The sequence below is a fragment of the Bubalus bubalis genome, chromosome 3 (genome assembly GCF_019923935.1).
Source record: "Bubalus bubalis isolate 160015118507 breed Murrah chromosome 3, NDDB_SH_1, whole genome shotgun sequence".
In the NCBI taxonomy this organism is placed as follows: Eukaryota; Metazoa; Chordata; class Mammalia; order Artiodactyla; family Bovidae; genus Bubalus; species Bubalus bubalis.
In genome coordinates, this window is record NC_059159.1 from 155,891,660 (window position 1) to 155,961,055 (window position 69,396).

The following is a 69,396-nucleotide window of genomic DNA, read 5'->3' on the forward strand; positions in this document are numbered from 1 at the left end:
CCACCTAATCCACTGTAACCTTATCTAACTTGATTTCATCTGCAAAGACCCCATTTCCAAAAAAAGGCCCCCTGGCAAATATGGGGAGTTGGGATGTGGGTGTCTCTTTTGGAGGGCACCATTCACCCTGCCACAAAGCTGAGCCCTTACACACGAGCGGTTATCCCAGGAGTAGGGGGAGCTCACACGGGACCCCTCGAGTACAGCCATGGGTGGGGGAGACATGGTGCGTGGTTGGAGGGCTGAGCAGGGTAGGTGGTCTGTCGGGGACCAAGCCTTGGCCTGGCTGCCTCAGTGCAGGGTCCCCGGCTGTGCATGGAAGCCCCTGAGGTCGTCAAGATGCAGGTTCTGACTTTTAGCAGGTCTAGGAGTGCCCCACAGTGCGCTTCTCACCTGCTCCCAGGGTGTATAAACTGATGACCCTGGTCCATGCTTAGAGGTGCAAGGAGCGTGCAGGCCTGTTTCCCAGGAGCTGTCAGAAACTTCCCCAAGGAAGCCCCCCCCCACACTGTCCACGCAAGTCCCCAATCCCCTGTCCAGTGCCCCAGAGGTACCCCAGACAGAGACCTGTACACAACACTGGGTGCCCGGGCCAGGAACCCAGTGGAGGGGGAAGTGGTGGGTCTGGAAGAAATGTGCTCATAACTTTGCGTATAGGACAGATGGAGGCTGAGCCTGGCTGACTGGCTGTGACCACAGGTGATCCACTTGCCCCCCACCCTCTGCCAGGCACTGTGGGCCCAGAGGAACTCAGCTTAAAAATTGCTTCCCCACCCACCCACAAGAGGGGCCCTCATTGTCAAATTAGGATCTGACACCTTGATCCAGAAGATGGCCCCGAAGTCAGTTTCATGCATGAAGGTCCAGGAGGGGTGTCATGTCAGAGACCCCTGGGGGGCAGACAGGATGGAAATGGTGGGGAAAGGTCCTGGAGGCAGGCGGCCCAGGCCTGCCTTCTGCAGAAGCGCCTCTTCCGCCCATCCCCCACTGCTCTGTCCCTCCGATGGCGGTGGGGTTAGTGGCCAGGGTTCCCAGGAAACGGACAAGAGCAGCTTGTGGGGAATTCCTCTGGAGCCAGCGCCATTTCCTATGGATGAAGGGTAAAGTGCCACGGGGGTAGGAGGAGCATCCTGAAACGATCTGACCTTGACTCAGGGCCTGGGGTCCGGAGTCAGATTGAAGTCCAGGCACTCGCTGCAGCGGAGGGTTCGGCTTCAGGAGAAGGGGCACGCTGACTTGGGGGTGTAGTCGTGGGGTGGTCTCACCACTAGGACGAAGATTCGGGTCCTTGATATCAAAGAGAGGCGGGGCTTCCCGCCGACCCATTGAGAAGCAGGTGTCAGCTCATGGAGACCACGGCAGCTGCCGCCCCAACTTGGGGCTGCTTCTCCTCTTTCCTGCTCCTGGCCTTCGGGACGCTAGTGGCCGCCTTGCTGGGCGCCGCTCACCGCCTGGGGCTCTTCTATCAGTTGATGCACAAGGTGGACACGGCAAGCATCCGGCATGGTGGGGAGAATGTGGCAGCCGTGCTGAAGGCCCACGGTGTGTGCTTCCTTTTCACGCTGGTCGGCGGGCACATTTCGCCACTGCTGGTGGCCTGTGAGAAGTTGGGCATCCGCGTGGCGGACACCCGCCACGAAGTCACAGCTGTCTTTGCCGCTGATGCTGTAGCCCACCTGACCGGGACGGTGGGCGTGGCAGCAGTGACGGCCGGCCCCGGCCTCACCAACGCAGCGACTGCGGTGAAGAATGCTCAGGTAGCCCAGTCCCCAGTCCTGCTCCTGGGTGGTGGGGCCAGCACCCTGCTGCCGAATCAGGGTGCACTCCAGGCAGTTGATCAGATAGCCCTGTTCAGGCCGCTCTGCAAGTTTTGTGCTTCTGTGTGGAGAGTGCGGGATATCATCCCCACCCTGAGCACCGCGATGGCCGCTGCACAGTCGGGCACCGCCGACCCGGTGTTTGTGGAACTGTCTCTGGACGTGCTGTACCCCTACTTCCTCGTTCAGAAGGAGATGGTGCCAGGTAAGCCGCCCAAGGGCCTCATGAGTCGAGCGGTCCACTGGTACTTAGCGAATTCCCTGGCCAACCTCTTTGCAGGAGCTTGGGAGCCTCAGCCTGAGGGGCCTCTGCCCCTGGACATTCCCCAGGCCTCCCCCCAGCAGGTTCAGCAATATGTGGAGATCTTGAGTCGGGCCAAAAGGCCCCTCATGCTAATTGGGAGCCAGGCCCTGCTGCCTTCGACATCCTCAGACAAACTTCGGGTTGCCGTGGAGACCCTGGGCATCCCTTGCTTCCTGGCGGGGATGGCACAGGGACTGCTGGGCCGCAGCCACCCCCTCCACTTCCGGCAGAACCACAGGGCCGCCCTGAAGGCAGACGTGGTTGTCCTGGCAGGAGCAGTGTGTGACTTCCGCCTGTTGTGGGCGTGTCCTCAGCTGCAGCAGCAAACTCATTGTTGTCAACCGTGACCGGAAGGAGATGCTGATCAACTCAGACATTTTCTGGAAGCCCCAAGAGGCTGTGCAGGGAGATGTGGGCTCCTCGTGGTGAAGCTGGTGGAGGGCCTCCAGGGTCGGATGTGGGCCTCAGACTGGGCAGAGGAGCTTCGGCAAACTGACCAACAGAAGGAGCAGAACTTTCGGGAGAAGGCAGTGATGCCCGTAGCCCAGCATCTTAACCCGGTGCGGGTCCTGCAGCTGGTGGAGGACACTCTGCCTGACAACTCCATCCTGGTGGTCGATGGCGGGGACTTTGTGGGCACAGCTGCCTACCTGGTGCAGCCCCGTGGGCCCTTGTGTTGGCTTGATCCTGGGGCCTTCGGGACTCTGGGGGTTGGTGCCGGATTTGCGCTTGGGGCCAAACTGTGTCGGCCGGATGCTGAGGTCTGGTGCCTGTTTGGGGATGGAGCGTTTGGCTATAGCCTAATCGAATTTGACACCTTCGTTGGACACAAGATCCCAGTGATGGCCTTGATAGGAAATGATGCTGGCTGGACCCAGATTTCCAGGGAGCAGGTGCCCTCTCTGGGCAGCAATGTGGCCTGTAGCCTGGCTTACACTGATTATCACAAGGCAGCCCAGGGACTGGGGGCCCAGGGCTTGCTGCTCTCACGCAAGAGTGAGGATCAGGTGGTCAGGGTGCGTGACGCCCAGCAGCGGTGCCAAGAGAGCCCCCCGGCTGTGGTCAGCATCCTCGTCGGGAGCACGGACTCCAGGATGGCTCCATTGCCATGTAGGGCCTCGTGGGTCAGTGCTCTTGGCTCTCTTCCCACCCCTGGACTGTGCCTAGCTGGCTTGGAGTTTCATCCTTGCCTGCCCTGGGCCTAAGCCATGAGGCCCAGTGACCCTGCAGTCTTCCCTGAGGACAGGGAGGGGCTGGAAGGAGTCAGAGCTAAGAGAGGCTCTGACAGCCCTGGGGAGTCCTTGGGCCTATTTGTGAGCTCACCTGTGTCCTTTCTCCCCTCCTCACTTGTTCAGTCGCTACGTCGTGTCCATCTCTTCGTGACTTCATGGACTGCAGCACGCCAGGCTCCTCCATCCCTCCACTAACTCCCATAGTTTGCTCAAATTCATGTCCATTAAGTCGGTGATGCTATCTAACCACCTCATCCTCTGCTGCCTTCTTCTCCTTTTGCCTTCCGTCTTTCCCAGCAACAGGGTCTTTTCCAATGAATTGGCTCTTTTGCATCAGGTGGCCAAAGTATTGCAGCTTCCTTTCTCACACACTGAATCAACCACGTCTGGTCCATGGGGGCCCAAGTACTCAAAAAAAAAAAAAAAAAAAAAAAGGAGCAGCTTGTGGGCCAACATGTTTCCTTGTAACTGAAACCCATCAGCATTTTTCAAGCGCAAACTCAAAGCCAGGGCATTTTTATGTCCACTGGTAATTGCCGAAAAGGCCACACAGGAAACTCCCAGCTGTGTACTGGGGCTGTGTACTGGGGGTGACCGAGGTCCACACCTCCCTGATGTTGAACTTGACTCCAGATTTGGCAGAATTGTTAAGGCCGCAGACACGTGAACCCTACACGGTCAGTTTACTTTCAAGCTGCAGTTCAGGGCTCGCCACGGCACCCCAGGGCTGGCACGCTGTAGTTTCTCCTCATTCCTCCCCGGAGCTGGTGTGGGCCGTGGCGGTATCTGTTTCCCGTCTTCGTGGATATTGTTTTTTGAAAAGCAAGCGAGCAACTACCTGCTGGAGGATGGGAGCCGCCTCCACACCAGACTCCAGGATGGCTGGTCAGGCGGTGAGGGTACCTGAGCTCCCAGGGAGGCTCAGACCCCGCACAGCCCCTCTGAGGCCACGTGTGTGGGTCCAGACCCAGCCTGGCCACTTCCTGGGGGCTGAGCAGCCTCAGGCAAGTGGCTTCCCCACTTGGGACCTTGGTTTTTCCATCTTAGAATGGAGGGGCTTTCATCTGCTGGGGGTGGGAAGGGTTGCCATGGACATGGAACAGGGGAGAGGGGGATGTTTCTTGCAGTTTCCAGCTGAGGCCTAGTGGGCATGAGCTGGTGTCCGAGACAGTTCCCAGACTTGGCTAAGTGTGGTGATAAGCATGGAGTTGGGGGGCAGGGGTCCCTCCTCATAGCCTGGACATTGGGGTGGGGGTTCTCGACTTGGAGGCACCTCAAGTCTAATTTCAACAACTCCGTATGTAAGGATAATGCAGCAACAGATGTTCTCAGGGACTTGTCAGCCTGGATGCAAAGCCGCATCCCCACCCCACCTTCTGTGGGCATCCTGACCTGGCCTGTGGTACAGGGGTCAGATCCCTTTACCGAGGGAAGGCACTGAGGCTCTGAGAGGTGGGGCAAGGAGATCAAGGCCACTGGGCCCGACAGGGGCAGAGCCAGCACTTGAACCTGGGTGCTGGGTCCTCGTGTCAAGACTCTTTTCCCTGAACCGTGAGAACTGGACTACAGAGAGGGCTGAGCACCAAATAATTGATGCTTTTGAGCTCTGTTGTTGGAGAAGACTCTTGAGAGTCCCTTGGACTGCAAGGACATCAAACCAGTCAATCCTAAAGGAAATCAACCCTGAATATTCATTGGAAGGACTGATGCTGAACCTGAAGCTCCAATACTTTGGCCAACTGGTGTGAAGAGCTGACTCATTGGAAGACCCTGATGCTGGGAAAGATCGAGGGCAGGAGGAAAAGGGGGTTTCAGAGGATGAGATGGTTGGATGGCATCACTGAGTCCATGGACATGAGTTTGAGTGAGCTCTGGGAGGTGGTGAAGGACAGGGAAGCCTGGTGTGTTGCAGTCCATGGGGTCTCAAAAGTTGGATGTGACTTAGTGACTGAACAACAACAAAATGTGGTCTTCAGCCCCCATCTCACTCCTACCCCCAGGCTTAGTGCCTATGCCATGAGCCTCTCCTACAGTGAGGTTTCAGGGGCCATTGTCTAGTCCCGAAGCTATTCATATCTGTATTCATAATTCCACCATTACACATTCATTTCTTTGGCCATAACGTTTTTATGTCTCTTGAGTCTTAAGTGCTGAGGCTTTTATACACCCCACCTGGCTTCCTTTGGGCCTCTCTTGGTTTTGTGGAAGCGTACTTGTTATAAACTGGAGAAGGAAATGGCAAAGTTATAAAGTGAATTCTGGACATGTTTTAAGAGTCTTGTCTTTAGAGTTCCTAAGGACGGCTCTTCCCGGTCCCAGGTAGTCGGGCTGAAATCTGTGCCCCTCTGGTTGCGGTTCTGACGTCCTCCCATGTCTCTAGGTCATTGTGTGCCAGAGTCAGCTCTTTCTGGCTCATGGGGAATTCTGCCAGCTGGGTGTTAACCCTTTGGTACATGAAACAGGCCACGGCAGGAGTATTTACACCACGGAAATTGGCAAATGATGTAGCTACAGATCAGAGTTGGTTTTCCTTCCTGGAGAGCAAGGGGTTGGGCAGGGGGCTGCATACGTTATCAGCATGCCCCTGCTGTGTGGCCACGTGTCTCCTTTTCCTGAAGAGGTCAAGTGTCTTCAAAGGTGTCTGTTGTATTTTCGCTTCTCGTTGTGACGCTTCTTTATTTCTGCGCGTTCTGTTTGGTTCTCTTCCAAGTTGGCTGTGTGATTTTCTTTAATGGTTTCCTGTCCTGTGCAGGACCTTTCTATCTTGAGGTTTATTTCTCTAAATGAGGTGAGCTTAGCTGATTGATTAGATTTATTATCCATCAAATCCTCTCAGAATCCCGAAGCTGAGGGGTCACTTCTGCTGGTTCTCCTCCAGCTGTCTTTCATCCTGGTGTGCCTGATGCTCTTCCACAATGGCCACCACCCTTCCATAACCCGTGGGGCAGTTCCCAAGCCTGGGAAGAAGGTGTCTTTATCCAGAAAGACTTGGCACTTGCATTCTCCACTCATCTGAGGGTGTTATGGATAGGATCACCTTGAACCAAGGTGACATGCCTGGACCCCCTGGGGTCCTCACCCGCTCCTTCTCCTGCTCAGCACCAGAACCACCTTCCTTGTAATTCCCGTGGCTGGAGGAGGGAGGTGGTTTCTGGGTCACCTGAAAGTGTCGTCTCCTGGGAGTCCAGCTCCATGGGGAGGGAGGGGTCTTCTGTTAGACTCTTCCTCTTGGCAGTTGCCCCTCTGGGTCTTCTCAGGTCTTCAGCAACTTAAAGGCGTGACACTTTTTGTTGTTGTTGTTTTCCATGAGAGGGTGGATCTGAGTAACCTACCCACCAATCATCAAAGCAGAACTGTGAATGAATACATGTCTTTTATTCCTTCAACAAGCCAGGCCTTGAGAGCCAGACCCTATGCCGAAGCTGAGGGGTAAGTCCGCCCTAGCCAGTCCTGCAGCCCCAGCTCCCTCAGAGACCGCGTTCTGGGTCCTGGTTTACTGGAGACAGTCGAGGGTACCATGTCCAGGATGTGTAGAAGGCATGCTTATGCCAGCACCCCATGTGACCGCTCCTCCCGGGGGGTGCAGACATGGTCAGCAGGAACCACAGTGCAGAAATGCCTCCCTGCAGACCCTTGCCCAGGGACTGAGCACTTTGCTGTCGCCTTCGGGAGCTGTCCAGGTGGAGGGCAGGCGTGAGCAAGTCAGGGTCAGCCGCCAGTGGCAGTCCCAGCCTGCCCCCTCGTCCATGAGTATTAAAATGAACTCGAGGATGCTGCCAGAGGTTGGGGAAGGACCGCAGGAACATCCTTGGCCAGCACACAGTAGGAGCTCAGCAGGACTGTCCCCCCGGCCCCCTGGATCACTCAGCAAATATCATCAATCAAGGCTCCCGTGAGATGACACGTTCAGGTGACCCAGAAAGGGCCCCTGTCTTCCAACTCCGGGAACTGGAAGGAGGGTGGTCCTGGCGCCGATCAGGAGAAGGAGGGGGTGAGGCCCACCCCGTGCCAGACACTCCCTCTTGGGGGGCCCGTCGGTCACCTAAGCAGACAGACCCAGCCTGGAACCAGCATTCCAGCTCACACCCATGTGGGACCCCAGTGCCAACAGGAAGAGCAGACAGGAACCCAGGGCTGCCAAGAATGCACCCGGTCATTAGGGACTGACCAGGCATCACGTGCCTTGAACACGTCTGGGGAGAACAGAGGAGCCCTGGCATCAGAGGCCCTCCGAGTGGTGGTATTATCATTGGAGCTGAGGAAGCCGAGGGCACAGGGGGGAAGTTGACCAGGCCCCTGTGGTGGTCAGAAGTCCGGCCCAGGCCTCCCACTGGGGCTCCGTGGCTTCCTGGCCCGGCGGTGCTCGGGAGCCGTCCTGTGTGTACCTGCCGTGCACACACGCTCCCCGCAGCTCCTGCTGGACCATGAGCCGGGGACGGGTGTACACACAGGATGCCATGGAGGCTCCCACACCACCCTCGGGCCTGAGACTTGGCACCCATAGTTCCCTGATGGCAGTGACAGGGCCCTCTGTGGTGGGCGGCAGCTGTGGGGTCAGGGTGGGCTGGAGAGGTGTGCTGCCCAGGAGCCCTCTGGGGGCAGCTAGGGACCCCAGGCTCGGCCTCACTGAGGCCAACCTTCCAACAACCTAGGTGGCTGCCCTTCAGCAGAAACGGGTGACCGTGACACACAACACGCCGGCTCAGGCAGCCGTGGGGACGAAGAGGGAGCCTTGGCATCCTCGACCACCAGGAATCCCCCTCGGGCAAGTTTTTGCTTGTCCTGTGATTCCCTTCTTCCTTCTAAAAGGAAAGTGCTGGGAATGACTGTGGTGAGGTCGCTGTTCCGGTGAGTTGAGCTGGGAGCAGAGGTTGAACCCCATCCAGTCTGCCATGGGCAAGCCTCCCCCCTCCCCTCCCCCACCTCGGACGGCACAGTCCTGGTCACTCTTCTGGGCCTTCTTGGCTCTTTAGGAACTTTAAGGTGTGGGGTTTGTTATTTCTTGTCTTTGTCCAGCATTTGGTGGCGGTCCATTGCAAGGGCCCTGACCCTGTCCCCTCCCCGAGCCTCTTGGCCCTCCCCATGCCCACGCCAAGGCTCGAGGCCCCTGCGGTTCTGTGGCCTCCAGACTCCCCACCCAGACTCCCCACCAGGAGTGTGCATCTCAGTAGGGGCGAGGCTGGCACTGAGTGAATCTTCAGTGAGGTTTTTTCCTTAAAAACCATCCTAAGTGACTTTGGCTCCATTGCTTTTTGCCAGAAACCTACAATGATCCCAAGAACTTTGTACACTCCAAGGGTGGTGGTGACTGGATGTGGAGCCCAGCACAGACCCAAGTCAGTCCTGCCCTGAGTGCCACGGCCCGGCCACACCATCCCCCTTCCATGGCCTGGCTTTCTTCTGCCAGGACCTTCAGAATGGTGGAAAGGCAAGTGTGGCCTCAAGCTGGGGGGCCCAGCGTGGGCTCCTAGCCCCTGGGGGTCCCCTTGGGACATCTGGTGGACCATAGTCCCCACTGCCGTTGGGCAGCTCTGTCTCGGGAAATGTTCTGTTTCTTTGCTTTTTTGTGTGTGATGCAGCACCCCAGTTACTCTCGGGGCGATTGGGAAGTCTGCTGGTGTTACAGGCTCCTGCCTTAGATGGGGAACATTATTGCTGCATTGACGCTGCTCACTCCATACTGGAATCTGTTAAACACAAATGGCAAGGGGAACAAAGAAAAACAGAAAAAGAAAAATGGAGAGTGGCTTGGTTGCTTCAGGTCTCACCTGTGATTAAGAGTGTGTACAGCCTGCACATGAACCCGAGTTCCCACACCTGCCAGCTATAAGGTGCCAGGCCCTGATTTTAGAACCCTAGCTTCACTAAGGAGTCACTGACAGATACAGTTTTTGTGTATTTCAGGTCTACATTGTGATGACTTGATGCCCATAGACATCATGGAATGATTGCCCAACATATGCATCGCCTCACACAGTTAACTCTGTGTGTTTGTGTATGTTTAAAGTTCTTATAATCCATGGAGAAGGCAATGGCACCCCACTCCAGTACTCTTGCCTGGAAAATCTCATGGACGGAGGAGCCTGGTAGGCTGCAGTCCTAAGACTCCGCTAAGAGTCCGACAGGACTGATCGACTTCACTTTCACTTTTCACTTTCCTGCATTGGAGATGGAAATGGCAACCCACTCCAGTGTTCTTGCCTGGAGAATCCCAGGGACGGGGGAGCCTGGTGGGCTGCCGTCTATGTGGTCACACAGAGTCGGACACGACTGAAGTGACTTAGCAGCAGTAGCAGTATGCTAGTCTTATAAGACAAGGTGGAGAGTGTTCCTTGTTTACCCTGAGAGTTCCTGTGAGCTTGCTGTTTTTGTCCCTAGATTTTTGGAAGAATTGATTGGCAAAACCAGTTGGTTTCATTGTGGGGAGGCTTTTAATTTCAGATTTATTTTTTTTCATGCAAATAAAATGTTCTGATTTTGTATGTCTTCTTGGGTATATTTAGGTAAAGCATTTCCCCTTTGCTAGGCAGCAGACTCTCCTATTAGTAAGTGAACTGTGGTTCATGATATCTTTCTTATCTGCAAGATGTGTTGTCTCCCCTTTTAAAAATCCTTGATACTGGTGATTTGTGCTTTGTCGCTTTTTCTTAATCAGTCTGTCTAGGGGTTTATCAGTTTTATCAGTCCTTTCAAAGAGCCAACTTTTGGCTTTGTTTTAAAAAAATTTCATATTTGCTTTATGTTTCCTTATTTTCTACTCCTTTTTCTTCCATCTGCCTTGTGTTTCGTTGGCTATGCTTTTTTTTCTGGTTTCTTGAGGGAGAGGCTCAATTGATTTTAGCCTTCCTTCTTTTCCAGTATATGTGTTTAAGGCTTTAAGTTACCATCTAAACACAGTTCGCTGGGTCCCACAAGCTTGAATAAGCCAAATTTTCATTATCTTTTATGTAAAAGTATTTTCTAATTTACATTGTGTTTTTAAAGATTATTCATGAAATTCTACAAGAAGTATGTCATTTATGTTCCCGATGTTTGGGGAGGTTTTTCTAGTGACCCTTTTTTGATCTCTATGAATTCCATGAAGAGCCCCGTCTTAGTCTTTTGGGGCTACGGTTATAAATACCATAGACTAGCTGATAAACAGAAAGTTGTTTCTTATAGTCCTGGAGGCTGCAGAGTCCCAAGATCACCAGCAGGTGCCACGTCTGGTGAGGCCTGTTTCCTGGTTCCTAGACTGCCTGCTGCTTCTCCCTGTCCTCGCAGCACGGGAGCCCATTCCCTCCTGACCTGACCCCTCCCAGAGTCCCTGCCTCCTAGGATCATCACCACGTGCAGGGTGAAATTTGAGGGCACATAAACCATCAGCCCATTGCAATCCGTAAGTATACCCTGCATTCGTTCAGTGCTTTGAAATAATTCGAGCTTTCCTAAGGACCCAATACATATTCATTTTGTTATATGTCCTTGGGCTCTTGAAAATAATATGTATCAGTAGGAATGCAGTGTTACGTGCCTATCAGTTAGATCAGGTTTCTCAATCGTAATTCAGATTTCAGTAGCCATGTTGAATAAAGCAGAAGTAGGCGAAATTACCTGTAATATATTTTATTTTTACACTCTCAACATATGATTATTTCACTGTGTAATCAACATAATGAAACCTAATGAAATATTTTACATTCATTTTTTCATGCTAAGCCTTTCAAATCCAGTGTGTGTTTCATGCTTGCAGCACATCTCATTGTCGAGCCAGTCGCATTTCAGGTACTTCGTGGCTGCAGGTGACTACGTACCAGGGAGCCCAGCTGCATGGGATATGTGCCTTTAATGTCTCCCACTGCAATTATGAACTTGGCTGTCACTCCTTTTCTATTTCTGTCAGTTTTTATGTATTGATATTTTGAGGTTATGTTATTAGGTACATTCAAATTTAGAATCCTCATCTTCTTGGTAGACTGAACTTGTATTAGTGTGAGATGCTCCTCTCTATCACTAGTAATGCCTCTTACTTTAGACACTACTTGACGGTGATATTGCCACGTCAGTTTTCTGTCCTTGTTGGCCTGGGTATCTTTTACTTTCACCTGTCTGTGGTCTTCCATCTTAACATGTACCTCTGTGAATAGTGTATAGTTTTCATTTTACTCAGTTTGACACTTTTTATCCTTTAATGAGAATATTTGCTCTATTTATAGTGTTGATATTTCAGTCTGTAGATGCCATGTGACTGTGTGTCTTCTGTTCGCCCCACCTAGTCTGTGCTCCTTTCTCTTGCCGTCCTTTAGAAGTGTGAGGTGTGTCTCTGGTTCTGTGCTCCTCTGTCAGGTTGTTGGGGGCACATTCGCACACACAGCGCGTGTTTTACATTTAAGTCTAACTTAGCACTTTTACTGCCTCCCTGACACGACTGTTTCCTCCTTGTCACTGTTATCCTTTAAAATTTTAGATATATTTTTGGCGTTATCATCATTGTAGAGTTAATATTTACCCTCACAGTTACCTCATTGTTGGTCTTTCCTTGTTTTTTATATTTCAGTCAGAGACTACTTTTCTTTCTCCCAAAGCACTGCCTTGATATTTTTTTAGTTCATGCCTGTGGGTGATGAGTTGTCTCATTTCCATTTGCCCTAAAAGTCTTCATTTTGCTTTCACTTTCGAAGAGTGTTTTTGTTGAGTATAGAATTCCAGGTTGGTGGTTATTTCTTATTCAGCATTTTACAGATGCCAGTCCATTATCTTCTGACTTCCTTTGACTTGAAAAGTCAGCTTTCAGTGTTGCTGTGCCATTAAAAGCCACTCCTTTTTTCCTCTGAGCGCTTGAACATTTTCTTCTTCCCTTAGACACCCACAGAGCTGCTGAAACCAATGTGTAGTTTTCATTTTTGAGTCAATGCTCTGATTCTTGAACCAACTCTTGCCACTGTCCCTGTCAGTCAGTTCAGTCGCTCGGTGTCTGACCCACTGCAACCCCACAGACTGCAGCACACCAGGCTTCTCTGTCCATCACCAATACCTGGAGCTTGCTCAAACTCATATCCATCGAGTTGGTGATGCCATCCAACCATCTCATCCTCTGTCGTCCCCTTCTCCTCCTGCCTTCAGTCTTCCCCAACATCAGGATCTTTTCCAATGAGTCGGTTCTTCGCGTCAGGTGGCCAAAGTATTGGAGCTTCATCATCAGTCTTTCCAATGAATATTCAGGACTGATTTGTTTTAGAATTGGCTGGTTGGATCTCCTTGCAGTCCACGGGGCTCTCAAGAGTTTTCTCCAACACCACAGTTCAGAAGCATCGATTCTTTGGCCTTCAGCCTTCTTCATGGGCCAACTCTCACATCCATACATGACTACTGGAAAAACCATAGGTTTGACTAAATGAACCTTTGTCAGCAAAGTAATGTCTCTGCTTTCTAATATGCTGTCTAGGTTTGTGATAGCTTTCCTTCCAAGGAGCGAGTGTCTTTTAATTTCACCATCTGCAGTAATTTTGGAGCCCAAGAAAATAAAGACTGTCACTGTTTCCATTGTTTCCCCATTTATTTGCCATGAAGTGATGGATCTAGGAGAAAACAATGGCACCCCACTCCAGTACTCTTGCCTGGAAAATCCCATGGATGGAGGAGCCTGGTGGGCTACAGTCCATGGGGTCGCTAAGAGTCGGACACGACTGAACGACTTCACTTTCACTTTTCACTTTCATGCACTGGAGAAGGAAATGGCAACCCACTCCAGTGTTCTTGCCTGGAGAATCCCAGAGATGGGGGAGCCTGGTGGACTGCCATCTATGGGTCGCACAGAGTAGGACACGACTGAAGCGACTTGCAGCAGCAGCAGCAGCAGATGGGGCTGGATGCCTGATCTTCATTTTTTGAGTGTTGAGTTTTATGCCAGCCTTTTCACTCTCCTCTTTCACTTTCATTAAGAGGCTCTTTAGTTTCAGCCCCTGGAGGCATTTCTTATTCCCCTTTCTGTCTTTTCTCTACCATGAGGGGCCACATTTTAACAATGTGGTTTAACAACAGGCTCCTTCGCTATATTCTATACCTTTTTCCCTCTTATATATATATATATTTTTTTTAACCTATCTGTTCTTCAGTTCACTGATCCTCTCTTCAGCTACGTCCAATTTGATGTTAAGCCCAGAGACTGGGTTCTTAAATTCAGTCACTGTTATTTGAAAGTTCTAGAATCGGGTTTGATTCTCAGAAATTTTTCCTTTTGTCAAGTATATTTTTGAACTGGTGAAGTTTGCATCTGATACCTCTAGCATACCTCTGATATGCTGATACACATCTGATACCTCTGGATCGGTTTCAGTTCTTTTTCTCTTGGTCCTGTTTGTTGTTACACCCTTTTTGCTTGTTTTGGTTGCATGTTGGACATTATCTATGGAAAACCCTAGAGTTTCTGGTGATGCTGTCTTCTCCAGAGGTTCCTCTGAGGCAGACCTCTAGTGGGGACAGAGATGTCTGTTCACTCAGGGCCTGAGTGACTTGAGGCTGGGGTGTCCTTGTAAGCTGAGTCTCAGCAGCCTTCACCCACCTTCCCCCCGACCGCAGGGAGGAGCCCTCCAGCATGTCCATCTGGAAGCCTGGGATGCCTCCCATGGCCTCTTCTCGGCCAGTCCTGAGGCCCACCATCTGTCTCCCGAGCACCACGAGGTGATTGATACTCAGCGCTCAGCCGGTTTGGGCAGAGTGTTGGGTACGTTTTCTGTGCCTCCCTTTTCTTGGGGAGCTTAGTCTCTAACATCCGGACTGACTTGTCAGGCCTGAGCTCGAATTTTTGTCTTCCCAGCCCAAGGAACCATCCAGAGCTGTGTTAGCCAGTACCCTCTGCTTGACTTTTCCCCTGCCTTTTCTTCCAAGAGTCAGCTTTGTTCAGATGCCGCGAGGGAAGGAGTGGCCCTCTCAGTGTCCAGCTCCCTCACTGGGCTTTTGTTTGAAATCTTGGATTGTGGCTGCCTAAGGACCTCTTTTTAAAGTGTATTTAGCTTCTCTAGCTCTTGGTAGGCTGACCCACAAGCTGCCTGTGTCTGTAACTGGAAGTGGGGAAGCCCTGGGTGTCTTCTCTCATCTGAAGCCACATGTAAAATTCACAGTAATTATATTGATCATCTTTGATACCGGGGAAAACAAGAACCAGAGGTCCATGCTTAGTACCCACGGTTGTGTTTTTGATCAGAATCCCCAGCTTCCCTGGGCTGTGTCAGTGCCACTTCAACTTGGGAAGAAGGTGGAGCAAGCGGCCCATGCGGCCTGGGGACAGAGGAGCCGGTCTGCCCTCTTCCCCTGCCCCTGACGGCCCAGGGCAGGCCTTGTGATGACGGGCTGCTGGTGGTCCAGGAGAAGGCTGAGGAGGCAAGGGTTGCGTGAACTGTATTCTGTGACGTGGTCACATGCGTGTTTCCTTTTTCAGTTTGAAAAAATGACTGCTTTTAGTCTTCCCTCCAGTTTGACTTTAAGGTTGAAAATGAAGATTTTATTCTTAAAGTTGAGCACAGTGATTTTACAGTCTTTTTGAAAGCAACAGTTGAGGTTTTAAAAAGACATCTCCGAGAACTCCAGCAGATAAAGCGAAAAAAAAGAGAATGTGTTCAGGGTGAACTGCGGGCGGGACCCCAAACTGTACTCTGTCCCTCCCAGAGTCTGTAATTGCTGAGATGGGTGGATAGAGGGTCCCAAGCACCCTGGGGACCGAGGTCCTCAACTGAGAGCTGAGGTCCCGGCTGAGCCAGGAGCAGTGTGGCCTGTGCCCTGGTGAGTGGAGAGCCGCGAGGCTGGGAGTGGGGCCAGGAGAGGGGGTGGGAGACTCGGGCGCGGAGGTAGGGGCAGCACCTGGCTGGTCTGGGAGGCGCTGGCTGTCACGGCTCGAGGCAGGGACACCCCTGAACCTCCACCATGCAGCTGCCACGGGGCAGAGTTGTCTGGCATCCCAGGGTCGAAGTTAAGAGGGCGAGTTCACAGCAGATTGACGGAACTCCTGTATCCACTGTGGGTTCATTTTAAGTGCCTGGAGCGAGGTTGGTCAAGCCCTTGCTGAGCTCGAGTGAGGGAGTCAGTCAGGGAGGACCGAGCTCAGGGTGAGAGTGAGGGGCAGCTAGCGCGGTGAGTCCTCCTCACCTGAGTGGGTTCTGGGGGCACCCTTGAGTTCAGGGGTGCCCTTTCAGTAGCCTCACTGGAGACTTGTTTGGGGGGTGAAGGAGGCAGAAGCCCACTTAGAAGACATGCTCATTCCTAGTGCTGGTGGTTTCTGAAGCAGTTTATACTATTTGGTTCGACTGTGAACCAGTATCCTTGCAGGGTTATGTTTGGCGGTGGGCCTGAGCTGTGGGCATGGCTTTCCTTCTCCCACACACCACACTCCCCTGACGTCTTTTTGGCAGCCCCTCCCCCCTCTGTGCACCCCTGATGATGGGCCTGAGCCCAGCCCCCCTGTTACCATGGAGCCCCTTGTGACTGAGTGGGTTTCAGGTTCTGGCTCCTGGGAGACATGCTGGAGGCAGAGCCTTCGTGCCATTTCTTCTAGAGACAGCAGTGCTGATGGTCATAGTGTGAGAGCGGTGTGTGTGAGAGTGGTGTGTGAGAGCGGGTGTGTGAGAGTGGTGTGTGAGAGCGGTGTGTGAGAGCGGTGTGTGAGAGTGGTGTGTGAGAGTGGTGTGTGAGAGTGGGTGTGTGAGAGTGGTGTGTGAGAGCGGGGTGTGAGAGTGGTGTGTGAGAGTGGTGTGTGAGAGTGGTGTGTGAGAGTGGTGTGTGAGAGCGGTGTGTGAGAGTGGTGTGTGAGAGCGGTGTGTGAGAGTGGTGTGTGAGAGTGGTGTCTGAGAGTGGTGAGTGTGAGAGCAGTGGTTGTAGTGTGAATAGCGGTGGCCGTAGTGTGAGATCGGTGGTGATAGCTCCGGTGCTGAGCTATCTAACCGTGAAACAGCAGTTGCCCCCGAGTGGGGGACTGCCCCCATCCGCGAGGATGGGTCGCAGAAGGGCCCGCCTATGGGCACTTTTCCAGCGCTGCAACCCCAAGGCAAAAGCCAAGACAAGGAAGACCTCGGCCTCGGCCCAAGTTCTGGAAGCGGAGCGGACTGACGTGAGAACAGCTGGGGGCTGGGCCCGTGGGATTGTCCCTTACCCAGTGAAGCATTGGGGCTGTGTTTCATTTTGTTAGCATGGTTGTGGGCCCTGCCGGGGGTCCCTGCCAGCCAGGGCGTTTTGGTCTTCTGGGCAAGATCGACCCCAGCAGGTTGACCTTGTAAGTGGTTGTGCAGGTGCTGCGTGGAGGATGGCCGGGGGCCCCACCAGAAGGGAAACGCTGGCTGGAGAAGTCACTGGGGCACGTGGATTGAGCTATAGAGTCAGTCCTTGAAGCAGAAAGGCTAAGCCCCTTATCGTCTCCCATCTTACAAAGCACAGAACAGTGTGTCCAGTATTTTAATGATGGCTACCTACTGCTTACATGTATAACATACACCCTCATAGTTCACATGTCTACTACATGCCTCTTACAAGTGTTGGGCAGTGTTCTAGGTGCTGAATGCTCAGTGTGTAGTAGGGGATATGCAGCCCAGGATTTTTTTATGTGTGTGAAGAAAAATAGAAGAATGAAAGATGCCGTGTGGTTCAGTTTGAGCAAGTTCACCACGTAGATGGCACCGTGTGCACGAAAATTGTGATAAAATACATAAAACATGAATTTAACCCTTTAACCAGTTTATTGAATGACTGTGTGACTTCAGTGGGGTCAGGCTAACAGATGGCTGTGGGGTGCCATCAGCCTTTTTCCCAGAGGAACACTCCAAAGCCTGGTGGCCTTGTAGATCTTCCCTTTCTTCTGCCCTGTCCCCAGTGGTTCTAGGTCACTGGTCTGTGTGTCGTTTAAGAACCTCTTTGTCCAGTTTGTTGTTAGGTTTATGTTTAGGAAAGTTTCTCAGACTTCCCTGGGTCTTGAGAAGGCAGGCTTGGATTCCGGGTTCTCCCCTGCCGCGTGCCTGCCAGGTCGAGGTGGAGGCTAAAGGCTGGTCTGAGTTGTGGTGGTCTGTGTGGTCTTGGGGTCAGCGGACCCCTCTTCTCCGGAGGGGCAGGGAGACCCTCTGTGTGGAGGCTGGAGAGACTTGACAGGGTCAGTCTTCAGTCTCGCTCTCTTTTTAATTTGTGTTTGCATTTAGTTACTTACTCATTTAACTGTTTTCTAGGAGTTGGCATCACCTACCGAAGAAGTCAGTGCATGCCGAGAGCAGCTTCTAGCAAGAGGAAAAGAGATTGCCGAGATGAGAGCTGAAAGGAACAACACCAGGGTCAGTAGGGGGATTCTCACGTGTGGACAGTTGCCCCACGGGGGTCACCACTGGGTTCCGTGTTGCTGTCTTTAAACTCTGTCTGGTTTTCAAGTCATTTTTCACATCTTCCCACTGAGCAGACCGGGGTGGATCAGATCGGGGTTCTCATACTTTGCTTCAAATTGATGATGAGAGCTAATATAATTTTAGTACATTTGAGGGGGGAGTTCTCTTAACTTACATTTTTGTCCATGCTACAGTGTGTGTGAGGTCTTAGTTCCCCGACCAGGGATTAAAACTCAGGACCCCTGCAGAAGTGTGGAGTCTTAACTACTAGGCCACTGGGGAAGTCCACTCTAACTTTCGACTGAACTGGCGGGATTGCGACTTGCCTTAGCATGGTTTCGGTGTTAGCATGAGGCTGAGAGGAGTTATCGGCCCTGAATTCAAGTATGAGGTTGAAGGTGCTCCTTTGGCCCCGCCCTGCAGCTGCTGCTGGAGCACCTGGAATGCCTGGTTTCACGCTATGTGCCGTCCCTCCGGATGACGATGGGAAAGCAGCAGGCGCAGTCCCCGGCCGGCATGAGCAGCGAGGTGGAGGTGCTCACGGCCCTGAAATCACTGTTTGAGTACCACAAGGCCCTGGACGAGAAGGTACCCGCCACCCGGCCGTCCTGGATTTGGACACTTGCTGCCTTGTTAGGTGGATGATGCATGTATTTATGTAACTGGTTGACTTTTGAGCTTCTTGAATTCTTGTAAATACATTTTTTCTGTAAGAAGTCAGAATGTTATATGGTTAAAAAGTGTTGCCTGTGTACATGCTCAGTCATGTCCAAGTCTTTGCGACCCTGTGGACTGTAGCCCACCAGGCTCCTCTCTCCCTGGGACTTCCCAGGCAAGAATACTGGAGTGGGTGGCCATCTTCTACTCCAGGGGATCTTCCCGACCCAAGGATAGAACCTGCCCTCTTGCATTGGCAGGCGGATTCTTTACCACTGATCCACCTGGGAAGCCCCAGGTAAAAAGTATTAGTTGGCATAAATGTCTCAAGATTTATTATATTCTGTATATCAATTTGCAATTAAAAACTAGGTAATAGGATTATTTTAGGAACTTCTTTTTTCCTCTCTAACTTAGAATTTAAAGCTGTTAATAAGCAGATTTTCTTGACGTTAAGATCAATGAGATGTATTAAATGTCTTCTGTTACAGTAGCCGTGTTAAATTAGGGTGAGTGTACACTAAGACGTGCACTAACATATATACACACTTCAACACACAGTGACTCGGCCCCTTTTATTTCAGTTGAGAGCGATTACGAGGAGCACTTGAAAGGTGTAGTTTGTTAGAAGAAGAATTAGGTGCCACACATAAAGAGATAAGTTTGATCAGTCATCGTGTAGTTTCCGTGAAGGGTTTGTCATTTGTATCCTTTCATTTAAAAGAAGTATGAAGGCTGTAGTGGACATCAGATGTTATTTATCTTTCTGATTGAGGACCCTCCCACTTGGGTTATTTTAATGACTAGTAACCTAGACTTGTGGCTCAGAGCTGCAGGATCTCTTAAGTACCCCTTTGTCCAGTAGAAGACAAATTCTGACTCTAGTCACCTGGTTCTCTTTGGGATGGATAGCATCACCATGTATTTTCTTTTTATGCTGTATTTCAGTTTTGAGTTGAGTTTTTCCAAATGGAGTTTTGCTGTCTTGACTTATTTCTTTATTGTGATTCAAACTTTTGGTTTTAGCTGATGATTCTTAAAGAGAAGAAAAACCCGGAAAAGATACTGATGGACGGGGTGCTTGATGTAAATCCCAAGCAAGAAAACATGCCAAGCGCCGATGGAAAGGCAAGTCCCCGGTCCCACTCGATCTGGTTCTCGTCTTACCATCCAGTCTGTGCAGGGCTGTTGGGACCTCTCACCAAAGCACCATGTAGTTCTGTGAGACTGTGGCAGTCGTGTGAGCTCCAGAGCACAGAAGGCAGTTTTGACCTCACCGGTTGCCCGGAAGTGCTGTGTTCCCTGCCTCCCAAAACAAGGCTGTCTAAGGCTTCCTTTCCCCCTTAGAGAACCCGCGACGGCTCTCTGGCTCGGGTGATCCAGCTCCAGGAAATCATAAACAACCAATTGCGGGAGAGCCAGATGAAGGAGCTCCTGAGCCAGATGGAGGAGCTTCTGGCAGCCCTCTCTGCCCAGGTGACAGAGATGGAGGAGGACCTGGACACGGCCAGGAAGGACCTCCTCAAGTCCGAGGAAGTAAACGTGAAACTAGAGCGGGACCTGCGCGAAGTGAGTGACGGTGGACGTGTCTGTTGTCCTGAGGTGGAATGTGGGTCCCTTGTTCTCCCGGTGGTCTCAGCCTGGGGATGGCTGCGTGAGCAAGAGCAGAGCTCTGGCGAGACCGCAACTGGCTGCCTCCCCACCTCTGCGTCGAGGTCTCGGGGTAGAAGAGGCCTGGTCCAGGCGGTCCGTTGGCAGTGGACCAACATAAGGGCAGCCCTAGCGCTGTGCTGCACCCTGGGTGTGGGCTGCTCATTTCTACAAGTTCTAGGGGGCCTAGTGTGTTCCTTTTTAAAAAGTTCATTCATCCATTCATTCATTGATGTGAGTATAGTTGCTTTACACTGCTGTGTCAATTTCTGCTGTACAGCAAAGTGAATCAATCATAAATATACACATATATATACACACACACACACATCTCCTTTTTTAGATTTCCTACCCATTAACTTCACCACAGAGCACTGAGTAGAGTTCCCTGTGCTGTACAGTAGGTCCTTACTCATTGTTGACTTTATGCATAGTATCAGTAGTGTATATGTGTCAACCCCAGTCTCCCAGTTCATCCCCCTACCTGCCTGTTGAATGTATTCCCGATGATGCTGAAATTTCCTTCTGATTCACTCAGGCGAGTCTGGTGACGTCTGTGGAGCCCGTTCTCTCGGAGAGATGGGAGCATGCTGTGTGGGCTCTGCTGAGGCAGCTTGCCTGGCCATCTTCTCTAGTTTCTGAGGTTCCGCTCCTTGAAGGGATGTGTGACAGTGACACGGCGGTCAGACAAGACGAGTGGCATTTGCTCACCCTCAGATCCTCAGGCCCGTGCTGTGTAACCATGTAGAATCATGATGCTTCTGGTGGTCATGTCTGCGGGTATCATGATTTATGAGAAACTACCTAACAGTCATTGTGAAAACAGAAGAGTGCTGGGGGCTCAGGCCTCCTCCTCAGCTTTCCTTTGTACACAGGCAGACAGCCCACCCTGCCCCACCCCTCCACCGTGAGACCGTCTCAGAGAGAACCCCTCCAACATGTTTTCCAGCAGGTGGACTTGTTTAGTAGCTTGGTGTGAGTAATTCTGTGTGAGAACTCAAAACAGAAATATTTGCACATCTTTGTATAACCTGTTCACATTACTCTTTGGCAATAGGAGGAGATTAGGTGGCAGAGTTTAATATGTAGAGAATTCTGGAAAAAGCGTTTGTAGAACCTTTCACTTTTAATGTCAGGACAACATTGGTTACTTAGTGACTACGGAGGGACCTGAAATGGAGTTTGAGCTGGCGGACAGGAGCTGCACCGGCAGCAAGTTCTGGTCCTGGTGTGAGCGTTTCACACATGTGGTGTAACTCTGCTTTAGAAGAACTAGGCTTGAGAAGGCTGCTTCCAGTTGTGTTACACTTTGACTTGTGTTTCCACTCATTGATATTCTTACTTTAATTTTGAGGAAATTGCATGAGATTTTTCCCACTTTACCTGAGGAAATGAACCTCAGAGCTCCCTGTTGGATCTGTTGAAGGTCCCTCCCTGTTCTGGGTCAAGCACGCCTGTATGGTGTAGGAGACAGAGGTCCTCGTTTCATGCCAGATCCCTTCCCTCCTGGAATTCTTGCAATGACAGGGTAGTTTAGTGTACTTTTTGTTTGCTGTTTGGGTTTATTATGTAGAAAAGAAGCTTGGTAAATCGAGTGGCCAGACAGACATTAAGACAGATGGGTGCCATCGTGGCAAATGTGACATTTGAGGTACGCGCGATTTTGCTCACGTCTAAGAAAACTGCCATGTCTAGGAGTTTACTTTTGAGGATGCTAATTTTGTGTTTGATTTGAAACTTAGGATTTAGTCCAGCTTTTTTACTCTTAAGTGTGCTGGAGTATTCCATGATAATGACTTACTTTTCTCCTCTGTAATGCCCGGTGTAGGCCATGGCCCAGAAGGAGGACATGGAGAAGAGAATCACTACACTTGAGAAACGCTACCTCGCCGCACAGCGCAAAGCCTCCTCTGTGCATGACCTTGATGATAAACCTGAAAATGAAATCGCAAATAAGGATTCTCTGCATCGACAGGTAATGGCCTTTACTGACCTGTGTCTGACTTTTATAGTAGTGAATACTGAGGAAGGAAGGTAAAGACCTTTTCATGTGACTCCCATGTTGGAAATCAAGTCCCAGTGTAAAGTTCTTATGACCCGAAAATACTGTGCTCAAAAGTGTGGATGTACATCATGATAAATCAACTGTACTGAAAAGAAATACAATGTTTAAAAACTGAGGGTGACTGCAACTTACAGGTTTGAATGGTTTGGGATTTGGTTTAACCATTTTGTGGAATTCCACTCCTGACTCTTTTGTTTTACTTGACTTGAATCTGTTGGCTTGTTAGCATTTTTCCTGAAAGAGCAGAGAGCAGCAGGGAACTTCAGGGCAGCTGGCTGCCTGTTGGGAACTGGGGTCACTGTGACAAAAGGCAGGGTTAGAGCTCCAGTCTGATTAGGGTGTGTACTTCCTATGGTTTGGTGAGCTTTACTCGCTCCTGTTCCCGTGTGGTCTCAGATAATCAGGACTTACCCAGGAAAACCAAATCTGGCTTCTCCAAAACAAAGTGAGTCAGTCTGGTGTGTGACAAAGTGTATCATTGGCCCCACCACAAAAATAAAATCCTAGAAAGCCATTGAAATTTATGATGTGGAATGCTAATTAAGAGCATTATGATATACAAAATAATGGCTGTAAAAGGCAGATCAGGAAATACTACGTACCATATGCTGTTGTTTTCTGAGGGTTTTAAAGCATATCATATTGTTTATGTATGTACATAGAGGAATACGCACACAGAAAACATAAGAAAGCTGCTTAGAAACAAATGCTAACCTCTCAGGAACCCGAGCGTATAGATAACTTAATTTTTTTTCTTTTTCAAACAAGAATCTAAATGTTCTACATTGAAAGTTTTTCAGAGTAAGAAGATCTGTTAAAAGAATAATCGTGCATTTACAAATATTAGTTGACTGGCATTTCACCAGGCACACTCTGATCAGGTCTGTTTCAGAGGAGATGAAAGACATGTTTTGGCTTACAAGCCTGTGGCAATCTGTAGTCGGTAGGGTTCCCTTCAAATGATGATTCTGGTGATGTTTTAAGAAGGGTCAGTACTGAACCCTTATTCCCTTAACTTGTCAATAAGAATGAATATGCTTGTACAGAAAACTGATCTTCTTTAATATATAAGAACTTTTTTTTTTTTAAAGACTTCTTTGTGGACGTTTCAGATCAGATCAGATCAGATCAGTGCTCAGTCGTGTCCAACTCTTTGCGACCCCATGAATCGCAGCACGCCAGGCCTCCCTGTCCATCACCAACTCCCAGAGTTCACTCAGACTCATGTCCATCGAGTCAGTGATGCCATCCAGCCATCTCATCCTCTGTCGTCCCCTTCTCCTCTTGCCCCCAGTCCCTCCCAGCATCAGAGTCTTTTCCAATGAGTCAGCTCTCCGCGTGAGGTGGCCAAAGTACTGGAATTTCAGCTTTAGCATCATTCCTTCCAAAGAAGTCCCAGGGCTAATCTCCTTTAGAATGGACTGGTTGGATCTCCTTGCAGTCCAAGGGACTCTCAAGAGTCTTCTCCAACACCACAGTTCAAAAGCATCAATTCTTTGGCGCTCAGCTTTCTTCACAGTCCAAGTCACATCCATACATGACCACAGGAAAAACCATAGCCTTGACTAGACGGACCTTTGTTGGCAAAGTAATGTCTCTGCTTTTGAATATGCTATCTAGGTTGGTCATAACTTTCCTTCCAAGGAGTAAGCGTCTTTTAATTTCATGGCTGCAGTCACCATCTGCAGTGATTTTGGAGCCCAGAAAAATAAAGTCTGACACTGTTTCCACTGTTTCCCCATCTATCTGCCATGAAGTGATGGGACCAGATGCCATGATCTTCATTTTCTGAATGTTGAGCTTTAAGCCAACTTTTTCACTCTCCACTTTCACCTTCATCAAGAGGCTTTTTAGTTCCTCTTCACTTTCTGCCATAAGGGTGGTGTCATCTGCATATCTGAGGTTATTGATATTTCTCCCGGCAATCTTGATTCCAGCTTGTGTTTCTTCCAGTCCAGCGTTTCTCATGATGTACTCTGCATATAAGTTAAATAAACAGGGTGACAGTATACAGCCTTGATGTACTCCTTTTCCTATTTGGAACCAGTCTGTTGTTCCATGTCCAGTTCTAACTGTTGCTTCCTGACCTGCATACAAATTTCTGAAGAGGCAGATCAGGTGGTCTGGTATTCCCATCTCTTTCAGAATTTTCCACAGTTTATTGTGATCCACACAGTCAAAGCCTTTGGCATAGTTAAAAGAGCAGAAATAGATGTTTTTCTGGAACTCTCTTGCTTTTTCCATGATCCATCGGATGTTGACAATTTGATCTCTGGTTCCTCTGCCTTTTCTAAAACCAGCTTGAACATCAGGAAGTTCACGGTTCACATATTGCTGAAGCCTGGCTTAGGGAATTTTAAGCATTACTTTACTAGCATGTGAGATGAGTGCAATTGTGCGGTAGTTTGAGCTTTCTTTGGCATTGCCTTTCTTTGGGATTGGAATGAAAACTGACCTTTTCCAGTTCTGTGGCCACTGCTGAGTTTTCCAAATTTGCTGGCATATTGAGTGCAGCACTTTCACAGCATCATCTTTCAGGATTTGGAATAGCTCAACTGGAATTCCAGCACCTCCACTAGCTTTGTTCGTAGTGATGCTTTCTCAGGCCCACTTGACTTCACATTCCAGGATGTCTAGCTCTAGGTCAGTGATCACACCATCGTGATTATCTGGGTCATGAAGATCGTTTTTGTACAGTTCTGTGTATTCTTGTCATCTCTTCTTAATATCTTCTGCTTCTGTTAGGTCCATACCATTTCTGTCCTTTATCGAGCCCATCTTTGCATGCAATGTTCCTTTGGTATCTCTGATTTTCTTGAAGAGATCTCTAGTCTTTCCCATTCTGTTGTTTTCCTCTATTTCTTTGCATTGATCGCTGAAGAAGGCTTTCTTATCTCTTCTTGCTATTCTTTGGAACTCTGCATTCAGATGTTTATATCTTTCCTTTTCTCCTTTGCTTTTCGCTTCTCTCCTTTTCACAGCTATTTGTAAGGCCTCCCCAGACAGCCATTTTGCTTTTTTGCATTTCTTTTCCATGGAGATGGTCTTGATCCCTGTCTCCTGTACAATGTCACGAACCTCATTCCATAGCTCATCAGGCACTCTGTCTATCAGATCTAGGCCCTTAAATCTATTTCTCACTTCCACTGTATAATCATAAGGGATTTGATTTAGGTCATACCTGAATGGTCTAGTGGTTTTCCCTACTTTCTTCAATTTAAGTCTGAATTTGGCAATAAGGAGTTCATGGTCTGAGCCACAGTCAGCTCCTGGTCTTGTTTTTGCTGACTGTATAGAGCTTCTTCATCTTTGGCTGCAAAGAATATAATCAGTCTGATTTTGGTGTTGACCATCTGGTGATGTCCATGTGTAGAGTCTTCTCCTGTGTTGTTGGAAGAGGGTGTTTGTTATGACCAGTGCATTTTCTTGGCAAAACTCTATTAGTCTTTGCCCTGCTTCATTCCGTATTCCAAGGCCAAATTTGCCTGTTACTCCAGGTGTTTCTTGACTTCCTACTTTTGCATTCCAGTCCCCTGTAATGAAAAGGACATCTTTTTTGGGTGTTAGTTCTAAAAGGTCTTGTAGGTTTTCATAGAACCGTTCAACTTCATCTTCTTCAGCGTTACTGGTTGGGGCATAGACTTGGATTACTGTGATACTGAATGGTTTGCCTTGGAAACGAACAGAAATCATTCTGTCGTTTTTGAGATTGCATCCAAGTACTGCATTTCGGACTCTTTTGTTGACCATGATGGCCACTCCATTTCTTCTGAGGGATTCTTGCCCGCAGTAGTAGATATAATGGTCATCTGAGTTAAATTCACCCATTCCAGTCCTTTTCAGTTCGCTGATTCCTAGAATGTCGACATTCACTCTTGCCATCTCTTGTTTGACCACTTCCAATTTGCCTTGATTCATGGACCTGACATTCCAGGTTCCTATGCAATATTGCTCTTTACAGCATCGGAACTTGTGGGGACGTTTAGGAAAAGCAAATACTCTGGCAGGAGGTGTTCTGCCCACTGAGACCAAGCCCAGGAACAGAGAGAAAAATTACCGTGACGCTGCTTCCGAAACAGAACTAATCCAGTAGACACGTGCATTTAGGTTTTGTCTCAGCTTACTAAAAACGGCAGCGGCTACACCACTTGGCCCGTTTGGATGCTCTGCTCTCCCTTTGTAGGAGGAGGATAAAAAGCGACCGTTGCAGGAGCACCTGGAGCTGGAGGAGCAGAAGCTGCAGCAGACGCTGCCCAGGGCGGAGACGCTGCCAGAAGGGGAGGCTGAGCTGGCTCAGCGGGTGGCCGCGCTCTCCAAGGTGCTGCTCTGGCTCCCTGGGGGGCGGGCGGGGAAGGGCCTGTTCCATGCTGTCCCACCGTGCCCCTCCCCGTGCTGCTCAGTCCACAAAGGAGCGCAGACGCGGGGAGCGTGCTGCCCGGCTGAGATAGGAGCACGCCCTGAGTGTCAGACAGTCCCCGCTCCCGTGTCATCCCTCCGTTAATTTCCCTCCAGCTTTGTCCTGTGTTCTGAGTGTCCCCAGGACGCTTCAGCTCCAAGTCACTGCTGCTCAGAGTTCAGTCAGCACCTCAAAGCCTAGCAGGATAGAGAGCTAGAAAAATCCCATTCTCGTTTAAGAGATGGCCAAAATAGCTCTGTAATGAACACAGTTTTAAGTCTTGATTCATACATTGTTGAGTAAGTCACAGCGGGGCACGGTGCAGACCCGGGGCCCCACTCCCAGCTTGCAGTCCCCGGGAGCCCGCGGGTGAGAGGCCGCGTCCCGGAGACGTGGCGCTGCTGGGGGCATGGTCCCCACAGCCCGCCAGCCACCCCGTCCTTCTGGTGGGCAAGGTGTGGCCCCGCACTGCTGGTGGGTACTGGCTGGGCATGGAGAGGTGGGCCTGTGCTGGTGCGGCTGTCCGGAGCGTTGCCCGGAGCTCAGTGAGTGGCTGAGGGGCCTGCCATTCGCGGGAGGCCGGTGGTGCCGGGTGCTCCCAAACCCTCCCAGAGCAGGGTCACTAACAGCCGCCAGGGGGCACCCTTCTGCCTGTGATCTTCCTCTCAAGGGGTGGTTTCTTCTCTCCCCTGACATCTCTGCTGTCTGTCCCCGGTCGGCCTTGTAGTCTGAACTTTGGTCTTCCGGAAGCTCTGTCACTAAGGAGGCTAAACTGTTGGAACTGACCTCCCAGCTTAGGAAGGTAGAACGTGTGCTCTTGTGCGTCCCGTGCTTGCCACTGCCCTGCCCGCGCTGGCTCGCCACAGGCAGTCTGAGGAGGCTGTGCAGTGGCCGCGGGTGCGGGGCCCGGGGCGGGGGCGAGCACGTCTCCTCTCACGAGCCGGTCACCAGCACCCTCCGTCAGCCACGTGTCACACGCGAAGCCGCGCTGGCTGCGTGAGCAGGCGAGCGGGCGTGCCCCCCGCGAACCCGGAGCCAGTGGTCTGCACAGAGCATAGCCCGCTTGCCACCCCTGCGGTCACAGCCCGCGTGTCGTCAGGACAGGGTCGTTGCGAGCGGAGCTGACGCTTTTCTTGGCCGACAGGTGGAAGAGAGACACCGTAACATCAAGGAGAGGCTGCGCCAGATGGAGGCCCAACTGGAGGAGAACAAGAAGGAGCTGCTGTGGGTGCGTGTGCTGATGGGGAGGCCGCGTCCGGGCCAGAGACGTGGCTTGGGCGGGGGCCAGTTCTGCTGTCTCTGCCGCTCAGGTCTCTGCCGTCGAGTGTGTGTGTGTAGCCCTGTCTGCTGATCCAGGCACCCAACCTCGGGAGCAGGGCCAGATGTGGTCACCCGTAGGTGGTGGGCAGGGGCCAGGGGGTCCCCACGTTCAAAGAGGCTGCTTGTTGCTCTGACCAGCCAGGCCGGGGAGCTGCTCGGGATACAGTTGGACCTTATGAATGCCCCTCAGACAGACCTGAGGGTGCCAGCCCGAGGCCCATGGTGCCCAGGTGTGGAGGTGCTTGCCTCGGACGTGGCGCTAGAGTCCCACATGCCCAACTACTGGTCCAGACATGGTGTGTGTGTATAGGATGGCTGCTCCTAGGCAGGAGGAGAACCGTAGTTCCGCTGGAACAGAAGGCCCGTCAGGAAGGGTGATGGTGGGGGCTCGCATCAGAGAGTCCTGAGAGAGGTTTCCCAGAAGGGTTGGCCACACAGTGATGCAGACCATTCAGGAAATGGAGTGGGGATCCCAGGTCCAGCCTCAAGTGTCAGTACTGTCCCCACCATACCTGTGTTCTTGGGCCTGACTGCAGAGCCTCACACGCGGGCTCCCGGGGGGCTGTGGTTCTGACTCCCATCATGAGACCTGCAGTGAGGCTCCCTCCCTGCTTAGGCAGAGAGGACAAGGTCTCCTGATCGGGGGTGCACTTCCTTACTTTCAGAACTGCTATTCAGAGGCTGTTGAGATTGGGATGCTGTTTATGACTAAGCCAATTCAAAGTCAATTTTTGTTTTGCTTTAAAAATATTTGAATGCCGATGCCTTATTGGGGAAGCTGTGACAGGTTTTATTTCCGTGGGCTCAAAAAGGGGTGGCCCAGCCCTGGGGAGGGGTCGTGACACAGACAGAGGGCGAGGGTACTGCCCATGGGGGACAGGGAGCCGGCAAGCCAGCACCTCGAGGCTGCCCCTTGGTTGCTTTGAGGTCATATCTGGGAAATCAAGGCAGGACCTGGGAGAGAGTGGGGCAGGGGGGAGAGACTTGTGGAGAGAAGGGTGTGAGGTGTGAGAGCGGGAGGGTGGCATGGGGCCCAGCAGGCACTCTCCCGTGCGTCTCAGATGACAGAGCCGACCTCGCGGTGTGAGGGGCCATCCCCAGAACAGCCCGAGGGCCTGTGCCCCGAGAGGAGAGCCACGGGGGTGCTGGCCCTCCCGTCCCCTGGCTGCCCCTGCTCGCTCCTGTCTGTGTGTGTTCAGACCAGCGTGGGAAACGGAGGGCTGGGAACCCGCGAGGACGGCACTCCCCGGTGAACTAGTACCAGTGATAACCTCTGAGGGGGGACCCAGCGGCTGCGGAGCTGAAGGATTTTTTTCTAATTTTCCTTCAGCGTGGCTGATGGAAGCATGGATGTATTTTTTTACTTTTCGGTTTTTGTCTCTGACTCCATCAGCCCACCCTTGTGAATAACCTCATAGGATTGCCTTCCGTCCACACTAAGACCTGAGTGTCACCAGGCCATCTAGGAACTGGAGTCTCCTCCTGCCCGTTTCTTCAGTACTGCTCGCTTAAGAGATGGCAGTGTCTCATAAGCATGGCCCATGTGTCCAAAGTCAGGGCTTCCATGTAAAATTGTGTTCAGTTCCTGATAGACTTGAGCTGCCCAGAATGTCGCTGACGAGACGTGGTCCTGTCGTGCCCAGGTGCAGCCCCTGAAGGATCAGGACCGGGAGCACGGGCAGCAAGCCAGCGTGCTAGCCAACGTGGCCCAGGCGTTCGAGAGTGACGAGGGAGTGTATGACGGCGAGGGTGACGGGGTCACCCTCTTCAGCTCGGCCTCTCTGCTGTCGCCCAGCGGGCAGGCCGATGCCGAGACTCTGGCCATGATGATTCAGGAGCAGCTGGCCAAGATCAACGAAGAGATCCGGTGGGTGCGCCTGAGCCCAACTCCCCGGAAACTCGGTTCCTCTGAGGAGCTGTCTTCTGCTTAGAGAAGTCTGAGTGTTCCTTAGTAAGAAAACGGACTTCAGGTCTGCTTCCAGAAGTTTCAGTTCTGAGCTTGCCCTTGATTATAGAGCTCAGTCAGCCAGGGCATTCTGTCCACAGTGTGGTGTCGGCACTCTGCGGGGGCGGGTGTTGTGGGGTGTCCCCCTCTCAGCTCTGGGCCCCAAGGTGGGTGAGGTGCCGAGGCGGTGTCTCCTGCGGCCCGTGCATCCTCCGGCACTGAGGGTTCGCCCTCGTGTGTCCCTCGGAGCCTCCCACGTTCTGGTGAAAAGCCACCTGGAACAGAAAAGCTGGGGTTCTGGGATTGGCAAATTCCCACTCAGATCTGCATTTCCTTTTTAACTTAATCTTTAACTTTAACTTAAAAAGTGTGAAGATTGGCTTGTTGTAAGATAGTGATATGTTACTGTATGTTACTCTCAGGACATGTGTTTGAGTTTTTCTCATCTCATCAGTATATTTAAAATGTTTTCTTTAGACACAGTCTTGGCAGTTCTAACAGTTTACAAAACAGGATAGAACCCAAAGGCCTGCCTCGTGGTGAGCAGGGGGCCTTGGGTCTGGGTGCAGCCGTGTGGCTGGGGGCCCCGAGGCCTGCCTGGTGCCACACCCGCGCACCTGTGCCTCCCGTCCCGAGTCCACGTTCAGAGTGGCCGCAGGCCGGTGACCCTGCACAGGACCTGGCAGAGCTGCTGCTCAGATTGTTCTTGTCCCGTCAGCCCTGGCCGAGGTGCCCGTTCCTGCCGGTCGAGTGCGGGGGCTCGGGCAAAAGGCAGGGGTGAACGGCACAGCCAGCAAACGCAGATGGTGCCGCCTGCACTTTTGATGCCGAGACAGACTGCCTTATGGGCCGTGTTTGAGCCACAGACAAGCTCAGAAAGACTGTCTTTCCCCATCCCCGTAGGAAATTTGGAACGGTTATATATTAATATTTTTGTTTTTACAGCAAGTGGTCAGGTAAAAGTGATTTTTTCCTTATGCAACAAGTTGACATGATGTAAATGGTAAACTCTGTCCATCAACTTGTCAACAGTGAAAAACGTTCAAGATGTATAAGTAGAAGTGAAACTTGAGAGTTTACTACCTGTAAGGATCTTGTATTTTAATTTGGAAACCATTTGCATAATCATGCATTTAACCTGTATATAAAATCATCCACGACACATTAGGGGAGAAGAGCAGTAACTGTGAATTCTAGGTTAATGCAGCACATTGACATGAATCCAGAAACTCACACAAAGCTGGTGGAGAACTTCATCAAGTGATGCGTTTGTACATATACAACCTTAAAAAAAAATTAAAAGATCAACTCAGCACTTCATCTGGTCTGGAGACTCGTGTTTAGAAACTCCAGCTTGCTCATGAATAGCTGTTTTGGTTATACAGAGTTCCGGATTCCCAATGGAAAAGACTTGAGGCACTGACGTGCATCTCTGCCCTGAGAGCAGGGAAGGTAAAGGTTGTCAACTTCAGGTATCTCCTCACATGGAGAGAGTCGCCACCCAGACCCCATCAGAATGTTAGATAGAGTAAATAAGTCAAATCAAACGTGAATGATCAGGGACCACTTTGTAAGACTCAATGATAAGTTATTCTAAGTTTGAGAATATTCCAAAGAGGGAGAGTTGAACCTTTTTGCTGAGATGTTAATTGAGCAACTGTTGGTGGAATTTGCTAATCGTGACACAGAATGCAAGCCCAAATTTGTTGTCCAGACACATGCCTCTGCTGACAAAGGCAGGTGATGATTTTATTCTATTTTAGGTTGATCCAAGAAAAGGCCGAGGGGATTGAGAGCAGGGTGGGCAAGAGGAGCCCAAGTAACCTTCGTCGTTTTAAAACCTTGAATTCCCTCAACCTGAATCCCGCCTCCTCGCATGCCAGCTCCTTCCCGCCCAGCAGAGGGCGCTCCAAGCCCCGAAGGAGGCGGCACAGCCCTGCACGGAAGGTAGACAAGCTGGGCATCATGACTCTGGTATGTGTCGGCCTCCTCCATGCCGCGTCCCTCCCCGAGCACACTATTTTTCTTTTCTTTGTTTGTTTTTTCTCTTTTTACCCAGAAGAAAATCAGGTACATTTGCTACGCTCAGAGGTCTAAGATTTTTAAAACTGCCTAGTCTTTCATCGGGCTTCCCTAGTGGCTCAGACGGTAAAGCATCTGTCTGCAATGCAGGAGACCCGGGTATGATCCCTGGGTTGGGAAGATCCCCTGGAGAAGGAAATGGCAGCCCACTCCAGTATCCTTGCCTGGAAAATCCCATGGACCGCGGAGCCTGGTAGGCCACTGTCCATGGGGTCGCCAAGAGTCGGACACAACTGAGCAAGATCATTCCATAATCGCACAGCGACAAATTAGTCTTGATATTTGGACCACCGGCTTAGCACGTCATCATGAACTCAGCCAGAGCCTGCCTCTGTAACGTTGGGCCTGGCCTGTGCTGGGCACAGCAGCTGCAGGAAGTTGCTGTTCTCAGGGAGCAGACCGCTTCGTGAGAGTAACCGTAGGCAGCTCTCACGGCGTGTGGAAACCGGGCAGCACATTTCCCACTGGGGATGCCTGGCTGCAGGGTGCAGGGCGTGCGGCGGGAACCAAACCAGGAATCTAAACTGGTCTGCTTGCTGATGGGCCTGGCCGTGCGCTCAGGCCAGCTCTGCGTGTGAAACCAGGTTAAAAGCCCGGTGCCCCAGGGCCCCAGGGAAGAGGTCGGGCTTCTTCACTCTTCCGAGTCTGAAAACGGGATGACGACCTAGGGCTTTTGGTGACAGAGTGTGCGGCTCTGAAGCACGTGTCCCAGCTTTCTTCCCTGCTTGCTTAGGTTTTGTGAGTGCATTGCTGTTTACCCATGAAATCAGGTTCACAACACTCTGCTTTGTCACTGCACTTGTATTGTCCCTTTTTTGGTGTTCCACCCACTTCATGTTAGCTGCATTGTTAGTCAGCATATCATTAAATTAAGTGTGAATCATTGTAGCGGCATGTGAAGTGGTAACTAGTCCATTGTGTGGTCTTTGGAGACACTGTTTTTCTAATTTGCATCATTGGCTAATTAGTTGATATTTAAAATTCTTTGACGATTTCTCTGTGGTTTCATGCTTGATTTCCTTCCGAGTATTTGTAAAAGAACAGTTGTGTATATTTTGTCCTGTTGTTGGAGTTCTCTGACGGTGCGTCTGCTTTCATCATTGGTTTTGATTTCCTGGCTCATCCTGTTGTCTGCTTAGTGGTTGTCAATTCAGAGCCCAGCTTCCCACCACTGCCCCCCCTCGCCCCCGAGGCTGTAGTTCACCCATCCATCTCCCCTTCCCCGTCCTCCCACCTGCTCAGGTCATAGCAGTGCTGTGGGTGCACTTAGTCGGGTTTGTGCTTTGTCTTCATGTCTCATTAAATGGTGTTTTTCCCCCAGAGCAGTAAGTTTGAATTAGCCTATCACTATGCAGTTACAAGCATAATGTAGATGGATCCTCAACTACATATCATGTGTAATTCATAAATGAGATTATCCTTACCTATAGAAATGATCTTCTTAAGTGTAGAATTAATGGACTTTTGACACAATATCCTTTCTATGTTGGTGCTTGTATTTAAGACTATAAATCTCATCAGCTTTTGCACAGTTAATGTCTCTACTAGACTCTCTAAAAAACTATCTTCTCTGGTGAATAAAATGTAAAGACTGCACCTGCTATTATGCTAGCTTCCATTCTTACATATTTTCACAGGGAACCTGCTTTAATACATTTATTTTGAGAAATTTTAAATCAAATTCTAGGTAAGCATTTTCCATTAATATCCAATAGGTGGTTAGATTTGTTCAGTGTTAAAATAGGTATTATGGTAACTTCCTCATCAGTTAAATCACTATTTTAAAGTATAACATCTTTTTTATTAAGAGAAACTAACGTATAGAGAAGTTTGGCTGAGAAGAGACAACTGTTAAGGCCCTTTATTGTAGAGAATGCTGTGCTTTAATAAATCATGATGTTGTAATAGAATTGTATCTTCCTGAGTAATAATTTATAGTGTTTAGTAAATCTTGAATAGCTTATTTAATTTCTGTGGTCAAAAAAAATGTTCTGTTTCCAGTTACACGTTCTCTAAATCGTCATCTCACTTCTATGTTTGCCATCATTTTTGCTATACTGTGTTTGTCTATGCTGATTCTTGAAGTTTTAGCTTCAAAGTCACAATAAATCTGGTTTCTCTTCCTTTCTTTGCATGCATCTATCAGCCTAGTGATTTAAGGAAGCATTGTTGAAAGGTAAACTATTTAGCATGCCTTTGTTTCTCTGTGAAGTATTAGAGAGTCCTTATCATTTTATGTGAATGAACACTGTGTGGTTATGTACTGGTGAAGAATTGACATTTTAATGGAAGTAATGAAACCCACCCACCACTTAAAATATGTTGATGGTTCTGTTGGAAATAGGTCATTCGTTGGGACGATTGTAACAGTTTGCCTATATCCCACTTGTTTGCCTTCTAATCATCTCATGCTTATTTATAGTAGACATAGTATTATTTATTATTTTTAAATTTTTCTTTACTTATTTTTTTGGCTATGCTGCACAGCTTATGGGATCTTAGTTCCCCAACCAGGGATCAGACCAGTGTCCCGGCAGTGAAAATGCCAAGTCCTAATGTCTGGACTACCATGGAATCTCCGCTTAGAGTTTTTTTTAAAACAAATGACTGACTCAGAGCCATAGATGTTAGATTTGGAGGAAGCCAATTTAATGATGGTGGGTAGCAGTGTGCAGGAGACTCTGTGCGCCAGGCACCGTGTCAAATGCTTTCCGAGTCTGTCATGTAATCCCGCAGACACCCAGGTGAGGTCCAGGCTGCTGTTATCCCCATTCAGCAGACATGGACACTGAGGCTTAGAGAGGCCGGGCACCGTGCCCAGGCTCGCACACCCAGTAGCAACTGTATAAGTGAGACCTGTCTGGACCCCGAAGGGGTTAATCTGTTCCCCACACTGTTGCCACCACTGTCTTTCCTGTCTTCAGACCCAGGACCAGCGGAAAAGCTGGGAGTCCAGGCGAGATCATTTTTTTTAATTAGTTTATTTTTTAATTGAAGGGTAATTGCTTTACAGAACTTTGTTCTTTTCTGTCAAACCTCAACATGAACCATCCATAGGTACAGATACATCCCTTCCCTTTTGAACCTCCCTCCCATCTCCCTCCCCATCCCACCCCTCTAGGTTGAAACAATCAGTTCTTAGTGAAGACCTAGGACGGAGGAGCCTGGTAGGCTGCAGTCCATGGGGTCGCTACGAGCCGGACACGACTGAGCGATTTCACTTTCACTTTTCACTTTCATGCATTGCAGAAGGAAATGGCAACCCACTCCAGTGTTCTTGCCTGGAGAATCCCAGGGACGGGGGAGCCTGGTGGGCTGCCGTCTGTGGGGTCACACAGAGTCGGACACGACTGAAGTGACTTAGCAGCAGCAGTTTACTTTATGTAAACCACAGTGAGCAAATTACACTCAAACTGCAAGCACTTCAGTGTGTAGCCCCCAGTCTGTATGTTACTGAGAAATACAAGCCAGACACATGGTGTTCGCATGGAGGGGTTAGGTACCTTTTCTGTACTTCACTTGCTGTCATGGGTTCAGTAACCTGCATCATCACTAAACATGATCTTGGGTGGTGGTACAAGCTGTTTCCTTTTCTCCTTCAAACAGAAAGGTCTGGACGGCTTTGCTGAGAGGTTTCTTACTCTTGCTAGTAGTGCTCCTGAGCAGCATCTGGCGATGAACACAGTCCTTTCATCAGGGCAGTTCATGCCATGCAGGGTTCACAGTGCTGGCGTGGCTCCGCTGTCCTGCCTGTCGGGGCCATCTGGTCGCTGGATGCAAAGGAGGGCGGAGCCTGGCTGCAGGGAGGCTCCTGGCCAGGATCTCTGCACTCAGTAGGGTGCTCTCGCTGCCCCATGGCCCTGCTTCTCTTGAACAAGACAGTCCTTTAAGATGGCATTAAGCTAGAACAACACATTTTTTTGTACTTGGCGGATAGCATCGCTAATATGTTTTCAAATAAGTTTCTGGTTATAATGTAAAGCCTGTGTGATTGCCTTTTTTGACACAGTCTATCGTTAGCCAGTTTTACACTTACCTCACTCCCTCAGCTGCCACCTATACCAGAAGAGGTACAAGATGACAAGACCGCCATCAAATGTGAAGCCTCGACCCCCGCCTTGCTGCGGTTCCTTCGGCTAGACCGGCTGGACAGGGGGTCACCGCACAGAGCCAGCTACGAGGACATCAGGGACGCCCGCAAGTAAGGGGCCTGTGCGCCTCGTCGTTAGTCTCAGGAGCCCTGCGCCTCTTGTCTTCAAAGAGTTGCAAGGATGATTGTAAAGGAATCCCACTGGATTCGGTGCCTGTGTTTAGTGGTGAACTTCAGGTGCCGGGGTAGAAGAGTTCAGTGACCTCAGTGATTTTAAAAAACATCCGTCTCTATGTGTTGACTCCTGTGGGAGATTTCTTCCTGCTCTTGCTAGAGGTCTGCCCAGCCTGGGACGCATTCCTGATGGTTATGGCTCCGTGCCTCTCGGATTTGTTCTTGAGGGTCCCTCCCTTTTTCTCAGGGGTCTCCTCTCAGGAGACTGTCTGTCACCTCCTGTGACTGACCCTGTCCTCATTCAGACCCCCACCTGCTGAGCTCCCGTCGTGAGCCAGGCAGCACTCGATGGAGGGCACATGTGGTCACCTGACCTGCAGCCCTGCGCACGGTGACCGTCACTCTCCTGCCACGGCCGGGGATGGTCACCCTGTGAGAGGCGGGGGGAACTGCCCAGAGCAGGGGAGCTCGCCTTCTCTGGGAGGGTCGTCACCTGCCAAGCAGCGACCCTGAGGGAGGGTTGGAGGGCCCTCTGCACCAGCTCGTCTGGAGTGAAGCCCTCCTCAGGGGAGAGCTCCAGGCAGAGAATCTCAGCTTCCCAGGGCCGTTGTTTGTGGCCGGAAGCCTGCATTGCTCGTGTGGAGTGTGGTTGGTGAAGGAGACTCCACTGTCTGCTGTGAGGTTGAGGCACGGGTGTTGCTGGGTGGCCAGTTCTATCAGTAGGTCTTGTGGAGGGGTGTGTGTTTGCACAAGGGCACCGGTTAAAGGTTGTTTTCTCTCCCCAAAGCTCGACAGGCTCTCAAGACAGCCCCGGGGGCAACCCCAGCAGCAGCCAGGACTCGCTGCAGAAAGCCCCAAAGAAGAAGGGCATCAAGTCCTCCATCGGTCGTTTGTTTGGCAAGAAGGAGAAGGGCCGGCCTGGACACCCCGGCAAGGAGGCGCTAGGACCAGGTGGGTGCCTCACCGTTCAGAGGGAGGAGGGTCTGCATGCATGTCTCTTCTGTGTCTCCCCCACTGTCCCCATGAGGCTCCTGTCACTCACGCTGGGTGTCCTCCTGGGAGGAGCAGAGGAGGCGTCTGTCTTCTTTAGGGTCCGAGATGATTGGATCAGTTGATGAATGGATGTGTGGATGGATGGATGGATTAGTGAGTGGATGGATGGATGAACAGATGGCTAGCCAGATGGGTGGATGAACAGAGCACGGAATGAATATTGCAGATGTTTATACTGCAGTGCTAGAAACATACTCTACGAAATGGATTGAGTAGGAGCTGGGCAATGAGTGTTTCCTGCAGAACAGTGACAAGTGTTTGGAAACGGCCTAAGGGCTCATCAGTGAGGGGTGAGGTAAAATCTGTGGACACCCCACAAGGAACAGCACCCTCTTCTTCCTGCCACTTTCCCCATCCCCAGGAGCTCATCATGGGTTCTGCCCATGCCCCCTACTCCATCCCACAGCCACACAGGTCCTCCTGGCGTCTCCTCATCACACAGTGTTATCAGGCCCCCATCTCACTCGGCTTCATCTCCTGAAGGACAGGGTATGTTCCTGCCTCTTCAGCCAGAGATTTGTTGAGTGTCTTGTTTGTGCTGGGTGTGGGATGTATAGGGGTAAGTAAAACAGATATGGTCTGGAGCACAGTTAAGTGAGAAGAGAGAAAAAGCAGATTATTAAATGCTCTCCTTATTATTAATAAATATGACGCTGAGATGGATGGTGCATTGATTATATACCAGATGCTGTGTGTGCCCCTTACCAAACAGGTGCTGCCACCTCCCTATTTACAGAGGAGGAGACAGTGATGGTCATGCGGTTAGGGAGTGGTGAGGGCAGGTTCACACCCATGCAGTGTGACCATGCACTTTGCCGAGCCCCAGCCACCTCTCTGGTGGATGCAACAGGAATGAGATGGTTCTATGGCATCACTGATTCGATGGACATGAGTTTGAGCAAACTCCAGGAGATAGTGAATTACAGGAAAGCCTGGAGTGCTGCAGTCCGCGGAGTGGCAAAGAGTCGGACACAACTGAGCGACTGAACTAAAACCTGAGTGTGTGCTGAACTGCTTCAGTCGTGTCTGACTCTCTGTGACCCCAGGGACTGTAGCCCACTAGCTCCTCTGTCCATGGGATTCTCCAGGCAAGAAGACGAGTGGGTTGCCATGCCCTCCTCCAGGGGAATCAAACCCCATCTCTTGTTATCTCTTGCAGTGGCAGGCAGGATCTTTACCGCTAGAACCACCTGGAAAGCCCCAGTGAACGCTGACAACTAGGAAATGCAGAAAATAAGGGCTGCTCCTAAGTTAAACTGGAAGAGCAGCAAGCACAGATCGTAAAGAGGAAAACACACGATGACCGACAACAGTGCTGACAGAAACAAGCAGGGATGCGTTCACCCACATCAAGAAAATGTGCCCTTCGGAAGAGGAGCCCTTGGAGGGACAGTTGGAACCGGAATGAAAACCGAGGCCATGGTCAGCAGTGCCCACTCACACGGCCCGAGTGAGCTTTCTGCGTCCCCAGAGCTGCTGGTGGTACCATCTGGGCGCTGAGGCCGGGCAACGTCCCCGAGTGAGCTAAGGCATCCCTGCTCTCCTTCCAGTGCTGCTGCGGGGCCCTCTGTGGGCGGCCACCCTCATCCCCTGCTCTGCCACCCGCTGGGGCCCGACTGTTCCCCTGGGATCCTTTCAGCCCTTGAGCTTGTGTGTTCCCAGCCCTCTGCCACACCAGACCGGGACTCAACTCAGGACTTGGGCTTGAGATATCGAGGAGACCGTGAATCTGGAAGGACACAGCCCTGGGGCCCTCGAGTGACCACGTGAGAGAGCTGGAGAGCAAAGCCCCCTCGGGGAGGAAGCAGAGCTTTGAAACGTGCCCACACCCACCGCTGCTTCCGGCACAAGTGCCTCTTCTTTGCCTCACCTTGGCCTGAAACAGACCCCAGCTGCTACTGTTGTTCCGCAGGTGATTCCTAAAGATGCACCTCCTGCAAGAGCTATCGTCCTGCTGCTCTGGGGCTGCCTAAGTGTGCTCAGGAGTGTCCGACAAGTGGGGCTGCCACGCCTGATGCTGGGGAAGGGCCTGATGCTGGGGGAGGACCTGATGCTGGAGGAGGGCCCTGATGCTGGGGCAGGAACGTCTGATGCTGGAGGAGGGCCTGATGCTGGACTATGGGCCTGGTCCTGGGGGAGGACCTGATGCTGTAGGAGGGCCCTGATGCTGGGGCAGGAACATCTGATGCTGGACTAGGGTCTGATTCTGGGGGAGGCCCTGATGCTGGACTAAGGCCTGATGCTGGGGGAGGTCCTGATCCTGGACTAGGGCCTGATGCTGGGGGCAAACGTCTAATGCTGGTGGGAGGTGTGATGATGGTGGGCAGCCTGCTCCCAGATGTACACAGAGTTGATTATAAATATGAGAAATCTTTTTTTCATACTTTCCTGACCACCTTGCTATGTTCTTTTTTTCTGAAGCATAATTGCTGTGCAATATCGATTTGATTTCTGCCATACATCAACATGAATTAGCCATAGGTGTACATATATCCCCTCCCTCTTGAATCTCCCTCCCACCTCCCTTTGCTACATTCTTGTTTCTATGGATATATGAATAATAAAGACTGTTGACTAAAATAACATAAAAAGCTCCCACACACAAGCATGCACACGCACACTCCCTAGTGCATCATTCGGGTCCGCGTCAGGGTTGCCCTCGGCCACCCCGCCCTGGGATCCACGGTGAGCCTTGACACCTGCACTTTGTTCCCACCCTCGGCCCGCTGCCCACGCCTCAGCAGCAGAGGGGCCCTGTCCCCACAGATGCTGAAGTGATGAAGCCTCTTGTCTCCGGAGCCAAGGGTACGAACACCTAGTCGGTCGTCCTTTGGGGACACCTATACTTCCGCCTTCTAGCCTTTCCATTGTATCCATCCGTTTCTCTTAACAGAATGTCCGTGTGATGACACGGGCTCCCATTACCAGCTCTGGTCTGTTCTCATTGAGAGTACAGCTTACCCTCGGCACTCTCTATTGGCAGCGGGAAATTTTGCTCCAGTACTTTATTGAAGCAGTGAGTGCAGTGAAGTCGCTCAGTCGTGTCCGACTCTTTGCCACCCCGTGGACTGTAGCCCGCCAGGCTCCTCTGTCCATGGGATTCTCCAGACAAGAATGCTGGAGTGGGTTGCCATTTCCTTCTTTAGGGGATCTTCCCAACCCAGGGACCGAACACGGGTCTCCGGCATTGCAGGCAGACGCTTCATCCTCTGAGCCACCAGGGAAGCTCTGACTTTATTGAAAGAAAGCAATAAATAATACTGTGATAAAAATAGTTCAAAAGTAGACTGGACATACTTTGTCACATATTCAGGAAGATCACAAAAGATTAATAGAAAAACAGAATGGTAACAATGAATTGTACAAGGAAATTAAAGGCAGAACCCACATGTAGAGAGACATGCTGTCTCTGTCTACCGAGATATCAGCTGCATAAGGCAGCATCATCTGAACGCATCTCTTACTAGCTTTTTTAATGTGCTGCCGAAAAAGTAAAAGTTACCTTTGCTACTTAAACTATCCAAAATGGCTATGTCATCAAAATCTAAAAATGTACCCCTAGGTCCATTCTTTAAACATGTTTACAAACAGATGTAAAGAGATGATTTACATAAGAAAAACAAGGCCTTTGTCAGAGCTGCACTCTGCTGTCTGTCTGTCTGGGATGTGGCGCCCTCAGTGTTCAGCTCGATGGCTCCGCAGCGGGTGCAGGGCACCGCGGTTGGTCCTCGAAGAGTCTCACTGGAGGCGAGGGATCCAGGTCCACAGAGACTAGGTTACAGGAGAGATTTTCATAGTCGTCTTCTAGTCATCCTTTCAGCCCAAATTTCATTAGAAGCTCACATTTAACACCCAGTACTTTTAAATCGCTTCACACTGCAGACAAAAAGCATGTCTTCCTAGAAAAAAAAGTACAGTTTAAGTCAGTCGTTAAAATACAACAATTGGTTGAAATTAAGTTCGCTCATTTCAGAGTGATTGTTGGACAGCTTGGTTACATTCTGGAAGGATAATGCACACCGTGTCATGATGATTTTACAATCGCAGTAAAACCCCTTCTCTCATGGTTTAACATTTAAAAATTAAACAAGAATAATTACAAGAAATGCATCATTTACAAAAGCCCTATATTTGTTCATAGGATTTATACAGACAAGCATTACAGTACATTCATTTGAAAGACTAAAATCAGGTATCAGAACATGAACTGATCTGAAAGGAGATTCATAGCCCGGATATACAAGAAAAAGTAAGTATATAAATGAAGTCATAAGTTTACATAAATATAAGAAACATTAAATTTTAAAATATTTTCTCTGTGGTATTCATGAATTTTTCACTAATTAAAAACTCTGTAATAAAATATCTTAGGGTCCATATAACAAGTATTAACAGATTAAAGATTGCATTGAGTTCAAAATGTAGTCTTTGTCGTATTCTGGACGCTGTATAATCGCCTGCAGAATTAGTGCAGGTAAACTGGAAACAAACAGACGAGTCAGTCCAGGGACGGCGGCTGGTGCCGGAGCCCCTGCCCCTTCAGACACCCCACCCCCACCCCATTCTGGGCTTCAGCTGCTTTGAGAATCCAGAGAAACACGAAGGACCAAGCAGATCAAGGAGAGAACTCTGTGGCTGACTTTATTCTGACATATAGCTAAAAGCTGCTGGTAAAAAAACTTACAACTCAATCCAGCTTTCCAGCTGAGCCGTGAACAGGACAGAGCAGACAGCCTCGTGCTCTCAGAGCGGCTGGAGCAGGGCTGGGCTCCCGGGCTGGACCCACCAGAGGACCACCCAGAGCAGCACCTGCAAGGGACGGTGGCCCCTCAGCGGCAGCCGACCCCCAAATGCTGGTGCACTTCAGTGTTAAACACTGGCCTCCGGACGGAGAGGCCCAGGGCAGGGCAGCCTCGTGAACCCTGATGCTCTGGGCCCTGTGCCCTCTGAGAACGTGCACGCAGGGCGTGGCCAGCAGCACTGCTGCTGTGGGAGGGACACCCGTGTGCATGGACGCGAGGGAGACTCGGGCCGTGCTCTGACTACTCCGGCGGCAGCCAGGTGCCAAGGTCATGTTCTCTGCTGCTGAGGGCTCTCCCGGGCTGACCTCCGGAGACCCGCTGACCCTCCAGTCCTAGGGTGTCGCCTCCATGCCCTTGCGGGACCAGGCCAGCCTGTACTCACCCCGAAACTCAGCAGGAGTAAGTCCTGACTGTAGCAGAATCCAGCCTCTGCGTTCCCGCCACGCTTCCTGGTCCCAAGAGTGCGGGAGGAAGCGTGCAAACACAGACTGCGGGTAGTCGTGGAACGTCACATGGGGCACAAGGACACTCACACTCACACCCGCAGCAGCGCCCACTCCTACTGAGGGTCTGGGGAAACTTTTAGAGGGTGGATGAGGCGGAGAGAGCGAGCCTGGGGGCTGTCACGTGGGGGTCCCTGCCACCTGGGGGGGCGGGGTGGTCACACTAGAGCAGCACCGGCACATTCGATGACAGAAACGCCGTCATGGGGACAGCTACTCCACGTGACCAGCTAGCTGCCAGTCTCTCCTGAGACCTCCAGATTCACAGAGCTCCAGATTCACATATTCGACACAGTCTATTGTTACCCAGTTTTACACTTACCTCATTCCCTCAGCTGCCAGCTTTACGGGAAGAGGTACGAGATGACAAGACCACCATCAAATGTGAAACCTCGACCCCCACCTCTCTGCGGTCCCTTCGGCTGGACCGGCTGCAGACGGGGTGCTGTGCACGGCCAGCCACGGGGACCTGAGGGACGCCCGCAAGTAAGGAGCCTGTGCGCCTCGTCGTCAGTTTCAGGAGCCCTGTGCCTCTTGAAAGTGATGGTAGCATAATTTTAAAGGAATCCCAGTGGATTTGGTGCCTGTGTCTAGGGGTGTGTGTGTGCGTGTGTGTGTTTTCTGGTAGGCAGGTTTCTCTGGATCTGGTGTTAAGGTGGATGTCTAACTCTGTGTGTGTGTGCGCACATGCACAAGTGGGTTGTTCTTTGCTCTGTTGCTACACGTGGCAAACTCTAGGAGGTTCTGGTGGCTTCATAGGGAACAATTCAAAGTACGAAGATTTTCTGACCACAGAGGATAATCTTAGTTCTGTCAGTCAACCAGAGACAACATTGACTCAGGGAAAATGCCTTATCTATAAAACGTGAAAAAATGTTTTAGTATTCCAGAAAAAAAATCACTTGAATATAGTTTAACATTTTTGGCATTATAGATGTGAGAATCAGTTTGTTTCTCAAAACTATTTTCTTTCTATTAAGCCCAATTTGTCTCAAAGTTATTCTTTTAATTGCTAAATGTACACAGCCAACGCATCCACTTTCAGAGCATTTTTGAGGGTTGGTGAATCTCAGATTTTCACGTTGTGTGGAAACTCGCAGGGAGAGCACTGCGGGCTCACCAGGTGCTGGACACGCTCCGTGAGGAAGGGAGGCCGAGGCCGCGGGACCGTCCGCATCCCTGTTGGTCATCGCAGTGTCCCGGGCGTGCGGGGACTCCCCTCAGGCATCACGTACCTCCTGCTCTAAATGCTGTCTTTCCTCTTCCCCTTGGTGGACACTGTCACGCGCCAGCTCCAGGGGAAGCCGAGTCAGCAGGTGTGCTGAGCTGTGTGTGTCCTGAAGCCTCCCCGTGGGGCTCGTCCCCAGCTCCAGGCTCTGAGCTGAGCAGCGCTGCAGGAGTGGGGCATGGTGTTGGTGAAGGGGAGCCCAGCGAACCCTCGTAGGAGGTGCTGGGCTGTGTGGACGGTCAGTCTCTGAAAACAAGGCCACACCTGTTGTCTGGGTGGTGCCACGTGTGTAGCATTTGATGGGAAGAAGCTCACACAGCCATCTTGTTAGGAAAGACAGCTTGACCGTGGTGCTCATGTCCTGCTTTAAAGTGCCCGTTGTCATCCACAGATGGTGTGGCTTTCTCTCGGGCGTGTCTGTTCCCCATAGAATTCACGGTATTTCCGAATGTCTTTCTCCTGTGACTCTAACTTTAAGGCAAGGAAGCATGCCACGTCAGTTGACTGCTAAGCAAGTGTTTTAACGAATTGTACTTGGGGTCTCAAATTTGACCCTCGAGGGGGCAGAGGAGGTCTGAGCTAAGTAGCCCCGCAGGGTGGCCCGAGCAGGGTCATCACAGCGTTCCACAGAGCAGGTAGCCCCCCAGGCTCGTCTCTGAAGCTGTCTCTGTAAAGCTAGGTTTCAGCTGAGAGTGAGCCGGTGACAGCAGAGTGATGCAATATCCTATAGCCGAGGAAGGAAATAAACCCCAGCAGAAGCCAAGCGAGTCTTCCATTTGCTTCTGGATGGTGGTTGTGGTTGGGACGCAAACTCCAGGCACGTGATACATGCCTTGTTCCCCTGGGATATGGGAATTTAAAAAGTTTGCCTTTTTTAAAAACTCTCCCTGAGCTATTAAGGGGCTTCCCTGGTAGCTCAGACGGTAAAGCATCTGCCTTCACCGATGTGGCAAACCTGGGTTTGATCCCTGGGAGATCCAAGATCCCCTGGAGAAGGAAATGGTAACTAACCCACTCTAGTACTCTTGCCTGGAAAATTCCATGGGTGGAGGAGCCTGCTAGGCTACAGTCCATGGGGTTGCAAAAAGTTGGGCAGGACTGAGTGAATTCACTTTCACTTTCACTTCTTGAGCTATTAAGATACCTGTTGTGTTTTCTGGTATAATTATTCCTAGAAAACAGAATATTTACTATTCTAGGAAACTTAAGGTTGACTTAAAGGAACAGTTACTTGAAATTTGATGTGAACCATTTCGAGCTTTAACCACACATAGACTTCACAATCTTAAGTAAAGTCTAATGCCATTTGAGTGTATTGAAAAGCCACTGTGTATCTTTAGGGAATTCCCTAGCAGTCCAATAGCTAGGACTCTGCACTTCCACTGCATGGGGCCTGGGGTTTGATCCCTGGTTGGAGAACTAGGGTCGCACAAGCCACACAGGGGCCTAGTCAAAAAAGAATGACCAGTATCTTAATTTAGCACATAGCTAATTAGCTGAACAGCAGTGTAGGATAGAAACAGCCCCCATCCACCCCTCTCCTTGCTTGCTGTGTTAGAGTGCTCTGTGTTGAAAGTCTGCGCTGCTCTTTGTGTGTCTGGTGTGAAATGCTGTGCATCCCTGAAGCTCTCTCAGGGACAGGTTCCTCTGCTCAGACCCCGGTGTGGTTTCTTCTTCTATGTATCTGTCCTCACTGTTTAGAAAGGGAAGAGTGGATGTTTTTCCTTGACTACCCTCCTCCCTTGGATGTGCAGACTTCTGAATCCTTTAAGGTTGGCAATAACTCTTTCATCGGGAAGGATGTGATTCTATAAGGAATTGCGGGGACTCATTCAGCATTTCATGACTCAGGGTTCTTTGTAATATGTCTGAACTCTCATTAAGTAGATGGCTTAGAAGATTAAAGGAAAATGATGAGATGCATACTATTTCACTTTTGCAAATTTATAAAGAGAATAAATACTTAGGTTAACTTGTTTTATACCCGTGTGTAGTAGTGATTCTTGAATTTTGAATGTTTCGTTACTTGTAGGCATGAGTTGCTGGAGGAAGCCTGGAGACAAGGCGTGCCTTCGCACAGTGGGACGGGCCAACTGTTGTGGTCTGGCTGGAGGTGTGTATGCGCCCCCCCACCCCCACCCGCACCCGCACCCCCGTCCTGGGCCCCGTGTGTCAGTCCCTCCACGGCCATGCATAACCTCTTGCCTCCTGTCTCCCGTCCCAGTTCTGAGTCGGGATGCCAGCCTGGTACGTGGCTGCTTGCGAGCCAACGTGAAGAGCGGCGTCATCATGCCTGCCCTGTTGGACACGGAGATCCAGCGTGAGATCGGCATCAGCAACCCGCTGCACCTGCTGAAGCTGCGCTGGCGATCCAGGAGATCATGTCCCTGACCGGCCCCTCCGCCCCTCCCACGTCCAGAACGGTGCACCTCCCTCCTTCCGTAGGGAGAGTTCGCGCCCCGTTTGTGTCGCTTCCGGGGTTCTCTATACAGATGTCCACTGTTCCAGCTTAAATAAGGTTCTAGCATTCAAAACCATGACAGCTTTTCATTTGCGGCAGTTGTGTTGTTAAAAGATAGATGATTGAATACTTCAGACAGATCATCTTTGTAGCAGCTGGGCTGCAGTGGCAGTGTAATAGAGAAACGGGAGCTTTTGAAAACATGAAAAAGGGACTTCTGCAAACGTGAAAATTGTAAAAAAAAAAAAAAAAAAGGAAGTTTTTGAAAATGTATTAAAAGAAATGTAAATATAAATGTCAAGAAAGTGAAAGAGAAAAGGCTTAGCCCCCAGGCTGCATTGTTTTTCCCTCATTTGACTTGTCAGGCCTGTCCTCTTCAGCAGATTCCTTTTCAGGAGCTGTAGACCCTGGGCTCTCAGGGTTTAAGAGTCCGTACATCCGCCAGGTCACACCAAGTCGTATCATGCTCATCCAAGTTTCCTCCACGTGGGAAGACCTTGAAAGTCCTGTAAGAGGGTCCTCCTAGTTGGAAAAATTAAAACGAATCTGGTGGAAACGTGGATTGTTGCCAGGAGATCAGGGCCGGCCAGCTCCTCATTTCTCGAGTGCAGACTCAGGACACAGCTCAGTCCCCACGCTTGGTGTGTCCACTCTGGAGAGGAACCCTGGTGAGGAGACGTGACCTCCCAGAGGTACCTGCCCTGAGGAGCAGGTGGAGCCTGACTCAGGCTCACGGTTATTTTACACAAAAAGCGTGAAGGCTTTCTCGTCCGTTTGTCTTCCTTGTTTCTAAGTGTGAGCGTGAGGGTGGTCAATCACCCCGCGCTGATGCGCTTGTTCCTAGCGTGTCTGCTCTGCTCTCTGTGCCCGAGGGTTCACCAGAGCCACCTTTTTAGAAATGAAGGTGCTGAGGGTTCCCCGGAGGTTTTATTAAAGTATCTCAGTAAAGGGAGCTTCTTATGAGTTGAGTTTAACAGGTGGTGAACTCAAGCAGCACCCCCGTGAGGATGGGGTTGGGGGTGGGGCATGCGAAGAATCCTGATGAGCTCCTGGGGATGGGGAAGGTGGCAGGAAGGAGGGGGAGGGCTGTTCCTTGTGGGGTATCCACAGATTGTACCTCCCCGCTCACTGATGAGCACTTAGGCCGTTTCCAAACACTTGTCACTGTTCTGGGGAAAACAATTATTGCCCAGCTCCTACTCAATTTTGTAGAGTATGTTTCTAGAATTGGAGTGTAAACATCTGCTTTATTCATTCCATCCTCCGTTCATCCACCCTTCCAGCCAGCCAGCCATCTGTTCATCTATCCATCCACTCACTAATCCATCCATCCATCCACTCAGTAATTCATCCATCCATCCATCCACCCATCCATGCATCCACCTGTCCATCCAGTCAGCCAGTCATCTGTCCAGCCATCTATCTACTCACTAATCCATTCATCCACTCATCCATCCATCTTCCATCTGTCTATCAATCCATCCATCTATCCAACCACCCATCCATCCATCCACCCATCAACTCATTAATCCATCCAATCATCTGTTCATTTATCCATTTATCTGTTCATTTATCCATCCATCCATCTATACAAACTTCCTCCCTCCCTCCCCCAATCCTTTCCTTCCATCCTTCGTTCCTCAGTAGAACTTTACGTTTTTGTGCATATTGGTATTTTATTCCTCTTAAGTTTAATCATAGGGTATTTCTATTTCTCCCAGCACCTTGCTTTTTTGGATTGCATCCTTTCTCCGCTGCAGTTTCCAGCAGGTACACTGATTCTTTTGCCAACAATAACTCTGGAGAGTTGTTAGCATCTGACTCCCTGACAGAGCTGTTCTATTATCACCATGTTTCAGCTGATACTTTCGGGTTTTTCAGGTAGGCCATCATATCATCTTCAATCAGTGGCTATTTTATTTCCCTCTTTCAGCAACTACAATTATTATTGACTTTTCTTGTCTGATAGCACATTCTAGAACTTTCAGAGCATTGATAATTTGCAGAGGTGATCACAACATCCTTGACTTGTCCCTGACTTTAATGAGACCACTAGTAACACATCACTATTCAGTGCGATTTTGGCCCTTGGCTTGAAATAGATCTTTCTAACTCTGTTTCAAAGCTGCCTTTTTTGCTTTTAAAGAGTTTTTAGCAGGAAGATGTTCAGTTCTATCCAGTGAAGTGGGAGACAGAGGATGAGATGGTCAGGTTGCATCACAGACTCAATGGACATGAGTTTGAGCAAACTCCAGGAGATAGTGAAGGACAGGGAAGCCTGGGGTGCTGCAGTTCATGGGGTTGCAAAGAGTAAGACACGCCTTAGCAACAGAACAACAATAACAACAGCGGGAAGATGTTGCGTTCTATCCAATCTCTTCTTCAGCTTCAAGTCAAGAAGACCACACATGGAGTGGATTGTAGGAGGCCATGATTCTCCTGCCCTGGCCTGTAACTGCCCCCTTTGCCACATTACTTTGCAACATTTCCTGTAAAGAGGCATGGCATATTTCTACAGCTTCTGGGCTGGCCTTGTGACTTGGCTTGGCCAACAGAAAGAGGCAAAGTGACAAGCTTCCAGGGCCTTGAGAGCATTGCTCTCTGGCCACTTCCCTGTGAACTAGCCCAGGCCAGCCTGCTGGAGGACAAGACTCCCATCATTATCCCTGCCAACAGCCAGCTTGTCCATCATGAACCATGGCTACCCTTGAGCAGCCAACCTCAGCTAACCCACCAGCCGACTGTGGACGCAGGAGTGTCCCCACTGGAGATCGACCACACATCAGGCCCCCATCAGCCCCCCGACCCACAGCCTGATGAGAGAGAATGTGTGGCTGTTTGCAGCCACTAAGTTCTGGGTGGTTCACTGTGCAACAGTAGATAACCCACAATGGCTGTTCTCTTTGGGCCTGTTGAACATGAACTGTTATTTACGGTTGTGTCCTGGAAATCATAGAATGAGCCTGTACGTGTGATTGGGCCCAATTTTTTGACATCCTGCCGAGTTGCCCAAAACTCAGAAATGTGACCAGGCACTCTTTATCAGAATTGGCTGAGACTTTATCAAATCGAAGGCTCCATTTGTCTTATTGCTTCAAAAAATGATGCTACTGGGATTTCCCTGATGCTCCAGTGGCTAAGACCCCATGCTCCCAATGCAAAGGGCCTGGGATTGATCCCTGCTCAGGGAATTAGATCCCACGTGCCACGACTAAAGATCCCACGTGCTGCAACTAAAAGATCCAGCGCGATGCAGCTAAGACCCAGCGTGGCCAAATAAGTAACTATTTAAAAACTGGTGCTAAGACCCAGCATGGCCAAATTAGTAAATATTTAAAAACTGGTGCTGGAGCCAACTTGTGGGAGAGGATGTGGTATGCTCCCTGGGTTGCCCAGGATGCTGGGTTCCAGGTGTGCGATGCTTAGAGGAGAATGAGTGTGATCTCCAGAGTGAGGACACGGTGGCCGACACCCAGAGGTCTTAGGCCCTGTAGACACAGCCAGCTGAGGCCACTTTCTGACTGGGGAGGAGGGAGGGGGGCTAGCGACAGTTGGTACCGTCCCGTAGTCCGTCACAAAGTCTAAGCCGAAAGAAGCTCCCAGAATACTGCTGTCCCTGGGGTTTTGCTGAGGTGGTTTTAAATTATGTCCTCAAGTTTTGGGGTGTTCCTCTGCTCAGAAGGGAACCCAATCTCCCTCCCCTTAAGTATGGACTGAGCTTAGTGACTCGCTTCTAATGAATAGAATAAGGTAGAAATGACAGCATGTAACTACTGAAAAGAGGGCCGTCAGAGGCATTTCAGACTCTTCCTCACTCTCTCTCGGACTTCCTGCCTTGGGCGAAGCCAGCCGCCATGTTGTGAGGACGCTCAAGCAGCCTGAGGAGAGGTCCGTGTGGGGAGGAGCTGAGGCTCGGCCAACAGCCCTGTGAGTGTGCCATCTTGCAGGCTGATCTTCCAGCCCCAGAACGACCTTCAGAAACCTGCAGCCCTCCATGACATCTTGACGATAACCTCATGAGGGACTCCCAAGCCAGAATCGCACAGCTAAGCCATTTCTGAATTTCTGACCCCACCGAAAGAACCTGAGATAATCAATACACGTTATTTTAAGCCACTAGGATCTGAGGTTGTTTGTTACACAGTGCAAGCTAACTAATATACTTCTTATGGTGGCTCTGGGTGGTCAGTTCATCCATGTCAACTTGTTCTCTTTCATGGACTCAAGGTTCTGGCACAGTTTTCTCTGCTCTAAGATCCCACTAGCATAGACCTCTTAGTTTACTGGATACCCTACTTAAAACATATGCCAACTCTTTGCTTGATAAAGAGTGAGTTTTGGTGTCTGAGACTGGTGTTGTACCTGAGAAGCAGGTCTCTGACCAAGGCTCTTTTACGACCTCTGCAAGAGAAGACCCCGGAAGCTGCCTGACATCTGTCCTAACCGCCCTGCCGTTGGTCTCTCACCCTTGTGTAGGGTTTGGCAGCAAGCTCAACACAGGATACCCCGTGTAGACAGAAGTCATGTTATGGATAATTCCATGGTGGGATTACATGGTTGGTGAGAATGCGGAGGTAGATTGAAGCAGGGGTGGGTTCCAGCACTGCCCTCTCCTGATGTCTTCAAACCATCTTGTGGGAGCTTCACACATGTGCCAGAGACAGGCACACACGATACCTTTTTGGTAATGAAGCACTTGCACACGGCCAGCACCCAGGAGCCCCCTTCCTGATCCCCAAGGGTAAGCCACTACCCCGATTCTTGTCTGCTCACAACGCTTCACTCACCTATTTCACTCACCTGTCCATCTGGACACCAAATTTGCCTCCAAACCCCCAGACGGAGTCAACCTGAAAGCAGTGCTTGGAGAGCTTTGACTGGTGTTCATGGCCGACAGCTGACTGGAACAGGGGCAAAAGTGAAGCATCAGACGCCACCAGCATTGCCAAACTGGACCCGCCCCCCAACCCTGAGGCAGCCTGCACTTCTGCTCAGTGTGGGTGGTGCAAACAAAATCACTCAACGTGGAAGCCGGCCCAGAGGGAGGTAACTCCAGGAGGCATCGCAACACCAGGGCCCCCTAGTCAGGTGTTCCTGAACCCTCTCCACACCAGGCTCCCCAGAAGTCTCCCAAGAACCCCAGCCATAGAGAGCCTTCTGAGGTGCCTGAGCATGAAGAAACAGGAGGCCAGCCCCCAACCAGAACCACAGAGCCAGCAGCCTGCCAACGACTCCTAAGCCCACTTCCAGGAAGACTGCTGGCAGTGATCACCCTCTTCAGGTGGGACACTGTCAAAGCACGTGACCCAGGAATCAGGGCACAAACTGGAACACGGATGACATGCTTCAGGCACACCCCACGTTCAGGGTCAACACCTGCCACACATCCAGCCCGCCCAGGTGTGCAGTGGGGCCTGCCACCGCCTCATCAGACCCCAGTCAGGGAAGTGGGTCTGGTGACTTCCCAAGCCCACATGCTGACTGAGCAGTCCACCCCGAGCTTTGCGCTGTGTGGTCAGCAAGCCATGGCCCATGCCCACCTCCAGCACCGAGATTCTTTGTAAATAAAGCTTTCTGGAACATACATATGTTTCTGAACAGTTGTTCGTTTACAGAAAATCGATGCCTAACTTTGTGTCAAGACACTACAGCTAGTTCAGGAGCCACCCGAGACCCTGTGGTGGCCAGGAAGCTAAAAATATTTACACCCCGAGCCCTGAGTGGCCCCGTGCTGCTCTAGTTGCCCAGGCCCGACCCTTAGAGGAAGGCACCAGGCTCCCTCGGCAGAATGGAGAGTGGTCATGGACCTCTCTGTGCACACTGAGGACACAGGACAGATGACTGACGCATGACCCAATGCCAGGCGAGGAGGCGGCTCGTCCAAAGCCTAGTTCCTACTTAGGGGGTCACCCCCACCTTGGCTCCCTCCTACAATAAAGCAAGGGGCCTGCCGGCCCACTACCAACTCCTCTCCCACTTGTTTATCTGGAACTTCAGCGGCAGCTTAGGGTCCAACCCCCACAGGGTCATCACCACTTCTGACAACTCTGCAGGCAGCTCAGGGAGCGCGTTCTTCCACAGCCGGGGAGCAAAGCAGGTTTTACTTTCCAGTCTGGAGCTGTTACTTTCTCTCCCTCCCAGGCTGCATCCAATGCCCACAGTTAACAGCCAATCCAGAGCACCGCGACCTCCAAAAACCTGTGGCAGAGACCACCCATCTGCAGCTTCAGGGGTCTCACCCGGAAAACATCAACAAGGGAACATGGAGGCAGCAGCACCCAAAGGATCCCCCAGCATGACTCTTCATCACTAAGAAGTCAGAGCAAACTCTTCCAAAAATGTGGCCAGAGTGAAAGCTTAGCGATTCTCCCAACTTTCTGATCAAAACAGCTTTCTCCCCCAGATTGGCCTTGGTCTTACACTGACGAGACTCTATTTCTTATTAGACAGTCAGCACCAGGCAGAGCACTGCAGGAAGCAGGGATGACACTCTGGTCGTGGGGGGCGCCCCTCTCTCAAGCAGGTGCTGGGCTACGAGTGAAAAGCCCTGTCATTCTGGGCTGAGTCTGATCTGGGCACAAGGGGGACGGAGTGGAATTACAGAGGAACCCGACCCCAGCTGATACCTCAGCACAGAGTAAAGGCAGACATCTCAAGTTACCCAGCCTGGGAAACTCGCACCCACTTCACTGCAGACGCAGCACACCTGCTCCAGTCTACTGTCCTCTCTGCACGGCAGACACAGCCCCCAGCTGACTCAGCCTGGGAGGCCTAATAATAGCCATATGGGAAGCTTAAATAGACCCAGGAAATGAAAAATGTCTCCATAAAATCAAGATCGATGACCACTGAACAAACTCTGTGTTAGACAACATATGTAAGACACAGTATGGAAAAGAAAAAGACTTCGGAAGTAAAAAATGGGAAGGGAGAATGAGAAAGCTATTATATTGACAGAATTGTCTGGTCAGAATACAAGCAGTCTACAAAACGAAAATAAAATAGAAGGTAATGCACAGTTGGATGACATCATCGACTCAATGGGCATGAGTCTGAGGAAACTCCAGGAGATACTGAAGGACAGAGAAGCCTGGTGTGCTGCAGTACACGGGGTCACAAAGAGTTGCCCACGGCTGAGCGACTGAACAACAGCAACAACAATACATGCTTGTGTCAAGTGAGTAGGAGAGATAATAGCTGTTGTCTGTGTGTGTGTATGTGTGTGTGTTAGTCGCTCAGTCGTGTCCAACTCTTTGTGACCCCATGGACTGTAGCCCACCAGGCTCCTCTGTCCATGAGATTTCCTAGGCAAGAGTACTGGAGTGGGTAGCATATACTTGTATGAGTCATACATGTATGTGTATTGTCTACTGGGTAAATGCTTCGAAGTGAAATTGTTGTGTCAGTGGGTTAGAGAATTTTATACTTTTGCTCAGATAATGATAAAGCCCTCAAAAAAAAGAAAAAAAGGCTGGACCATTTTAACTCACGCTAAGAGTAAACATTCAGAAAACTAAGATCATGGCATCTGGTCCCATCACTTCATGGCAAATAGATGGGGAAACAGTGGAAACAGTGAAAGACTTTATTTTTTTTTACTCCAAAATCACTGCAGATGGTGACTGCAGCCATGAAAATTAAAAGACGCTTACTTCTTGGAAGGAAAGTTATGACCAAACTAGACAGCATATTAAAAAGCAGAGACGTTACTTTGTCAACAAAGGTCCATCTAGTTAAGGCTATTGTATTTCCAGTAGTCATGTACGGATGTGAGAGTTGGACTATAAAGAAAGCTGAGCACTGAAGAATTGATGCTTTTAAACTGTGGAGTTGGAGAAGACTCTTGAGAGTCCCTTGGACTGCAAGGAGATCCAACCACTCCATCCTAAAGGAGATCAGTCCTGAGTGTTCATTGGAAGGACTGATGCTGAAGCTGAAACTCCAATACTTCGGCCACCTGATGTGAAGAGCTGACTCATTTGCAAAGACCCTGATGCTGGGAAAGATTGAGGGCAGGAGGAGAAGGGGATGACAGAGAATGAGATGGTTGGATGGCATCACTGACTCAGTGGACATGAGTTTGAGTAAACTCTGGGAGTTGGTGATGGACAGAGAAGCCTGGCATGCTGTGGTTCATGGGGTCGCAAAGAGTTGGACACGAGTGAGCAAGTGAACTGAACTGAAGAGTAAACAAGTTTCCCTGTCTCCCTACACCCTCGCCACATTGAACTTAAATCCTTTGCTAGTCTAAGAAGTAAAAATGGGGCACCACAGTATTGTGGTTTAATTTCCATTCACATCACAGGAAAGGTTCTTGTGCCTTTCCTTTTCATGTACAATGTGGGCTTGTCAAGGTGTCAGGATAGGAAAAGGGAAGAGCTTGTTGTTTTAGTCGCTAATTCATGTCCAACTCTTTGTGACCCCATGGACTGTAGCCCACCAGGCTCCTCTGTCCATGGGATTTCCCAGTCATGAATACTGGAATGGGTTGCCATTTCCTCCTCCAGGGGATCTTCCCGACCCAGGAATCAAACCCGGGTCCCCTGCCCTGCAGGCAGATTCTTTACCGTCTGAGCCACCAGGGAAGCTCAATTCCATCCAGAACTCCCCCTTAGTTTGCCTTCAGTGGTGTTGTCCAAACCAAGGAAGACATTTGATAGCTTCCACATCTCTCATTCCTTCCTTTTTCACCACAGTCCGTATGGGACTCATAGCATGCTTAAGAAGAAATATAAATATCGCACATACAGGGGCAAAAAGTCAGAGGCTGTATCTATAAATCTGTCAAATTAAAGGATAGATCTTGGGTCTAAAAAAAATTAAGTGCTATTGTGTCCACATAACTGGAGGGAGAAGATTAGACTTTCACATAACCTGTCAGAAGCCTGTGGGTCTCCAGTGGAAAACCCCAGGTATTATAAAAAGATTATTTTTTCTATGCTTCTACCACTTCTAAGTTGATCCAAAAAAGCAGGTATGATGGGTATTGTAATTTTTTTCCACTGATCTATATCCTTGCACAAACAATTATTTTCAATTCGTCCCTTGAACCAAAGCAAAAGTTCTTGGGCTTTTCCCTCCTTTTGTGCATCTCCACTCTGCCACAAGGAATTCATATCAGCTGTCTTTTTAAATGGCACCCCACTCCAGTACTCTTGCCTGGAAAATCCCGTGGACGGAGGAGCCTGGTAGGCTGCAGTCCATGAGGTCACTAAGAGTCAGACACGACTGAGCAACTTCACTTTGACTTTTCACTTTCATGCATTGGAGAAGGAAATGGCAACCCACTCCAGTATTCTTGCCTAGAGAATCCCATGGACGGAGGAGCCTGGTGGGCTGCCATCTATGGGGTTGCACAGAGTCGGACACTACTGAAGCGACTTAGCAGCAGCAGTCTTTTTAAAACGTTGATCGATTTTTCCTTTGTGAACAAGTCTGTTCATATTATTACCTTTCCCAAGAAAGAAATAGATAATTGGTTGCTTTGTACGATACATATGCTTATATTGTCCCTGAAAGAATTTTCCAGTGACTAAACATACTTTTCCATTACTTTAGAATCTTGACCTGGCTATTGGTTTTCAAACCAGAATAAAAGGGAAGCTAGGAAATAAGTTTTGTAATATTGACAAGTCATTCCTACTTATTGTAAGACTTCTCGAAGCTGATCTCGAAGTTTTGGTAAGAGATTCCAAGAGTCCAGAAAACTTATCTGCTTTTAAAACTTCTGGGATTCTCCAATACAGCTCTGCTTGAAGTGGCAAACTAAGCTGTGGTCAAACTCCTTTGTTCTGTAAGTCCTCTGAGGGACCAACTATATATTCATACTTCTTAAAATACCGAGCCACGTTTCTCTGAGGCTTGGCCTCTTCATTTTGCTTAATATTGTTCCTGGGTTTTAGAAGGAAAAAGTAATCATCAAAAAAAAAAAAAAATCAAAGGGCTTTTTCAAAGAGTTTATCCAGTAGTGAGACAAAAAGCTTTTCCTGTAAGATCGAGAATAAGACCAGGATGCGCTGTTTTACTACTTCTCTTCAATATCTTATTGGCAATTCTATGCACTTTATTTTGGCTATTATGACATCAGCTCCACCTCAGATCATCAGGCATTCGATCCTGGAGGTTGGGGACCCCTGCTCTAGGGGTGTTCCCTCTGTTGTTGGGGGTGGGCTCTGTAGGCGGTGTCACAGGCCTGGTTGCTGGGGCCTACCTTGTGTGGAGGCTGCCAGCTGTTCATTAGTGGTGCCTGGTCCCAAGGAAGCTGGCTGCAGAGCCCCATGGGACCTGGAGCTAGTGCTGGCTCACTGGTGGGCATGGCCAGGGTCCAGAGAACGCCAGGGCTGTTGCCCACCCACTGGTGGGTGAAGCCAGGTCCTGGGGTTAGTGCCAGATGACTGGCAGGCAGAGCCATGCCCTGGAGTCTGGCTATAGGGCCCAGGTATCCCGAGTTGGGGTCAGATCACTGGGGCAGGGTGGGGGTAGGGGGTAGTTCCTGACACAGTTGGGGATCGAATCTGGCATGTCCTGAAGCTTGTATTGGCCTGCTAACAGGCAGGGTTGGGGCCCAGTTGGTCCTAGGACAGGGTGTCACCTGCTGTGTACAGGTTGCATCCACAGTCTGCAGGACTGTGGTTTTCTTGCATTCTGCCCCTTGGTGGCTGAGGCTGTCCGGAGGCTAGTGAAGGTTTCCTGGAGGGCAGGGCCCTTACCTGCCCACTGGCGGGGGAAGCTGGGTCTTGGCCCACTGGTGGGCAGTGCCATGTCTAGAGGCATGCCTAGAGGTGGCGGTGGGCTCAGGACGTCTTTACTCAGCTGTCTGATGATGGGTGGGACTGTTAGTTGTTTGGCCTGAAGCATCCCAGCACTGTGGACAGTGACTGCAATCATGAAATTAAAAGACACTTGCAGTTTGGAAGAAAAGCTGTGACAAACCTAGACAGTGTGTTAAAAAGCAGAGTCATTACTTTCCGACAAAGGTCTGTATCGTCAAAGCTGTATTTTTTCCAGTAGTCATGAATAGATGTGAGTTCAACCAAAAAGAAGGCTGAGAATTGAGGCTTTTGAACTGTGGTGCTGGAGAAGACTCTTGAGAGTCCCTTGGGCAGCAAGGAGATCAAACCAGTCAATCCTAAAGTAAATCAACCCTGAATATTCATTGGAAGGACTGATGCTGAAGCTGAAGCTCCAATACTTTGGCCACCCGATGCAAGAGCTGACTTATTGGAAAAGACCGTAATGCTAGGAAAGATTGAGTGCAGGAGGAGAAGGGGGCAACAGAGAGTGAAATGGTTGGATGGCATCATTGACTCAGTGGACATGAATTTGAACAAATTCTGGGAGATAGTGAAGGACAGGGAAGCCTGGCATGCTACAGTCCATTCGCATGCTGCAAAGTGTTAGACATGGCACCCCACTCCAGTACTCTTGCCTGGAAAATCCCATGGATGGAGGAGTCTTGTGCGCTGAAGTCCATGGGGTCGCGAAAAGTCAGACACGACTGAGCGACTTCACTTTCACTTTTCACTTTCATGCATTGGAGAAAGAAATGGCAACCCACTCCAGTGTTCTTGCCTGGAGAATCCCAAGGACGGGGGAGCCTGGTGGGCTGCCATCTATGGGGTCGCACATAGTCGGACACTACTGAAGCGACTTAGCAGTAGCAGCAAGCGTTAGACATGACTTAGCAACTAAACAACAATAACCACATCCCAGCAGTGGTGCCTACAGGCTGTTGGGTGGGGCTGATCAACCCCACCCAACTCATTAGCTACTGGGGCTAATGAGCTAGGGGGAAGATCCCACAATAGTGCCTATAAGCACCCGTGTCCACCAACAGAAGAAGTTTCCAAGTATGGCTGTTACTGTTCAGTCGCTAAGTTGTGTCCAACTCTTTGTGATCCCATAGACTAGCCTGCCAGGCTCCTCTGTCAATCCCCTTTATGGATCACAGTCTTGTCATGGCAAAGGGGCTTGCGTAATTCAATGAAGCTATGAGCTATGCTATGCAGTGCCACCCAAGATGGGTGGGTCACGGTGAAGAGTTCTGATAAAACATGGTTCACTGGAAAAGGAAATGGCAACCCACTCCAGTATTCTTGCCACGAGAATCCCATGGACAGTGTGAAAAGTACAGCTGTTACCAGTGTCTATACCCACAGCCTGAGCCACACCCACCCACTGCCCCTCTGGGACACTCTTTAAGACCAGCAGGCAGCTCTAACCCAGCTTTCCATCAAGTGACCACTTTTGCCCTAGGTCCCAGTGCATGTGTGTGCTCTTGAAGACTGAAGTGTCTGTTTCCTCCAGTCCTGTGGGACACGCAAAATTAGGACCCTGCTTGCCTTCAAAGCCAAAGGCTCTGGGGGTTCATCTTGCTGATGCAGGATCCCTGGGCTGGAGAGCCCACCTGGGGCTCAGAACTCTCCGGTGGAAAAACCCTGCAATATAATTCCCTACTTTGTGGGTTGTCCACCCAGGAGTATGGTACTTGATGATAGTGTGAGTCTGCCCACTCCAACCATCTCAGTGTGGTTCCTGCTTTATGTCTTTAGTTGTAGAAGATCTATGCTGGTGGGTTCCTGTCTTTTTTATCAGTGCTTGCTCTGCAAATAGTTGTAATTTGGGCTGCCCGTGAGAGGACCCAAGCTCAGGGTCTTTCTGCTCTGCCATCTTGCCCTGTCTGTATTGTGATCTGGTTTTCAGAATAAACACATGCAAGCGGGCCTCTCCTGGTGTCTCCTCCCCTTCTCTGGCTCCTCCTCCATTTGCCCTCCCAGTTCTTGGTGGGAGGTCTCCTTGCTTGAGTACTCTTAGTGTGGAAGATGCACTGCAGCACCCTCAGCTCAGGGAGGGCAGATCACTTCCTCTTACTGTAAAAAATACTTTGTAAGCACTTCAGCCCTCCTTCCAGCACACCTATCTCTATAGTATTCCAGTCATGGCAGGATGATGTTATGAAAGTAGTACTCCTCAGTTTATCTTTTCCATCTCAAAACTTTGTGTGCCCAAGACTGGCATGGCTGGACCCAAACTAGAATTGGCTGAGTATTTAGGGACATTCAGGGTATGGTGCTCCAGTGGAGTTTGGTAGGGGTCCTACCTCAGTGGCCTTGGTGCAATAGCCCTTTCCTCTTCCCTTTCAGAGGTCCTGCCCTACTGCCCCTCTGTTCCCCGGAAGTCACGTGTTTCTTGCTTTTGTTGTTCCTTTTGTGGAGGACACTCTGCCTTCATCTTCAGAGGGAGATAGAAATGAATTCTTCTCAATCAAGTGTCAGGTCACTTATCCCTTTCTCAGAGGACTTCCTTAGTGCCCACCTAAAGTATTAGCCTTGTCAGTGTTCATCATGTTTATTTAAGGTAAGCTTGGTGAGAGCATGAAGTTGCCTTGTTTTATATCCAATCCAAAGAGCACCTGACCCAAGATAGGCACTTAATTTTTTCACTAGTGGTGGTTTATCTTTTTACTCTTCTCTCCGTTGGAAGTTCTTATTTTAGAAGAGTTTGTTGGAAATATCAAACAGTACAAGAAAGGCCATTAGGTACAAAATACTCATGTGTTTATGAATTCATGACCAAATTAAATATGCAATTTTATATAAAAAGAGGCATGTGTGTGTTTTTCTCCCCCATCCTCCCATTCTCCTCTAGAGTTCTGAGTGATACGGGTGCAGGTGTGTGTGTTCTTCCTCCTTCCTTCTTGCTTTTATGCCTCAGGCTCAAGCTTGCCCTGTATGAATGTGTCTCCCGCTCTGACTCAAGATTTCTGGGCACCAGGTTCCTGGGGGACTGGAATTCAGCCCCTCCTCCATCCCTCTCCTCCCTGCCCTTCCCCTGACTGGGCTGGCCCAGGTCCCTCACAGCCTCCCCAGGTGGTATCTCTGAGTCCCACCTGGGCTTGCTGGGCTCCTGGAGGTATGGACTGGCTCTGACGGAGCTATTGGGAAGGGGTGCCGAGACCCTGCCTGCTGGGATCCTGCTGTGGCCTCTCACTTGTGAGCCTCCTGCCACTCCTGAGCCGCCTTTCCTTTCTGTCCCTGCTGGCCTTTCTGCATCCTCATCTTTGGGCCAGACGACTCAGGCCTGCAAGCTCATGGAGACCTAATTCCCCTGCCGTTGGATTTCAGGTCCTGGCTCTCCCATCCCCCTAGAGTTCTTGAGAGGCCCCCAAGGCCCCTCCTACACCCTTTCCAGAGTGAAGGGGCTGGTGCAGAGCAGCACACCCCACCTCGGAGGCTCCCCTTCTGTCCCCTTCACCTCAGCTTCAGCCTGAGCTCAGCAGAAGTGAGCTGACCAGCCAGTAGAGGGCAGCACATGTCTGGTTTCCAAGCCTGCCACCTGGAGAACTTGGAGGGGAGGCAGCCATGGCCTTGAGGTCTAGGGCTCAGACACCAAGGGTCACAGTCATTCAAGACCCACTTGACCGGCCACCTCCTGCTCCTTCTCTTGACAAGGCCTTGACCTCAAATCTCTAGGTCTTGGCACCACAAAATTGATGCAGAGGTTCCATTTTGGGGGGGTTTGCTCTATGCCAGATTATTGGAGGTGGAGCCCCCCACACCGGGCCCTGGGACCAAAACCCAGTTCCTCTCCCTAAAGCATCTTTCTTAGATGAGATGACTCCTGAGTGCTGAGGACAGGAGCTCAGTCTCTCTGGCTCCACCTTCATCAGAGGGACCCTGTGTTCTGAATCTAACAAGGGTGTGTGGAGTGAGATACAAATCAGAATCAGAAAAGGGGGACAGGGTCAGTTGTGGCCCAGCTTTCCCCCATGGGGCTGCAAGATACTGTCTTAATCCTCCACCATCCTCCAGTCTCCTCCCTCCTCTTCTCTGGACTGACCTTGGTTTTGCTCCTGTTCAATTCCCCCATTCTTCCCTGTTATCACCAACCAGCACTGGGTAAGGTCACGTACTTCATTATGATCCTTCTTTACAAAGACTCCTATTCTCCATGTCAGTGCCCTTTGCCCTGACCTTTGACCCCTACCGCATCCCACCCCTTCAACACGGTCATATCCTATGGAGTTACCTGCTGAAGTTGACAACAGACTGATTCTCACGATGGGTCCAACACCATGGTGATTCCCGAGCCCACCCTCCCCGCCCCTGCAACCTCATCCCCAGCATGCTGAAGGCCTGCACCGTGCCCTCCAGAGTCAGTCAGTGGGGCCAGGACGTCCTCGGTCACAGCCGGTGACACTGCTTTCCTGAAAAGCATCGGAGTCAATTCTCCCACCTCGACCATTGCCTCATCCACATGGGGTCCCCTGCTTGGCTTTATAAGAATGAGAGCCATCCAGGGTCTTTTTCTGCTTTTCTTCTTTTGAGGGGACAGAGGCCACAATGTTTTTGTCGGTAGTGATTTTGTTCATTGTCTGCGTATTTTTGCAAAATTTACCCTCTCCCCATTAGAAGCTGTGCTGGCCAGCAGCGGGGGGAGGAGCCCAAAGGAGCATGGGATTGCTGTACTCAGGTCCCATCACCCTCTACTTTCTCTCCCCCTGTTCCAGTGTTTCCTTTTGTTTCCATCTCCAAACCTGAGCGGTAAAGGATGGGGGGAAAGAGAAGTTTCTCATTGCACCAAGAAGCACTGCTTCCAGGGCTGAAGCTCTGAAAAACCTCTGCCACCTTCTCAGGCCTGGTTGCCCACAGCCCCGGAAGCAATGCTGGCAGAGGGCAAGCCTTCTGCTTGCGGCTTCTGGCAGCTGCACCACAGAGGTGGAAGCCTGGAGTTGGGCTCTGAAGGCTTAATTTCTACCCTGACTTTTCCAGTGAGGGTTTGAGTAGGCTCCACGTGGAAAGGCCCACAAAGCCTCTATAACCCTTCAAGTCCATAAATGGAGACGTGGGGCCAACAGAGGTAGGACCCTGCCTGCCCACTGCTGCTCCCTGGGAGGGGGCCGCCTGCGCAGACCAGGACACACAGCTTCCCAGCAGGAGAGTTTCCCCTTTGATGCTAGGGTTCTGCGACCCACAGACAAGATGCCACAGTCCTCAGCTCTCTCCCCGATGCCCGCCTCCAAGAGTTGTCTCCCGGCCAGCCATGGAATCAGGACCTCTGCACAGGGCCACTGCTCTGGTCCACGAGGCCAGGCTCCCTCCTCTCTGTGCTGAGCTATGTTGGCTGGTGAGGGCAGCTCCACCCAAAGGGTCCTGGTTATGCGAGTCCTCTGTCCCTGGGAGGTGGAAGGGGCGATGCGGAGGAGCAGAGGGGCAAAGACAAGTGGGGACAACAGCAGCAGGGTCAGAAGAGGGTGGCAGCATCTCAGACCACAGCCGAGGAGGAGGATGGGGACGCCGAGGAGGCGGCCGAAGAGGACGCAGAGGACGGACTATTCCAGAACAGCCAGCGCCGCTTGGGCTGCCGCTTCAGGTGCAGATAGTCCTCCTTCTCACGCTCCTTCCGGGCCCGCTGGTAGTGGTCTTCCTCCTTCAGGTACCAGACGGGTGGCCACCGGTGTTTCTCGAAATACTGCTGGTTTTCTGGGGCAGAACGGCAGTAGAGCTGGGTGAGGAAGACGCAGGAGGAGGGGCAGAGGGACTCCCAACCCTGCCCCGCTGCCATGGAACATGCCTCTGGTCCTCCTAGGCCCACATGCCAACCCCTGGGGACCAGAAGCGGAAGCCCTGCCTTCACTGAGCCCCCAAAGAGAGTCAGTTGCCCACGGAGTGGAGCCGACAGTCCACACTGGGGAAAGGCATTTCCACTTGCGTTTTTCTTCAAAGGCAGAGGGAAGATCCTATCAAGGCTTGGAGAATAAAGCAGGCTGCAACAACGGATGAGGGAGAAACGGTGAGAAGAGCTGTGGGCAAGAAGATGCTCAGCCTGGCTGGGCCGACAGCAGGTGCAGCTGGCAGAGATGAGGTTCTGAGAGGGGAGGTGTGGGGGGTGGGGGTATGCAGGAGGTCAGATGGGAGGGAAGGCTAGGCTGAGGGGTTTGGACTTCTTCTAGAAGGTGTGGGGGCTCCACGAAAGTTTGGGACCAGGGAAGTGAGGCAGTTGGAGCTGTGCTTTAGAAAGAAAATGCTAGAAGGGTGACGAGGAGAGAGCAGGAGTGGGAGACCTGGTAGAGCACTAGTGGGGAGGAGGGTCACAGCAGAGCAGACGGTGCCCAGTGAAGACCAACTGGGGGAGGCCAGCCACACCTCTCCCTGGATCCCATGAATCCTGGACCCCTGGCTTCCTGTCAGGCCCCAGGACCTGAGACATCAATTAAGCAGAGACCAAGCTGCAGGGACCCCAGAGGATGCCCAGATCTGTGTTGTCCAAGCTGTGACTTGTGCCCATTCCTAGGTTATGAAATTAATGTCATGAGTCGTGAACAGTATTAAAAACAACTGATGAATTTTTCAATATGTGTACTAGGTCACAAGATACAATGTAATTCTTGATAACCTAGAGGGGTGGGATGTGGGGATGGGAGGGAGGCTCAAGAGGCAGGGGATATATGTATAATTATGGCTGATTTGCATTGTTGTTTGGCAGAAACCAACCAACATTGTAAAAATTAACAAACAAACAAAAATGTTTTTCTTAATGTGGAGTTTGGTCCACAAACATCTAAAAAATACCACCTCTAGTCTGACTGTACCTGTGAAAAGCAGGAGCTCAGAGGGGCAGAGTGAATTGCCCAAGGTCTCCGGCGGGCCGGGGCGGGGGGGCCGCCCTCCCCACCAGCGCTTTTTCCAGGACCCCCTCCGCTGGGCTGGGTGCATGTTTGCAGGCTACTCCCCACCCACAGGGGTCTTTGGCAGCCTCTGGGCGCCCTGGGTCAGAGGCTTGGACCCAAGGAGAGGGAGGCGACAAATGCCGCTGGGGATGCTCACCTGGGGACATGGCCTTCATGTCTCGGGGGAACTTGCGACACACATTGTTGTAGTTGGTGCAGATGTGGTGAAGACACCAGTCAGCCAACTGGTACGCACAGTGGAACTGGGAACAGACAGGAGCATGTCTGTGCTGGGACCCCTGGGCCAAGGTCTGCACACAGATGTCTACTTTTGCCTTCAGAGCCAGAGCTTTGGCGCAGGTGGGCAAAGGCCCTGAGTCACAAAGAACCCACCTCGAGAGGCAAGGCCACACAAAACCATGACGGAATGACATGGATTTGCTCCTTGGCCCCACCACCACCACCACCTCACCCGTGACCTGCCCCCAGCAGCCCCAGAAACCCACAGTCCTATGAGGTAGCCTCTTACTGGGTCTGCCCTCCTCAGATCTGACCCCTCATCCTCCATGCTGGACCAGAGCAGCCTGCATTAAGGTGCTGACAACCGGGCTTAGAGAGCTGGCCTCCCAGGCATATCTGCCATATTTTAACTTCATAAACTAATCTTTAGAATGTTTGGCACCCTGAGGATTCGTAGGGGAGATTTTGCTTGCCTGTTTTGGGTGGCTCAGACAGTAAAGAATCTGCCCACAATGCAGGACACCTGGGTTCAATCCCTGGGTCAGCAGGATCCCCTTGAGGAGGAAATGGCAACCCACTTCAGTATTCTTGCCTGGAGAATCCCATAGACAGAGGAGCCTGGCAGGCTAAAGTGCACGGGGTCGCAGAGAGCCAGACATGACTGAGCAACTGACACTATCACTTGGGAAATTGGAGGAAGGAAGTCCATCTTAGATGGAGAGTCCCCAGTGTGCCTTAAATGACCCCAGCAGGCAGCAACCACGTCTATACAGGGCTCTGGTTTCCCTCCCCGGCCCAACGGTTGCCTGAAGTCTCCGTCCCTTCCTGCCACAGCCAGCCTCTTCTCTTGGCATGTTGGGGTGAATCCTCTGGCCTGCAGGATAAGATGGGTCTGCCCACTGGGGGAACCAAGTCTGTCAATGGGTTCCCTTCCTACCCACCACCTCCCGAACCCTCCCCGTTTGCTGCCAACAGGCAGAGCCCAGAGCTGAGAATGTTGGAGAGATTCCTTCCCTGCCATCCTACCTGAGCCAGTTCCAGGAACACAAGGACGTCCCCGTCGATGTCCACCATCATCTGAGTTGCTTCCATCAGCCCAGTCACTGTGTACTGCTCTGTGACACACACACAGCCAGGAATGGGCTGAAGAACCACAGGAGTGGACAGGCACTTGTTTATCCCCGCCCCGACCCCAGCAGGGGCCCACAGCAGGGCAAAGAGAGGTCCAGGGCAAGTCTCAACAGGCCAGGAAAGGCCACAGGAGATTTAAGTCCGCTCTTACCAGTGAGAAAACCAGGATTGGAGCAAGACTTTCCCACTGGAGAGGAGGTGGGAAGTGAAGGCAGAGACTAGAATAACCTATGAAGTTTTTTAAGCTACATATGTTGCAGCAAGGAGTTATACAGGTGGGGTGAAAGCCCCCACCCCTGAGAATCAGCCACTGATACTGATGGGAGAGGGTATTAAATCTCAAATTTGCTGAGAACTATAGATTAGAACTAAGGATTAAATCAAGTTGTTCATTTTAATTTAAATTTTGTAACAAATTGTGTACTAACCTTGCATTTCATGTTAAGACCTTTCTAGGGAAGAAGTAAACACTTTGAGTTCTGAATTTTAACTGTATCAGTATAAACTGATAAAGTATTTTATCTTTAAAAGTAATATGTCTCAGCTGAGTCCATGGAAAAAGACCTAGAAACAACAGCCATCCCAATAGCAAAAGCATTGCTAATGCAAATACTGTAGCCTTGAAATCCCATTTCCAACTACAGGAAGCCAAGACTTCCTAGAGAAATGGCTGATACCGGGTATGGGGCAGGAAATGTACACAATGAACCTGGCACATCTTGTCATTCCAGAGCATCGAAAGCTCCTCTAGAGACTCTGCAGCCAACTCGAGAAGACTTCTACAGGTTAAAGGAACAGCAGAGTATCTGAGTTTCCATAAAGCTAATTGCAATGATTTAAAACCGATAGCTGGAATCAAGATTGCCGGGAGAAACATCAGTAACCTCAGATATGCAGAGGACACCATCTTTATGGCAGAAAGCAAAGAACTAAAGAACCTCTTGATGAAAGTGAAAGAGGAGAGTGAAAAAGTTGGCTTAAAACTCAACATTCAGAAAACTAAGATCATGGCATCCGGTCCCATGACTTCATGGCAAATAGATGGGGAAACAATGGAAATACTGAGAGACTTTATTTTGGGGGGCTCCAAAATCACTGCAGATGGTGACTGATGCCGTGAAATTAAAAGATGCTTGCTCCTTGAAAGAAAAGCTATGACCAACCTAGACAGCATATTAAAAAGCAGAGACATTACTCTACCAACAAAAGTCCATCTAGTCAAAGCTATGGTTTTTCCAGTAGTCATGTATGGATGTGAGAGTTGGACTATAAAGAAGGCTGAGTGCTAAAGAATTGATGCTTTTGAATTGTGGTGTTAGAGAAGACTCTTGAGAGTCCCCTGGACTGCAAGGAGATCCAACCAGTCAATCTTAAAGGAAATCAGTCCTGAATATTCATTGGAAGGACGGATGCTGAACCTGAGACTCCAATACTTTGGCCACTTGATGTGAAGAACCCACTCATTTGAAAAGATCCTGATGCTGGGAAAGATTGAAGGCAGGAGAAGGCGACGACAGAGGACGAGATGGGTGGATGGCATCACTGACTCAGTGGACATGAGTTTGAGTAGGCTTCAGGAGTTGGTGATGGACAGGGATGCCTGGCATGTTGCAGTCCATGGGGTCACAAAGAGTCGAACACGACTGAGCAAGTGACCTGAACTAAAAGCCAATAGAGTATGTTCAAGTCCAAAAATTCATAATCACATGTAATATTAATAACAAATAATGGTTACTCTCAAAGGATGATAGGAAACAAATGTGTGTCTTGAAAACTGGTAAACAGGGACTTCCCTGATGGTCCAGTGGCTAAAACTCTACACTTCCAATGCAGGGGACCCAGGTTCAACCCCTGGTAAGGGAGCTAGATCCCACATGCCGCAACTGAAGATCCTTCATGCCACCACTAAGACTCCACTGCAGCCAAATAAGTACATGAATATGAGAGAAAAGAAAAACAACTGGTAAATTAAAATGCCACATATTCACCTGCCTTTCCTACATGAACTATTCTACTGGGAAATCAAACCATAGGTGAGGGAAAGTTTCCCTCCTTTGGAAAGTATTCTAACAGATTAAAAAAGAAAAAAAAAAGACCTGGAATATTACCATTTCACAACACTTAATAAATAAATGGATCCAGGCAATAAAACTCAAAGGCTGCTAACACCACAAAAAGAGAGAAAAGCAGATGGTCTATGTTTCTTGATGAAAAGCAGAAACAGCCTACAAAATGTAGTCTCACCAAAAGAAGACTGGATCTAATCTAGCCTCTAGACCTGAAGGCCAGTTGATAGGAAGGAAACATGGTGGATACAGAAAGGCGATCAGTAAAAAACTCTAGGTTCCCTGGATCAGAGGGTTTTTCCAACATATCGCAAGGGAAATTTCTGTTTTTGTTTTTAACAGACAAGGTACTTACAGATTAAAAAAACCTTAAAAGATATATAAAAAATAAAATCATGCTACAGTGTTTCAGGATGTACACTTGGATGATATAACTATGAAGAAGAGTAAGGAAGAGCAGTTATAAAATCTTAGCGCAATAGGCAGAACGGTTACTTTGGGGTGGGGAGGGCCTATGGTTGAGAGGGACAGACTGGGGGCTCCGGTGTGGCGAGCAAGGGCCACTTCGGTTTGTAATAGTTTATTAAGATGAACACATATTACATGTTTTCGTGCAATATTTAACATTTTAAAAATTAAGCTTAAATTAATAACTTCATAGTAAGCTTATATCACAAAACATGTCACTTATTATACAGCACTTGGCATTTTCCACTGTTCCTTTACAAGGTACATAGAAACATATTTTTTAAATATGTTTTTTAGCGATTATGAAGCATTTCCCAGGAAAGGTCATTCAATGTTATTTTCTATAAGCCTTTCCATGCAGCAGTGAGAGGTAACATTTTTAATGGCTACCTTGCAAAATCCATCCACATGTGCTTAACCAGTGTGCCTGTTTGACTTGTTTCTGATTGCTTGCTATGATGAAACAAACTTAAAGAAACACCTGAATACATTTTTTTTTCATTTGGGCCATTTCTTTGTAGCAAGTCTTTCAAAAGTTATTTAGTCTAAGAGTTTGGACTGTTTTCTATGTTCTGGGAATGTTGCACCACTTTTTCAAATTGTTGCAGCTGTGATCTTATTTATTTTTTATTTATTTATTGGTGGCATCACTCAGCATGCGGGATCTTAGTTCCCTAACCAGGGATTGAACCCATGCCCCCTGCAGTGGAAGTGCAGCCTTAACCACCAGACCACCAGGGAATTCTGCAGTTGAAATCTCTAGAAGCCTCTTACTCCCTGCCCTAAAGCCCTCAGTGTCCCCTGGCCTGCCTCTGCAGGCTCAGCTCTTAACATTTGATTCTGGTCAATCATTTCCACCTCTTCCAGGGACCAAGCGCCACCTTTCAATTCATTTCTCGTCATAGGATCGCTGCTTCCCTCATAGCCAAGTCCCAGTCTTGATCATCTGCCGAGGGCCACAGCAGCTCTGACACCAGGTCCTTCCCTGAACCTCAACTCAGTATCTGAGGCCTTGCTATCTGCCGCCGACCCACCCAAGGACATTAACCTGGACATCAATGCCAGTACAGGTACCAACACCAACATCAAAGGAACGCACATGCTGACTCCAGCTCAGGAGCACCACCTGTCGGCGGGCACCACAGGCTCCAGACGGCTTCTCATCTGCACTGCACCATCTCTCCTCCTGCCCTGGCACCCCAAGCGCTGCTCCTTGTCTCCCTCCTGCCCCAGTCCCTGCTCCACCCAAGCCTCTGGGGTTGGTCCATCCTGAAACCTGAGCTCTAGCTCACAGGATCTTCCAGGAATCAAAGAATTAGGAGTGACCAACAATTAGGTCAATGTTTACTGTGTTTCTAGAAGAAGAAAGAGAAAGGGAAGGTAGAAGAGAAGAAGGAAATGAGAAAGGGGAAGAAAAACGAAAGGCAGAAAGAGGAGATGCAAGGGTAGGAATGAGGAATGGTGTTCTGTTCTTTTTGGCTTCTTAAGCTTGCCTGAGTGTGGCCAAGCTGAGAACCTCGAGCCCTGGCATCTACTGGTGCCCACGTGCTGCACCGCAATAACCTCTAGAGAGACCTATAAGGTGACCCCACCAAGCATCCCTCTCACACATCTCTTTACATCCACGTCCTCACCGCAACCCCAATACGCACCGATGTATCTCACGCTATGTTAACATATCCCCTTGGTGCTGGTGGCCTGTCCCCTAGGAGGA

The 69,396-nt window shown here is 50.2% G+C and overlaps 4 protein-coding genes and 1 long non-coding RNA gene across 5 annotated transcripts in view; 3 read left to right on the forward strand and 2 right to left on the reverse strand.

Moving 5' to 3' along the window:
* LOC112582627 (2-hydroxyacyl-CoA lyase 2-like) overlaps positions 1-3,555 on the forward strand; it is a 9,902-nt gene extending 6,347 nt beyond the window's left edge. Inside the window, 4 exon segments of the mRNA XM_045165148.1 lie at positions 1-2,416; positions 2,418-2,539; positions 2,542-3,207; positions 3,210-3,555. The exon segment at positions 1-2,416 is cut by the window's left edge and continues 3,454 nt beyond it. Of these exon segments, the coding sequence (XP_045021083.1) occupies positions 1,347-2,416; positions 2,418-2,539; positions 2,542-3,207; positions 3,210-3,235 (1,884 nt within the window). The 5' untranslated portion in view covers positions 1-1,346 and the 3' untranslated portion in view covers positions 3,236-3,555.
* Positions 3,556-16,109: 12,554 nt separating this feature from the next.
* On the forward strand, positions 16,110-39,512 carry LOC112582852 (liprin-alpha-1). Its single transcript, XM_044940130.2, has 13 exons — positions 16,110-16,431; positions 17,534-17,635; positions 18,107-18,271; positions 19,367-19,468; positions 19,688-19,909; positions 21,819-21,965; positions 26,239-26,373; positions 27,596-27,679; positions 29,415-29,638; positions 31,480-31,690; positions 35,848-35,999; positions 36,850-37,013; positions 38,275-39,512. Exons 1-13 carry the CDS (start codon positions 16,315-16,317, stop codon positions 38,334-38,336), a joined length of 1,887 nt encoding a protein of 628 aa, XP_044796065.2. The 5' UTR covers positions 16,110-16,314; the 3' UTR covers positions 38,337-39,512.
* A 6,170-nt stretch (positions 39,513-45,682) lies between these two features.
* On the forward strand, positions 45,683-46,199 carry LOC112582706 (liprin-alpha-2-like). The gene is made up of 2 exons (XM_045165149.1): positions 45,683-45,761; positions 45,873-46,199. Exons 1-2 carry the CDS (start codon positions 45,683-45,685, stop codon positions 46,037-46,039), a joined length of 246 nt encoding a protein of 81 aa, XP_045021084.1. The 3' UTR covers positions 46,040-46,199.
* A 168-nt stretch (positions 46,200-46,367) lies between these two features.
* Positions 46,368-52,919, reverse strand: LOC123465604. The gene is made up of 2 exons (XR_006640886.1): positions 50,910-52,919; positions 46,368-46,631 (listed from the first exon to the last, which is right to left on the reverse strand). It is a non-coding gene; the product is annotated as an uncharacterized LOC123465604 (long non-coding RNA).
* Positions 52,920-59,643: 6,724 nt separating this feature from the next.
* LOC102406070 (rho-related BTB domain-containing protein 2) overlaps positions 59,644-69,396 on the reverse strand; it is a 13,032-nt gene continuing 3,279 nt past the window's right edge. Inside the window, 3 exon segments of the mRNA XM_045165150.1 lie at positions 59,644-62,590; positions 63,935-64,040; positions 65,044-65,132. Of these exon segments, the coding sequence (XP_045021085.1) occupies positions 62,373-62,590; positions 63,935-64,040; positions 65,044-65,132 (413 nt within the window). The 3' untranslated portion in view covers positions 59,644-62,372.

Coding starts and splice junctions, on each gene's coding strand:
- LOC112582852 (XM_044940130.2), top strand. CDS start 16,315: ATGGGTCGCAGAAGGGCCCGCCTATGGGCACTTTTCCAGCGCTGCAAC. Junction 21,966..26,238: donor AGGATTCTCTGCATCGACAG/GTAATGGCCTTT, acceptor CTCCCTTTGTAG/GAGGAGGATAAAAAGCGACC. Junction 37,014..38,274: donor CAAGGAGGCGCTAGGACCAG/GTGGGTGCCTCA, acceptor TATCTCTTGCAG/TGGCAGGCAGGATCTTTACC.
- LOC112582706 (XM_045165149.1), top strand. CDS start 45,683: ATGAGTTGCTGGAGGAAGCCTGGAGACAAGGCGTGCCTTCGCACAGTG. Junction 45,762..45,872: donor CTGTTGTGGTCTGGCTGGAG/GTGTGTATGCGC, acceptor CTCCCGTCCCAG/TTCTGAGTCGGGATGCCAGC.